Source organism: Salvelinus fontinalis, chromosome 31 (assembly GCF_029448725.1).
Source record: "Salvelinus fontinalis isolate EN_2023a chromosome 31, ASM2944872v1, whole genome shotgun sequence".
Classification (NCBI taxonomy): domain Eukaryota; kingdom Metazoa; phylum Chordata; class Actinopteri; order Salmoniformes; family Salmonidae; genus Salvelinus; species Salvelinus fontinalis.
The window spans coordinates 17197449-17247939 of record NC_074695.1 but is presented as its reverse complement, the minus strand read 5'-3'; the positions used below and the strand labels follow the sequence as shown (position 1 = coordinate 17247939).

The window sequence follows — 50491 nt, the reverse complement described above, 5'->3', positions numbered from 1 at the left end:
CGTTATTGTAAAATACGAATTTGTTCTTAACTGACTTGCCTGGTTAAAGAAAAAGAAACCCATGTCATAACTTTTATATCCAGCAGGGGGAGACAAGGGCCAGCACTATGAGTTTCCTCTAAATGGAGCACAGAGCCGCTGAAGTTCATTAGCTGAACTTCGAGCAAATATTGCACGTTTAGCATGTTATACACATTTAGCCATTCATGTAACATACACAAAATTCATCAATTGTCTAACTATTATAATGGTGTTGCATAAGAACACAATATTCAGAGTTTTTATCACTGAGTTTATTACAGAATATTCCTGACTTTTCAACTCCAAGGATCAACTCTTAACTTTGAATATTTTTAGTAGCAGATAGATGTAAGGGAAATGGAAAGAACAGCCTTCTGTTACTGTAAAAAAAAAAAAGTAGAAAGGTGTCAGCCAGTCCTGAATCTGTCATCTGAGGTTCTATCTACAGACTACAGACTATTCTTATAGACAGACTACTATGAGTGGGATGGCTCCATGACAGACTACTATGATGGCTCCATGATTGCCCAAGCTTCTGTCACCAGACCTTGTCAGATTCTTCACCAGAGTATCATCATTATCCCGTGTGGCCCTAGCCTGTCCGCCTTTCTGTCTGTCTGTCAGTCCGAGGCCAGGCTGTGTGTGGAGGCAGGTTGATGCTCCAGTCCCCAGTACTCTGCATGGCCTTCACATCCCGGCTGGTCGCCATTCCCTTCAACAGATTGATGAATTGATTGTGGGGCTGCTGCCAGTGTGTCTGTGCCCTGGGCGAGGGGTGTCCCGGTTACGGAAGAAAATCCCAGCTATGGCACCCGCCCTGGGGCCGCTATTGTGGCTGGCCTGCAGGGGGCCCAGGGGCCCAGGAGCCCAGGGGGCAGCTCTCTCTGACCCACATACTGCTGTCACACCCCTGGAGACACAGCACTGGAGATGGAGGGGAAAGGGGGTGGGGGGGGGCACAGCACTGGAGCTGAGGGCGGTTGTGGGGGGTGGATTGGGACGGAGGCTTGTTAGGGGGCCAGTGCTGGAGCTGGGGGGGAGTGGGCTCGAAACACAGGGCTGTTGCAGGGACCGGACATGGGCTGGTGGTATGAGAGGGCTGGGACGAATAGGGACCTCTGAATCACAGAACAGAATTGCGGCCATGCTGTGAAAATCTTTCAAACACCCCAAAACTCAAAAAAAGTCCTAACTCGATTTGAAGACGTGGAATCGAAATGTTTCCAAGAAACACAAGTTGAATGTTGGCATTTGTATTGATCTACCAGAGCAGTTAACAGGCAAACTGATATCACCGGACACATCCTCACCAATACATAAGTACTCATGACTAGGATCCAATCATCAATCCATTTTTGAGTATTAACATAAAATACTGAACCTTGTTTCAATGCTTTTTAACAAACATTATTAATTGGAATATTAAGTAATTGCATTGTTACAGTAATATAACATTACTTTAAAAAAAAAAATCTCGCACAGACTCAACTGAGTTAAAGGATGGAAATGAAGTGATACATTTAGTAACAACTGTGGTCCCAAACACAAACCATCATCGGGGTAAAAGGGGTTTCAACACTAGTGATACTGTATAAGGCCACAAAAACAATTGTCGCACCAAACCAATCTCAATGTAGGAAAGGTAATACACAAGCTGTAATGTTATAGTCATACATCTATACAAATCAGTCCATACACGAATCCTGATATCTACTATTGAACATATCAACCACAATGATTACTTTCAGGTATATTTCACATATATTCTTACAGGTATGCAGTACCAGTCAAAGGTTTGGACACACCTACTCATTCAACGTTTTTTCTTTATTTTTTACTAATTTATACATTGTAGAATATGAGTGAAGACATTAAAAAAATATGAAATAACACATATGGAATCATGTAGTAACCAAAAAAGTATTAAACAAATCTAAATATATTTTATATTTGAGATTCTTCAAAGTAGCCAGCCTTTGCCTTGATGACAGCTTTGCACACTCTTGGCATTCTCTCAACCAGCTACATGAGGTAGTCACCTGGAATGCATTTCAATTAACAGGTGTGCCTTGTTAAAAGTTAATTTGTGGAATTTATTTAATTCTTAATGCGTTTCAGTCAATCAGTTGTTTTGTGACAAGGTAGGGGTGGTATACAGAATATAGTGCTATTTGGTAAAAGACCAAGTCCATATTATGGCAAGAACAGCTCAAATAAGCAAAGAGAAACTACAGTCCATCATTACTTTAAGACATGAAGGTCAGTCAATGAAACTGGCTCTCATGAGGACCGTCACAGGAAAGGAAGAGCCAGAGTTACCTCTGCTGCAGAGGATAAGTTCATTAGAATTAACTGCACCTCAGATTCCAGCCCAAATAAATGCTCCACAGAGTTCAAATAACAGACACATCTCAATATCAACTGCTCAGAGGAGACTGTGTCAATCAGGCCTTCATGGTTGAATTGCTGCAAATAAACCACTACTAAAGGACACCAATAAGAAGAAGAGACTTGCTTGGGCCAAGAAACATTGCGCAATGGACATTAGACCGGTGGAAATATGATCTTTGGTCTGATGAGTCCAAATGTGAGATTTTTGGTTCCAACCGCCGTCTCTTTGACAGATGCAGAGTAGGTGAACGGAGGATCTCTGCATGTGTGGTTCCCACCATGAAGCATGGAGGAGGAGGTGTGATGGTGTGGGGGTGCTTTGACTGGTGACACTGTCAGTCAATTATTTAGAAATCAAGGCACACTTTACCAGCATGGCTACCACAGCATTCTGCAGCGATACGCCATCCCATCTGGATTGCGTTTAGTGGGACTATTATTTATTTTCCAACAGGACAATTACTTAAAACACACCTCTAGGCTGTATAAGGGCTATTTGAACAAGAAGTAGAGTGATGGAGTGCTGCGTCAGATGACCTGGCCTCCACAATCACCCAACCTCAACCCAATTGAGATGGTTTGGGATGAGTTGGACCGCAGAGTGAAGGCAAAGCAGCCAACAAGTCCTCAGCATATGTGGGAACTCCTTCAAGACTGTTGGAAAAGCATTCCAGGTGAAGCTGGTTGAAAGAATGCCAAGAGTGTGCAAAGCTGTCATCAAGGCAAAGGGTGGCTACTTTGAAGAATCTATAATCTAAAATATATTTTGATTTGTTTAACACTTTTTTTACTACATGATTCCATAAGTGTTATTTCATAGTTTTGATGTCTTCAATATTATTCTACAATGTAGAAAATAGTAAAAAATAATATCCTTGAAGCAAGGACATGCATATTCTTGGTACCATTTGAAAGGAAACACTTTGAAGTTTGTGTAAATGTGAAAGGAATGTAGGAGAATATAACACAATATATCTGGTAAAAGATAATACAAAGAAAAAAACAACCGTTGTTTTGTATTTTTTTTGTACCATCATCTTTTTTATGCAAGAGAAAGGCCATAATGTATTATTCCAGCCAATGTGCAATTTAGGTTTTGGCCACTAGGTGGCAGCAGTGAATGTGCAAAGTTTTAGACTGATCCAATAAACCATTGCATTTCTGTTCAAAATGTTGTATCAAGACTGCCCAAATGTGCCTAAAATGTTTATTAATAACTTTCCATGTTCAAAATTGTGCACTCTCCTCAAACAATAACATGGTATACTTTCACTGTAATAGCTACTGTAAATTGAACAGCACAGTTAGATTAACAAGATTTTAAGCTTTCTGACAATATCAGATATGTCTATGTCCTGGGAAATGTTCTTGTTAATTACAACCTCATGCTAATCGCATTAGCCTACGTTAGCTCAACCGTCCTCTTGGACGGGACACCGATCCCGAAGAAGTTTTAACAAGGAACACCTGTTAATTGAAAGGCATTCCAGGTGACTACCTCATGAAGCTGGTTGATAGAACGTCAAGAGAGTGCAAAGCTGTCATCAAGGCGGTGGCTACTTTGAAGAATATAAAATATGTTTAACACTTTTTTGCTTACTACATGATGCCATGTGTTCTTTCATAGTTTTGATGTCTAAACTATTATTCTACAATGTAGAAAATAGTAAAAAATAAAGAAAAACCCTTGAATGAGTAGGTGTGTCCAAACTTTTGATTTTGTATGTTTGTACTTGTTAAGCAAATCGTGTAAATATACAGTTGACATAGAAAAAGCATGCTTTTGCATATTGGACGTGTTTTACACAAACCTATGTCACTCTCCATTAATATCTACCACTACTGCATTGCTCCAACCAGCAGTAGCAAGTTTAGTGTAAAAAGAGAATACTGTCAGAAGACTGGCTAAATATATAACATTAGACAGATATCATTTCAAACTTCATTTCCAAGAGATCTTTTACTGTATGGCCATGCATAATACAGTGTTCCAAACCAAACTAACATTGCCATTGTCCATTCTGAAATAAATAATAATTAAATAAATAAATACATGGTGTTGCTAAATACTTTTTAAAGGTTATTATTAAGGTTAATGTATTGACATTGATGGCCCGCGGCTGGACAGCGCTAACCATTTGTAATAGTTGACAACAGGCTGAAATTGTCCTCAAGGAATGGGGATATGGATCCTCAAGCAATAGGGATATTCTCTCTAAGTCCCATTCCTACACACCAATCACATTTCACTCCCACCGTGTCAGGATTTTTCACTTAATGGAACAACTAAAACCAACTACCACTTTTTGATTCAAGAGCTGACACTAAGGTTTCTCCTCACTCTCCTCTGATTGGTCCACTCACTTCTTGTTCTTCAGCTGATTGGCCAGCCAGTCGAGGCCCTCGTATAGACCGTCTCCGCTGGTGGCGCAGGTGGCCTGGATGTACCAGTTGCGGTGACGGAGGGAGTGGAGCCCCAGCTTGTCTGTGATCTCTGCTGCGTTCATGGCATTGGGCAGGTCCTAGATGCCGAACGTGAGATAAAGATGGAAGGATAGGAGTGGAGAAAAGCACATGAGAGAGTAGGATAGGCGTAAGGAAAGCATAGGTAAACAGAAGAACAGGTAGTGAGGAAAAGCACATGATTTAGACACAGGTAACAGATACAAATACATGGTGAGTGAGGCAATTTTAATAGAATAGAGTCAATAGAATAGAATAGAATAAGCACTTCTTTGTCCATACCTGTTTGTTAGCGAAGATAAGAAGCACGGCGTCTCGTAGCTCGTCCTCAGCCAGCATCCTCATCAGCTCCTCTCGAGCCTCATTCACCCGCTCACGATCATTACTGTCCACCACGAAGATCAGACCTGGAACCACAACAGACCTGACTTCAACACACAACATACCCTCAAGGTAGCAACCAGGAATCGGAACAAGCCTGTCAACACACTACAGACCCTATGAGGACAAAGGTTTACTGTCTGACATCCCCCTCTATCAGAATGAACAGGTTAAAGGTAGTCAGCGAAATTACGTTGCCACCTGCAGCACCGCAGATATAGCGATGGGCGAAATGCAAGACTTCGGTCTCACACAGTCACACCCAGTATCTGTGCATGTGCACGGGTTCATATCAGGCCTTTACAATGTGGTAGCCACGGGACCAAAAACAGAGAAGTTGAGCCTCGTACTTCAATGTTCTAAGTTGTTGCAAAAATGTACCCACTATGCTGTTCACTTCCTGCATCTATGTAATGTCGCTGATTATACCTTTAATCGCTGACTCTACCTTTAATCGCTGACTCTACCTTTAATGTTCAAAGGGCTGTGAAAGAGGGGTTTTGTACACATACTGTATCATAGGTACAGTATATAATAGAAAAACAAATAATATATAATAGACAAAATCATAATACGAATCTGGTAAGATGCTTTGAATTTGGCTTGAAAAACGTGCTTATTTGAGGCCGTTAATGCAGTATGCAAATGTCTATAACCAGAGTGTGTGTCAGCACAATACATCATTGTGTTGGATGTGTGATAGATCTGGAGTGCCAGTCTTTGTCCCAGCGTGGGCCTATAGCCCTCAAATTCAAATCTCAAAGCCAGATCTACTGCTTTTTTTTCATTCTTCCCCTATAATTTGGGACTGATTTAGCCACCAGGTGTGTGCAATAAATGATCAGGTTGAACAGAAACCTAGCAGTGCTGCGGACCTCATAGAGCTCTCCTGCTCAGCTTACACGTCACAAGAATGTGTTAGCCTGCTGAGCTAAAGCTTATTAGCTCCCACAATACTTACCCTGTGTGTTCTGGAAGTAGTGTCTCCACAGAGGCCTGATCTTGTCCTGGCCACCCACGTCCCACACCGTGAAACTGATGTTCTTATACTCAACCGTCTCCACGTTAAACCCTGAGCAGGGGAAGGAGCATGTGTGTTATAAATGCCATATAAACAGCTGTAGGTATGTTATAAACACCTTATAAAGAGCTGTGTGTGTGTTATAAATGCCATATAAACAGCTGTAGGTGTGTAATGATTAAAGGCCCGTTCAGTCAAAATTCAGTTTGTCCTGTATTTTGTATCACAGCTGAGGAAACTAACACTGTAAAAGTGTGTGTTATTTTCATCAGTGTTATTTCCTGATAGTTGCTGGTTGAAAATGCAATCTACACAGGACCTTCTAATCAGCAGGTTTGCATGGGCAGGAGTTACAGCTTTCCATGGTAACATCACCATGCGGTAAATTGGTTGATAGACCAATAACAAAGAGAGTTCCCAGGGCTGGCAGGAGACATAAGCCCCCCCCCCCCCCCCCCCCCCCCCATTTTAGGAACTCAGTTGGGGTCTCAACTTAAAGTTGAGAGATAGAACAGTAGACTACACAAGGTGCAAGTTTTAAATTTGGTTGTGCATCAACAAATTTTCTCTTGTTATGTCAGACACTGACTCTGTGTGATTTATGACCATTAGGGCAGGAGCTACTAAGTCCTTTTGGGCTTTTTTCTCCTCCTGCACATACTGCTGTTGTTGTTGTTTTACTGTTACAAACTGTCTTTCTATTTGTGCAAAATAAACTGAACAAAGACACTGACAGTCACTCAGCTAGCAATTTTTAGATTGGTAAATTAGTTTAGCCAGCGATCTAAACTTGTAGTAATCATGTTCGAATACTGACCGGTCACAGGGCATGTGCCTAGGCGCCCTGACCTCCATGGGGCCCCCATTGATTTCGTTAGTCACTCTCACTCAGATATCATTAACATGGCATAAGTCATGGCAAAATGGGTAGAATTGCAGGAAATTAGCTTTAAAACTGAAAACATTATCTCCACCCCATGGCAAATTGCATGCATTTTGTTATACTTTTTTAATTTTTATTATCTCCGCCCCATAGCAAAATGTGTGGAACTGCGCACCCTCCGCTAAAGGCGCCAGGGTCTGTGGAGGGGAACACCCTGTATCTTTGCAGCACATTGCGCACCACAAAAAATGCAGTTTCAATCAAATAATAAGCTAGTAAATATCACATGTAGACAGTCACACTGTAAACATCAGAAAACTTGGTTTAAAACTGCAACATTCTTTTTGGGGGGAAAGGAACTCAGTCGGGGTCTCAACTGATTGTTGAAAGATAGAATATTAGAATACACAATGTGCACGTTTGAAATGTGGTTGTGCAATTTTTCTCTTGTTATGTCAGTCACTGACAGTCCATCAATTAGCCATGTCAGCTAACAATTTTTGTCTAGCCAGCTATCTAAACTAATAATCATGGCCAAATACCAACCAGGCACGCAGGACACATGACTAGGGGCCCTGATCTCCAGGGGGCCCCCATTGATTTAGTTAGTCACTCTCACTCAGATATCATGGCATAAGTCAATGCAAATTTTGTAGAATTGCAGGAAATTTGCTTCAAAACTGAAATTAGCTGTAAAACCAAATCTCGCTTAGGGCCCCCAAAAGGCTAGAGCCGGCTTGGAGAGTTCCAAACCTCATTGCCAATAACAGCTAGTTACTTAATTGTTACATCAAATCAAATTAAATGTTTTTTGTCACATGTGACGAATACAACAGGTGTAGACGTACCGTGAAATGCTTACTTACACAAACTTAACCAACAATGCCGTCCAAGAAAGAGTTAAGAAAATATTTACAAAATAAACTAAAGTAGAAATTAAAAAGTAACACAATAAAATAACGAGGCTATATACAGGGGGTACCGGTACAGAGTCAATGGGTAAGTTGTACACATACCCAGCAATTCATTGATATTGATATAAAAACGTCTGCATTGGGTCTTTAAGGATAAGTAACATCTCTACATGACAACACATTTGACTTTTCTCTCATCCTTTATAGCCAATGACCTTCATTGTGAGACTTTCCATACCGATAGTGGGGATGGTGGTGACTATCTCTCCCAGCTTCAGTTTGTATAGGATGGTGGTCTTCCCTGCAGCATCCAGCCCCACCATCAGGATCCTCATCTCTTTCTTCCCTAACAGGCTCTTCAGCAGGTTGCCAAAGATGTTCCCCATGGTAACTGACTGGCTGGTGATTGGCTGGCTGGTTGACTGGCTGGTCAGACCTCAACTCACTGCTACAGAGCTGATGGGCAAAGAAGCTGGATGTTAGGGCCCAGAGTTTTTCCTGATCTTGTACCTTAACCAAGGAAAAATGGTCTCTAGTTGCATGCCACTAATGGGAGAATTATTCCTAGGGCTCAGTTTTTCCTGACCAGGCAAAAGTCTGGAGGCCCGGCCAAGTCACAAGGTCAGGAAAACACTGTTGCACCCTGGAATAAGCTAATTCAACCATAGCCTAAATGGCAAGTCAGCGGCTGAACAAACAGTGAGTTTGTACATTTACTGAGTCAGAACCACAGAGAGGACACACAGTAGCACTTCAACCACTACTCAGCCCATTAACACCTCATAACAGCTCCAAACCACCTCGGAGGAAAACCAATAAAGTCTCCTCCACACCTCTACAAGCGGGCTGAGGAAGCTGACCTGACTGAAGGCCAGTAAGCTGGCAGACTGCACACTGGTGAGAAGAGCTGCCATGTTGTAGGCCTACACTACCTACTGCAATCCTTTGTTGAGCTGGGGTTATGTGGTTTATAGTAGTTATAATCTATACATTGAAATATATTATTTCATCCCTACAGTAGGCTGTAGTCCTAAAGCAAGTTGTTCTAGGCTGACACACTGCAGGTGCATTCTAACAACAGTCTACTGTTCTGAGTCAAACATATTTAAATAGTCTAGATAAAAAAAATGTGCGTGTTCATAAATAGATTTTTCAATCACTGCATCGCAGTGGCCGCATATGATACTATGAAACACATCTGTCGTTGCGCAAGAGCACTCGCAGTGATGGCAGCACCCTCCGCTAAAGGCGCCAGGGTCTGTGGAGGGGAACACCCTGTATCTTTGCAGCACATTGCGCACCACAAAAAATGCAGTTTCAATCAAATAATAAGCTAGTAAATATCACATGTAGACAGTCACACTGTAAACATCAGAAATGCTATGGTTATTTCCATCCATAGGCATATTATGATTGTCACCTTCTCCAGTCACGACTAGACGCAATGCTTAGGTGGCCTGAATGGACGCCGTTAATTCACTAGAATAACTACCAACACATAGTTGTTTCATTTTTGTAATGACATGACACGATTCCGCATTCTTGTATTTCAACAGTTTTACGTTATCCATCATTTTCGAAATGTCCATCTCATCCCCACCTACCTCTTTTTGCCGTACCAGCTGGATTCGGGCAGTGGCGTTTGATTCTCGCGAGAAGACGCCAAGAATGACAGGGGTCTCGCGATGATGAGAGAACCAAGTACACTTCTTCATCACTTCATGGGCCGATCACGCGCTCCCTTCACTGTCAATAAATCTTGACACATTGTCAGTAGGAGGCTGGTGGTCAAATATTTGTTGTTGTTGTTGAAAATGTACTATTAGTTATTTTTTATAGGGAGTTTGTAATTCCATGATTGCTCTTGATTTAGCCTTCTGAGTTGAAACTGAGAAGGCATCAACCCTGGTCAGGGCTTGAGATGGTGCAGTGTCTGTGTGGTTTACATGCCCTGTGATGAAAACCCTGCTTTAGCATTTCATTAATTGAGATTACCAGTTGCCCTGCTACTGTACATGTAATGCAATCAATGCTTGTTAGACGTTTTGTGTGTGTGTGTGTGTTAGAGATCAGAGACTAAATAAAGTTTTTGTTATATTATAAGATATTAGAGAGTAAATACATTTGACTAAAGGCAAACATAAGAATAATTCACCTGAGAAACACCTTAATAAATAAGTGAGCAACTGCTAAACTGAGCAACTGCTAAAACGAGCAACTGCTAAAACGAAACCATTTTGATTTTGTTTAATTGTGCTGAATCAACATGGATAAAACAAATACATAACTCGTGATTTTTCATGAAGATTTTTCATGAAGACCAGACCAAACAGACCAAACAGACCAAACATCAAACATCAATACCATCGCAAGCCTTTGTCAAAAACTCTCTTTGAAGCATTTACCAGATGCTCTTATCCAAAGAGACTTACAGGAGTAATTAGGGTTAAGTGCCTAGACGGCTCTGGGATTCAAACCAGCAACCTTTCATTTACTGGCCCAACACCCTTGTCCACTAGGCTACCTGCCGCCCATAAGGTCAACCGCTTTATGTGGGTTTTAGGGTTTTATACAGGCATCTGCTAAACTTCTTTCACTGTATTTTCTATGTTTTAAATATGGGTTAAAAAACCTATAGTCTTTCAAAATTCAAAACACAAAGTCTTTCAAAATTCTTGATTTGATGTCCTAGGCCTACTCAGTGTCTGTAAATATACAGTAAAGGCCCTTTAATATAGGCAAAAGGAGTGAGTTCTTTACGTGCTGATTTACCAGTAGTGTGTTTCTCTCTACAGTACGTCTGTCTGCCGAGGGCTCTGGGCATGATAGATGTGTTTATCAATTCAGCGGTTGAGGCGGAAGGAAAAAGAGTGAAGCAGATGTTTGCAGCTGCACACCAGACTACAGGGTGGAGTGGAGGCAGGGTGGAGTGGATGCAGGGGGAGTGTGCCGCAGCCTGTGTTTGTGAGTGTTGGGAGCACGGAGGAGGTTATAGGGGGGTTACAGTACAGCGCAATGGGTAGGGGCCGACCAGGGGTGGTGGGGGACGGGGGTTGGAGTTATAATTTAAAGGAGCCTATTCCTCTGAAGTGTTTGCCAGAGTGCACCCCAGCAAACACAATCACAAGTCTGGTTGGTTGTGCTTGCAGAACTAATGAGGGCTGAGGAGCACATTGAGGGCAGAGGAGCTGAGAGCTTTGATGTTCTGGGTTATGTTTTCTCTCTCTCCCTGACTCTCTCTCTGCATGTCCCACATCAAAAATTAAAGGGGAGTCAGTCGCAAAGCAGATGTTTTGGAGCTATGCATTTATACAGAATATACTTTATAAATCCTCTCTCTCTTTCTCCTTTCGCTCTCCCTCTCTCACTAAGTTTGCCTTTATGTTTAAATGTAAAGTATCAACAGTAGATATGTGTGTAGGTGGGTGAGAGAAAAATATATATTTAATACATTTTGAATTCAGGTTGAAACACAACAAAATGTGGCATAAGTCAAGGGGTGTGAATACTTTCTGAAGCCACCGTATGCATCAATCTACTGTAGGCTATCTTTCAATCTAGCTAAACATACTGAATCATCTTCTGTTAAACATACAGTACAATCATCCTGTCAGTCAACGTCGAGGACTTTTATCTTTCCTAACTTCCCCCCTTCTCTCTCCTTTTAATTCAGCAGGGTCTGGTTGTCATTACTCTAGGGGCAGTCAATGTGTTGCTGTGCATGTGTCAGCGTCTGCAGACTGCAGCCATGGTAGGAGACAGGGAGAGAGGGGGAAGGAGTAGGAGAGAAATCAAATTGTATTTGTCACATGCTTCGTAAACAACAGGTGTAGACTAACAGTGAAATCTTACTTGCCAACAATGCAGAGAAAAAATCTATAAATTTAAAAAATAATAATAACACAATGAATCAATACACAATGAGTAACGATGGTTATATACACGGAGTACCAGTACTGAGTTGATGTGCAGTGGTACGAGGTAGTTGAGGTAGATACTGTAAGTACATATTATTATGAACTATGAAGTGACTAGGAAACAGGATAGATAATAAACAGTAGCAGCAGGGTATGTGATGATTCAAAAGAGTTATTGCCAAAAGGGTCAATGCAGATAGTCTAGGTAGCTATTGGTTAACAATTTAACTAACAATTGAGCAGTCTTATGACACAGGGGTAGAAACAGTTCAGGGTTCTGTTGGTTCCAGACTTGGTATATCGGTACCACTTGCCGTGTGGTAGCAGAGAGAACAGTCTATGACTTGGGTGGCTAGAGTCTGACTTGGGCCTTCCTCTGACACCGCCTGGTATAGAGGTCCTGGATGGCAGGGAGCTCGGACCCAGTGATGTATTACCATCTGTAGCGCCTTGCGGTCGGATTTCAAGCAGTTGCCATACCAAGCGATGACACAACCAGTCAAGATGCTCTCATTGGTGCAGCTGTAGAACTTTTTGAGGATCTGAGAGCCCATGCCAAATCTTTTCAGCCTCCCCATGGGGGAAGAGGCGTTGTCGTGCCTTCTTCACGACTGTGTTGGTGTGTGTGGACCATGTTAATTCCTTGGTGATGTAAACACTGAGGAACTTGAAGCTCTCGACCTGCTCCACTACAGCCCCGTTGATATGGATGGGGGTGTGCTCGGTCCTCCATTTCCTGGAGTCTACGATCAGCTCCTTTGTCTTGCTGACGATGAGGGAGAGGATGTTGTCCTGGTTGTCCTGTTGTCCTGATGGTGTTGGTGTGGTGTGCAGGAACACAGTTCTAGTGATAAGTTTAGAGGGTACTATGGTGTTGAACATTGAGCATTCTCACGTAGGTGTTCCTCTTGTCCAGGTGGTAGAGGGCAGTGTGGAGGGCAATAGAGATTGCGTTATCTGTGGATCTGTTGGTGAGGTATGCGAATTGGAGTGGGTCCAGGGTGTCTGGGATGATGGTGTTGATGTGAGCCATGATCAGACTTTCAAAGCATTTCATGGCTACAGATGTGAGTGCTTGCAGGCGATAGTCATTTAGACAGTTTACCTTGGTGTTCTTGGGCGCAGGGACTATGGTAGTCTGCTTGAAGCTTAGCATCCACTTCATCTGACCACTTTCGCCACTGGTACTTCCTGTTTGAGTTTTTGCTTGTAAGCGAGAATCAGGAGTCCCGGGGATTAGGGCCTGGTACGGGATGATCAGTACATCCGCAGCTGCCAACTCGTTGAAGTAGACATTTCATTTACATCGAGGTTAGTGATCACTGTTCTGATGTCCAGAAGCTGTTTGCGGTCATAGGAAATGATGGCAGAAATATTATGTACAAAAAAAGTTTAGGTCAGCATAAAAAAAACCACACAAAATAGCAGAACTGGTCAGGAGCCCGTAGGACGGCAGCTATACATCTCCTCAGTGCCAGAGAAAGGGAGCGAGAGATAGAGAGAGAGATGGGGAGAGAGAGAGAGAGAGAGAGAGAGAGAGAGAGAGAGAGAGAGAGAGAGAGAGAGAGAGAGAGAGAGAGAGAGTGAGAGTGAGAGAGAGAGAGAGAGGGAGACGGGGAGAGAGAGAGAGTGAGAGAGAGAGGGAGACGGGGAGAGAGAGAGGGAGCGAGAGAGAGAGAGAGAGAGAGGAGAGAGGGAGAGAGAGAGAGAGAGAGAGAGAGAGAGAGAGAGAGGAGAGAGGGAGAGAGAGGGCGACGGGGGGAGAGAGAGAGAGAGAGAGAGAGAGAGAGAGAGAGAGGAGAGAGAGGGAGACGGGGAGAGAGGGAGAGGGAGAGAGAGAGAGAGAAAGAGGAGAGAGAGAGAGAGAGAGAAAGAGGAGAGAGGGAGACGGGGAGAGAGAGAGAGAGAGAGAGAGAAAGAGGAGAGAGAGAGACGGGGAGAGAGAGAGAGAGAGAGAGAGAGAGAGAGAGAGAGAGAGAGAGAGAGAGAGAGAGAGAGAGAGAGAGAGAGAGAGAAAGAGGAGAGAGGGAGACGGGGAGAGAGAGAGGGAAGGAGGGGAAGAAGAAGAGGGAGTGGGAGAGAGAGCGAGATAGAGACAGAGAGAGACTGACAGAGACAGAGGTAGACAGACAAAGAGGAGAGGAAGACAAAGCGATCCAGGGCTGTCCAACCTCTCTCTCTCACACATGAGTAGAAACGGTGACAGGAAATTCCCCTTCACAGCAGTAGGAGCAGCTCCAGGGTGAAATGATAAAGGAATGAAGAAATGCAAACCAGAAATCCAGTTATCCCTTATCATTCCAATCCCTTAGCAGTACTTCTCAGTCTCCCCCTCTCTGCTATTCTCTCACTAAATACCAGACATTTGATCCAGACATTTGGAGAGTCACACAGTCTACCTAAGGGGTGTCTCAATCAGTTCACACTAATATTGATCATTGAAGGCTTAAGACAATCTGGATCTCCCGAAGATCAAGCTGGATCCCATGGTGAGTATATTCCCCCTATGTGCATGTCTGAGAATGATCTTATCTTAAATCTAACCAGGCACTGAATGGTATGTGGGATAACTGTGTAAATCAGCCAATATCCCTGTCTATTTGTCTGTCTGTGTCTTAGACAGACAGGGACACAGCGTTCTCAGTATCAGCACCACATGATGCAGTGAGTCTCTCTTGGCTGTGAACCCTGGACAGATGATCTCAGGCACACACACACACATACACGAAAGAGACTGACTGGTATAATCACCACTCTCTATCCCGATTCCTCTCTCCTTCAGTAATAAAAGTGCTTCAATTAAACCACCTCTCTGCATAAAGGAAGTGGCCATAAAATAAGTCTCACCACCTCTCTCCTGTTTGGAGTGCAGAGTAGGCCTGTAGCCTTCCCACAGGGCACACCACGTCATTTCAACGTGGGTAATTGGGTAATATTTGGTTGACACATTGGTCAATAAGATTACAACCTATATTCACCCATTGAAAAAGACAACTTATTGACCTTAGTTGAATTTTCCAATGTGTTAACATTATGCTTTCAACCATCTAAAAACACAGCCAAATTCCAATGGAAAATCAATGTCTGATTTTTGGTGTAGTTGTCACCCAAGTGTCGATGACTGCACTTTAAACCATTTAAAAGCATGAATTAATGTGATATCACAGTGCTTCATCTAATAGCAGTAAGATCAAGGAGCTGATCGTGGACTGTACCTAACAAGGGGGCGAGCCCATCCACATCGACGGGGCTGCAGTGGAGCAGGTCGAGAGCTTCAGGTTCCTCGGTATCCAAATCACTAAGGACTTAAAATGTTCCACACGCACGCACAGTTGTGAAGAAAGCACGACAGTGCCGATTCCCCCTCAGTAGGTTGAAAAGGTTTGGCATGGGCCCTCAAATCCTCAAAAAGTTCTACAGCTGTACCCTTGAGAGCATCTTGATTGACTGCAACGCTGCTTGGCCCTCGATCGCATGGCGCTACAGACAGTGGTGCAGACAGCCCAGTCCATCCTGCCATCCAGGACCTCTATATCATGCGGAGTGAAAATTGTCAAAGACTCCAGCCACACAAGCCATAGACCGTTCTCTCTGCTTCCGCACAGGAAGCAGTACCGGTGCATCAAGTCTGACACCACCAGGCTCCTGAACAGCTTCTATCTCCAAGCCATAAGACTGCTAAATAGCTAACTAAATAGCTAACAAAATGGCTACATTGGCTGCCTCTGACAGGGCCCAACACATTTTACACTGACTGACACTCCACCAAACACACAAACACTCACTCCATCATTTGCTCACACACACATAACACGCACATACATTTATAATGACTCTACACACCCGCACACCCACTCACATACAATCATTATATACTCTGCTGCTACTCTGTTTATTGTACACTGAGTGTACAAAACATTAGGAAGACGTTGTTAACATAGAGTTACCCCCCCTTTTTTCCCTCAGAACAGTCTCAATTCGTCGGGGCATGGACTCTACAAGGTCTCCACAGGGATGCTGGCCCATGTTGACTGGCCCAATGCTTCCCACAGTTGTGTCAAATTGGCTGATAGTGGATCTCTACTCCGAATAGCTTGTTCCACCTCCTCCCACAGATGCTCAATTGGATTGAGATGTGGTGACTGGGCAGGCCACTGCAGTAAACTGAATTCTTGTGGCATTATCCTGCTGAAAAAATAAATGTGCAGATGTATACACTGCTGCCATGAAGGGATGCACCACCACCTTCAGCCTGCAATATTGACATGCGGCATGATGGAAGCATGTACAGTACTCGTCTCCAGACCCTAGTCCTCCGATTAGCGTGAAACAGCAGGAACCAAGATTCATCAGACCAGGCAATATTTTTCCAATTCTCCAGTGTCCAATGTTTTCGCTCCTTAGCCCACTGCAAGCGCAGTTTCTTGTTTTTTGCAAGAATCATTCTACAATGATTGAAGTGGATTTAACAGGTGACATCAATAAGGAATCATAGCTTTCACCTGGATTCACCTGGTCAGTCTTTGTCATGTAAAGACACCTGTCACCTTACACCTATGCAGTGCTTTCAGAAAGAATTCGGACCCCTTGACTTTTTACACATTTTGTTACGTTACAGCCTTATTCTAAAACTGATTAAATAAAAAAAATCCTCAGCAATCTACACACAATACCCCAAAACGATAAAGCATAAGCAGGTTTTTAGCAATTTTTGCAAATGTATTAAATAAAAAAAGGAAATACCTTATTTACATAAGTATTCAGACACTTTGCTATGAGAATCGAAATTGAGCTCAGGTGCATTCTGTGTCCATTGGTCGTCATTGAGATGTTTCTACAACTTGATTGGAGTCCACCTGTAGTAAATGAAATTGATTGGACATGATTTGGAAAGGCACACACCTGTCGTATATAAGGTCCCACAGTTGACAGTGCATGTCAGAGCAAAAACCAAGCCATGAGGTCGAAGGAATTGTCCAAAGAGCTCCAAGACAGGATTGTGTCGAGGCACAGATCTGGGGAAGGGTACCAAAAAATGTCTGCATCATTGAAGGTCCCCAAGAGCACAGTGGCCTACATCATTCTTAAATGGAAAAGTTTGGAACCACCAAGACTCTTCCTAAAGCTGGCTGCCCGGCCAAACTGAACAATCGGGGGAGAAGGTCCTTGGTCAGGGAGGTGACCAAGAACCCGATGGTCACTCAGACACCTCACAAGTACTCAACTGGCAGCTTCATTAAATAGTACCCGCAAAACACCGGTCTCAACGTCAAAAGTGAAGAGGCGACTCCGGGATGCTGACCTTGTAAATGTGGTACTTGAACTGACCCCGTATATAGACTTACTTACTTACCTTCTTGTGTTCTTCTTATTTAGTTTTTAAATTTCTTATGTGTTTTTGTTCTACCTTGTGTTATTTTTAGTATTATATTGTTATTGATTATTGCATTGTTGAATTTAGCGCTGGCAAGATAGGCATTTCACTGTACTTGTGCATGTGGCATTAAAACGTTCAACTTGAACCAAATGACCTGGATGGTAGTTGAGATTACATTAAAAGTACATGGTTCAAATGATCAATGCCGTTCTAGATTCTGCACAGATTATTGTGAAGATCTCCACAAACTTGCGATGACCTATGCATGCTATCTTGAACATGCGTGCTTTATATGATTACATAAGAAGAAATGTATAGTTACAGTAACCTCAAAATGTGGTCATTGATGGTCGGAATTAAATGGCTAGGTGCGCAATTAAAGGGGAATTATACTCAAAAATTACACTGAAAAAACTGTGTTCATTTTCTTCCAGACCTAAAAAATTGTCTTCTGATGTGATTTAAGCGTTGATGTCACATCCTGACCATAGAGAGTCCTTATTTCATATGGTGGAGTAGGTCAGGGCGTGACTGGGGGGTTAGTCTAGTTGTTATTACTATGTGGGGTTCTAGTTTTGTTTTTCTATGTTGGTGATTTTGTATGATTCCCAATTAGAGGCACCTGGTAATCGTTGTCTCTAATTGGAGATCATATTTAGGTAGCCTTTTTTCCACCTGTGTTTTGTGGGATATTGTATTTTGTATTTTGAGTTAGTGTATGTAGCACCTCTGTAGTCACTGTTCGTTACGTGTTTCTTGTTTTGTTCTATAGTTTCACCTGAATAAATGATGTGGCACTGTAATCCCGCTGCGCCTTGGTCCTTCTCTAATAACGACCATGACAATTGATATGGGCTCAGAACATCCAACTGTGTTGTTTCTCTATAAACAATTGTAATTTTGAGAGTGAAAAAAATCTAAAAACAGGAAAAAATAAAACTGCGAGAACATAATTTGGGAAAATATAAAAGAGAATTTAGGGGGGGAAAAGCACATTTTATAGGGCCCCCCTTAGTCGTTTATTAACCATTATTTTACCAGGCATATTGGCAGAAAACATAGTGCACTACTTTCTCTTGTACACTAAGGACCAGGGTAAGAATTGACAACATAGTGCACTACTTCCTCTTGTAAACTAAGGACCAGGAAAAGAGTTGACAACATAGTGCACTACTTTCTCTTGTACACTAAGGACCAGGGGAAGAGTTGACAACATAGTGCACTACTTTCTCTTGTACACCAAGGACCAGGGGAAGAGTTGACAACATAGTGCACTACTTTATCTTGTGCACTAAGGACCAGGGGAAGAGTTGACAACATAGTGCACTACTTTCTCTTGTACACTAAGGACCAGGGGAAGAGTTGACAACATAGTGCACTACATTCTCTTGTACACTAAGGACCAGGGGAAGAGTTGACAACATAGTGCACTACTTTCTCTTGTACACTAAGGACCAGGGGAAGAGTTGACAACATAGTCCACTACTTTCTCTTGTAAACTAAGGACCAAGGGAAGAGTTGACAACATAGTGCACTACTTTCTCTTGTAAACTAAGGACCAGGGGAAGAGTTGACAACATAGTGCACTACTTTCTCTTGTACACCAAGGACCAGGGGAAGAGTTGACAACATAGTGCACTACTTTCTCTTGTACACTAAGGACCAGGGGAAGAGTTGACAACATAGTGCACTACTTTCTCTTGTAAACTAAGGACCAAGGGAAGAGTTGACACATAGTGCACTACTTTCTCTTGTAAACTAAGGACCAGGGGAAGAGTTGCGGGGAAGAGTTGCGGGGGAGAGGAGGAGAATGTGCCTATTTAATAGAAAAAAATAGAAAAACAATTGTAGCTTGTGACATGTTTCATTTTTCTTTAGTAGCTCTCATGCTAGAAAAGGCTGGAGACTCCTGATGCAGACAGATCCATTCTCCATTAAGAGGTGCTTCCCAGCATATCGTTTTTTAACTGATGTTGTTTTAAAGGTACTTTTTTCAAATCAACTGTATTTTCCACATAGATTCCACGTCACAATATGTTGACAAATTACGTTGAAACAATGTTAATTCAACCAGTTTGTTCCAAGTGGGTTATGCCCAATCCCTCCAACCCTCCCACACCTCACCCCACCTTACCATCAGCTCCCTAATCCAGGTCATGGGAATAGAGCATGCTTTGCCTGGGTTTGATATACTCAATCCATGTGTGCCAATTCTCTACCTTTCTCTCGAAGTGGGCACTCATACACTCCTTCCCACACGTTTCACAGCATTGAAACGTATCAGAAATGCAGAGACCTATAATCACCGCTGTTCTCACAATGGAATGAGACAATTTCCGTGCGGCAACAATAAGTAGAGGCATATTTGTGACATAATAATTATATTGATTCACTAAATAAAACATAATCACAAAACAAAAGAAACAGCAATAATACAGTGTGTGTGGTCATTTCCTGGTTATGAGTGTTACAGTTCTAGGTGCAGTATTCCCTAAATGACCTGCAGTTCAGTATGGAGAGAGATCAAAAACATCCCTCAACCAAGAGCCAGACATGGGTTTCCTTCTCCAAGAAAATCCATGGACAGAAAAAAACTGTCCCCACTAGATGACTTGTGGTTCTGATTCCGTTGGTAGTGGAAACACGTTGAGGAACTATCATGCCTGGTTCTCTTTAGTTCTGTTTCCTTAGTTCCTCCTGGATCATGCAATGAAGAATTGGAATTCAAGAATTGAAACCCATTGGTCTTGAGGTGCAGGTGCAAAATATTCAATGAGTATAATCGTCCTCTGGAGTTCATTACCACATTCCATATCAGAACTCGTGACATGACTTGTCTGTTTTCCAGCGTCCCACTGTTGTGTTCAGGCTTTGCTGACTATTACGACTTCAGCTCAATTTCACCATCCTGAGCAGAGAAACACTCAGTCATTGGGCCTCATATGTTCCTCTCATAAACTGGTGCCACACAGCAGATGCCAAGCAACGGAGTCTAAATAAATTCACACACCAAAATAATATACATTTTTCATGTACACAAAAACTGTACACTGTAATAGTAGCCTAGGCATTAGTTAGTTGAAATAGTAATGCCTTACTGCTGTTTGAGTGTTCTTTGTTTCTGAACAGAGACCAGGGGAGAGCAGAGCAGAACAGCAGATGGGGTCCAGGGCATTCTGATTATCATGGCTGAAAGAGCTGCATCCAAACACACCGAGGAAAGAAAGACAAATGACATGAGTCACCTCGTCTTCAATCTCTGACTTGGCATTTTGAGAATAACAACAGGCAACAAAGGGAAAATAGATCCCAGATGACGGAAAGAAGAAAAAAAAGAGGAGAAGAAGAAGAAGCGGGGGATAAACCGATTCTGTGGGAGACTTAACTGACGCAAAGAGAAACACAAACACTGAAATGAAAGGTTTGGTTGGGTGAATGTGTGTACATTGGACAGAGTTAAAGGGTGGATTTCGATTTTGCCATCCTGTGTCCTGAAAATGTCCAGGAGAAACCTGGAGGACAGTTGAGAAGAACATCAAAGACTGTGTTCTGGCCAGGAACCCTTACCAAGATGGCTGCTAGTGCTGACTTGAAATAGTAGCACTCTTTCTCTCTTGTGGAGGCCCCATGCGTCCCAAAGCATTAAGATGATTAAGTAAGTAAGAGTCCTGGATGGGCCTCGTCTACCCATATACCAAATGAAAGGTTTAGTTGTGTCGGTTTATGTGTACAGGAGGCTACTGGTCTACTTACAAACGTTGACCCACTCAGTGACTCGACACTCCTCACAGAGCACGTAGCAGCACCAGTGGAAGCGGCAGTGGCACCTCTCACTACGTGTCTGCTTCAGGATATTGTGCCCTCTCCCGCAGCACAGGGACCCGCAGCTGTCCATGCTGTGGCTGGTCTTGTTGCAGATCCGTCCCTGGGTGCCCAAGGAGTCCAGGGACGGCTCCCGCTCACAGAAGTCTGGAGACTTCTCAAAGTAGACCAGCTCCCGTGACACACTCGGCTTCCGCCGACCCACATTGTTTGGGCTACCCACGCCCCCAGACCCAGATCTGGACCCCACTCCGGCCCCGTTCCTAACCCCATTCAAGGCTCCATTGCCAGCTGCGACCCGGGGGTTGAACACCCCGCTGTTCTTGTTCTGGGAGTTGATGAAGATGGCGGAGAGGAACTTATCCCTCAGCAGAGAACCCAGCAGCCTGAACTCAGGAGACACGTACCAGCAGGTCTTGAACTGGCAGCTGCCTGATGTGCCGTGGCACTTACACCTCCGCTTCATGTTGTCAGTCACAAGCTGTGCAGGGGGAAACAATCATGTCACTATCCATAGAAGTATAGAAGGCTTTTGATTGCAATGTACTAGGGTAACAATTATAAATGTATTTAAAAAAATACACTATGCAGAAATCGCTGCGCCATTTCCTGGTTGCTAAAATTCAAATAGTTTGCCTAATTTCAGTTTCTGTGACAAAACAAGCAAGAATAGCATAGAGAATCATTGTACCATCTAAACTGCTGTGAAACATATTTTCCATAACCAAAAACATTGTATTTTAAGCTGTTTGAAGCTGGTGTACAAAACCAAAAGTAAAATTCGAAAAAAATCGAACTGAAGAACGGGAGGCATAGAAATAGCAGACATAGAACAGATCTACCGATTCTTAGACTCACTTTCAATGAAAATAACAGATCTATAACACACCTTTCTATGTGGATTTGGTCAGGTCACCTAAAAAGTTACATATTGCAGCTTTAAAATGGTTCATACGTGTTTTATAAATATTTTATTGATTGTTTATGAATCTGTAATAAACATTTATAACTAATTAATTCAATTCAATATTAAATTCCATGAATGTTAGAAAACTTGATGAATTCCATTGCGAAACCTTCACCAAATGAGAGCCTGAATCCTATCTGCAGTTATCATCTTGATAAAAATACAACAGATGAATCCTATCTGTTAGAGTCTCTGCTCACCTGTCGGCCCACCCTATTGTTGTGGATTCTCATGCGGGCGTGGATATCCCTCGGAGTCCCCCGGGAGTCCAACCAATCTCTGGAGAATCTCTCACCGAAGCGGGTGTCATGGCTACAGCCCCCCCACTCCCAGGTTTCCTGCTGGGGGCTGAAGTCCTCTGGCAGGGGATTGAGGAGGGAGGTGGGGTGGGTAGAACTAGAATGCTGGCTGGCTGGCACATCTCTGAAATCCTGGGGGGCGGGGGGGCCTCCTCCCCCGCCCCCTCCCATGCCCGCTCTGGCCCCGCCTCTCTGTAGGGTCTGCAGCTGCAGTTGGGTGAGTTTGAGACGGATCTTGTCATCGTCCAGGCGACGCTTGGCCTCGCAGCCGCAGTCACGGAGTTTGCCCAGGCTGCAGGCAGAAGCCACGGAGTGTGCCACACCCGCTGCCAACAGGGACAGGGAGAAGGCAGTCTCCCTGAAGCCTGTGGGAGAGCGAAGAGAGACACATCAGAGTCATGATGTTATCATACTGGGTATAATCTAGATACCACAGGAAAGCTTCGTATCCTTTCATTATTTTTATTCTATAAAGGAAAACATGCAAAGAAATGCTTTTATGTCAGCATCCTTTTTTTGTCCACTATCCCCACCTATAGGGCCTAAAAGTCTTCCTGACCAGGGACCTGGAGTTTTTTCTGGTCAGATCACATGGACAATATCCTGTCTGCATGTCCACCCTCCATCTTTCTCTGCCCCTGTGTCTCTCTCACCCCTGTTGAGGATTGCGCTCTGGTGGGGCAGCTTGTTGAGGCTCTCCAGGGCAGAACAGTTCCACCGCTGGTCTCTGAGCTGGTGCTGGCACTCGTGGATGGCCACCTGGGATGCACAGAAATAAATACCCCACCAGAATGGACATTGGCATTTTCAAATCAAATCAAATCAAAGTGTATTTGTCACGTGCGCCGAGTACAACAGGTGTAGACCTTACAGTGAAATGCTTACTTACAGACTCTAATCAATAGTGCAAAAAAGGTATTAGGTGAACAATAGGTAGGTAAAGAAATAAAAGAACAGTAAAAAGACAGGCTATATACAACAGCGAGGCTATAAAAGTAGCGAGGCTACATACAGACACCGGTTAGTCAGGCTGATTGAGGTAGTATGTACATGTAGATATGGTTAAAGTGACTATGCATATATGATGAACAGAGAGTAGCAGTAAAAGAGGGGTTGGCGGGTGGTAGGTGGGACACAGTACAGATAGCCCGGTTTGGCAACATGACTAAAATGAATCTTCATTCCAGGCCCTGATAAAATATGGTCAAATATTGTATAAAACAATTAATTGTATTATATCTATATCTATCTATGACCTGTATGCCCTGCAGGGCTGAAGCCGTCACGTCGGGGCTCCGAACACACAGACGCATCTGACGCTTGCTCAGGCCCGCCAGCCGCAGGCAGACAGAGGTAGGGGTCAGCACTGGATCTCCTGCCACCTTCAGACCCAGGATGTCATTACACAGCACCCTGAGGTGAGGATACAGTGGAGGTGGCACAGGGTTCATCAGTCAACTCTAGAGCAATATCTATCTGTGAAGTGCCTGCTCCGACCCTCAGTCTAAGAAAGAAAGTGTCATGTAATGAAATGAACATTTACAGAAAAGTATTTGCTGACGCAGCTTAACGCTAAATTCTGGGAAAATATGTATTTTCAAGGAAATAGAATGTTGATTATTATCTCTGGGATTACCATCATACTGTATCTACAGTAGGCCTATTTACATATATTCACTACTTACATTTTAGTTACACAAGTTCCAGTGAAGCACAGTATTGTAAAAAAGTGTGCAGTAGAAACCTGGATGGCATTGTTACTAAACCATCTCTGTTTTGCATGTCCTTAATCATTCAGTCTTCCAACTGTTGGTTCTGATTAGCGTGTGTGTGTGTGTGTGTGTGTGTGTGTGTGTGTGTGTGTGTGTGTGTGTGTGTGTGTGTGTGCGTGTGCGTGTGCGTGTGCGTGTGCGTGTGTGTGTGTCATTGCACGGTTACAAACAAAGCAACATTTTGAAATCGTGATGTCAGCGGTAACAGCAGGCAGCAATAGGCATGTTAGTGAGACAGAGTTGAACGCAGACATCAAGGCATTGTAACATGTGCACCAACAAGTTATTTAACTAAAATATAATATTAGATCAACCTCAAGGAAATATCAGTAACTTTAACAAAATCTTCCTCTGACTTAACTTTTCGTTTTAATTATTTCTCATCCCCGGAATGCTCATAGAACATCATCAGCCCTTTATCAACTTCTCATCACTCTCTCAGGCTACTTACGTGATTGCAGGTGACGTAAGTGCCGCTGCCAAAATCAGGACAAGGTCCCAACTGAATTTATGTAATATCTCCATTTTGGTAAGCGTCTTTCCCGACGTGACATTAAAACACTGGTGTGAAAATCGATTATAAGAAAAATTGGACAAGAGTGGAGTAGATTATCGATGTGCCTCCAACAGAACGAGGAATGAAGAAAGAGAGCAGAATAGTTTGGGGCGAACGTGAAGGGGAGGGGGAGAGAAAATAAGGGAGGGGAGATGTCGCTACAGGCGGTTGTTTTCGAAGTATTGAGCTTCTGAGAAAAGCATCAACAGTTGACAAACCATTATGTGAATTTGACCGATAGCCAATAAGTGTCACAACATATCCAAAGATTTTTCGCGCAGGTACCATTTTCCTCACCAGCATCACCATCTGTGAGTGAGAAATTGTACTACCATATAATAATAGAACACACTTTTATATGTATCATCACTGATATGGATGTTTACTATTTTGTTGGATACAACTGAAAGAAAATGAAAATGTATTCAGATGAAACCCAAGAGGAAAATCCTTCCAGATATGTCTAGGAAATAAATGACTATAGTGTTGGGGGGAGGGGATTGGTTGGTTGCTGCTGGTTCCACTGTACGACAGGGAGCTAGAGGCAGCAGCAGGCAGGCGCGCGGCTCTCTTCGCAGCGCTCCAATGATACTTGGGTAAACAGTCATCTGGTACCCGTCTTCCTTCTCCCTTCCTCCACCTCAATCAGCTCCTCTGTTCTTTATTGTTGTGTTTGAAACAACTTCATCATTCCATAACAGTTTGATATTTTTTTTCAGCGAATGAAATAAAACCCTATCCATATAGTAAGGAGAGGCTATCTTTAATGTAATTTGCAAACAAGTCATCAAAGTTTGAGTACAGTTGACTTAAAGTTCAAATAAGTTATTGTTTATTGTCACACTTCATCAGTTTTCGACTTGTTTGATAAACTGATATTTTCACGCTTCATAACTTTTCCTAGAGGAAAGTGTCGCACAATACCAAAATGTTTTCTCTCTGTCTTTTACGTTTGGCAAGTTGCCTTTAACATGTCTGTGCCAAAATAACACCCATCCTCCTGTCTGTCTTTTAGCCTTTGGAGACTATAGCTTCCCAAGAAATGACAAACGCACCAGATGAGATGCTGTGGCCTCTGATAAAGGTTTCCATCCAGCTGGTTTAGGGTGTTTGATATGTACTGCCCATGGGATATCCCTCAGGTTGACTCAAATGGAAATGAAGTCAAATAGGCTTTATATATCATGCACATAATTAGTTACTTGGCATAATACAATTATAATTTAATCAACAGGTACATCCAGATAAACTATCGAATTCCATTTCATCCTTGTTCACCATTCCAAATAACTAGGTATTATAACATAAAATTGTGTGATGTAGTTTCATTAAATGTAGTTAAAACCCCCCTTAACCGCCGCCAGTTCACATAGTGACACCAATTCTTCATTTAATATCCTTCTATTGCCTAAACTCCGGCAATGAAAAGTGCATTAGCATTCTAGCTTGTCATGTATATCTAAGTGGCTTAAAATGTGATTTGAAGTTGATTTGTGCATAAAAGGCGTCGCTTTATCCGGATTGCGGGCTCTAATCTGCTCGGTGTCGCATGAGCGCCCCAGGAAGCCTGTTTGAGCAGCAACTTTAAGAAGCGGGAGTATAAATGACGTAGGATACCCCTCATTAAATCCTCTCGACAAAAGAACCCTTCCTTCTGCTATCATGTCCTTAAACCATGAGGGGGGGAGAGAGGTTAGGCACGTTTGGTTCTTTGGGAGTTGTGGGAACGTGTGTTTTTGGTTTCACGTTGGTTGTGGGAACAAAGTCATATGTTTCCTTTAATAGAACGTTAAAGTAATGAATTAAGAACAAAATAATGTTTGTTTTTTGTCAAGTACAATGCCTTGTGCTGAGAATGTTCCAAAGACAAGCAACTATCTTCTACCATTCCCGAGAAAGTTGTGGGCAGGTTTTATGCAAAATAACCATAGGACAACCATGCTCTCACCAAGCTATCTGAGAAACATATGGTTCTCAGAATGTTATGTGCTAGCTGGGAGAGAATTATCAAATGCCATAATTCCTTGTGGCTGATCCTAGATACCTAAACAAGAAACTTAACTCCAACCACATACAGAAACAGATAGGACAGAATAAGGACACTATGTAGCCTGATTTCAATTAACTGTCTGTCTATGGGCCTATGGGGCATATTTGCTCATATTCCACCCGGTCTGTAGTAGATGAGGAGACGCCGCAATGTGGCTGATGATTACAAGCCACATGCGTCGAGGGCGGTCTGCAAGCCAGATGTTTTGGGAATTAGCTTTTCTTCTTGGGTGACATTTATGAAACCTTCTAAATCATTCAAAAATATGATTAATTTCAAATGTGAATAATTAAGAAAAATTCCCAAATTGATGAATCATCTCGAGGAATCAACTTTGGTCTTATTCATTTATAATGAATGGCACACATACACAATCCACGTCTTTAATGTCTCAAGGCTTAAAAAGCCTTCTTTAACCTGTCTCCTCCCCTTCATCTACACTGACTGAGGTGGATTTAACAAGTACCATCATTAAGGGATCATAGATTGACCAGGTGAATCCAGGTGAAAGCTATGTCATGGAAAGAGCAGGTTTACTTCATGTTTTGTACACTCGGTGTATGATATCGGCTGATGGAAGGAGAAGGCAGAGAAATGTGGCAAGCCACTGAAAACATCTTGAGAATGTAGGCTATACGAGAGTTTGATAAAGAAGGAGGAGACGCGGTTAAGGGAGTAATCCAACCAGCGGGTAAAAAGTGCTGTTTAGATGGCTCATATTCCGCTGTAACTGTACTGTACAGTAACACCGACCAACCTCGCGCATGCATCATAAATGGGAGGAGAAACCAGGCTGTGCGCACTCACAGCCACAGCACATCTCCACACACAGACACATACATCTCAGTGTTTTGACTTAATTCAGGAAGACTGGATGTGGAAGACAGAGCATGAGCCTGTGGGAAAATACTACAAGCATTAATAGCCATCATTTCTTAAGAATCGGTGGATTATTTGATTACCGTGAGATTCCGTTAGTAATATGTGCAATTTACACTGGTGGATTGCCTTGGCTATTTTCTTATTTTCCTTTCTCCTCCTTTCTGTCCGTTTTTGTTTTCTTTATCCATTGTGCCCTATGAAGGCAATTAATAACTATCCCTCCTTCCAGTCCTATTGAAAAGAGGGCAGAAAAAAAGGGACATGAGAGCAGCAAATCCCTTTTGATTCCTCTTGTAGCGCTCAATAAGAAAAGAATGTGTTGCCTATCACTCATGGAGGGGATCAAGTCTTCCGGACTGTCCCACGCGCTCAATGCGCTGCTGTTGTCCAGAGCATCCCTACAGAGATAGACGTAGAGCGCGTAAAGAGAGCAGCCGCAGCATCCTGCAGCCGAGCCTGGAAAGACACTTCAGCTGCACTAGACAAGGACCCATTTAGCAACCTGTCTCCTCTGTCTGACTGTCTCCTCACCAGATTCATTATTATAGGAAAGGCTCCTCGTTGCTTTTTCCCCTCTAAAGTCCCGTTCTTTGGAATGTGGTGTGGTGAGTACACGTTGATACATTACCTGCTCGTTGATAACCTGCATGGGAGAATGACAGGGTATCAGAGAGATGAATAAACCTGTTGCCTATAGATCACTTTTATAATAGAGGGACTTTTGTAATACGAGATCTCATTATTCATTCTAAAAATAATTGGTTTATTTCCATTATCAATTCTCATGATGAGTTTTATTTATGAGGTCATGGTTGGGGAGCAGGAGGCAAACAGATGTATATCTAGTAGGCCTAGATTTATTTGTGCTTCAAAATAGAATTGTTATCATAATTAGAACCAGATATAGAAAGTGCTTGGAATTCAGATGCGGAATTTTGACATTTGCCTGCTCTGTTTTCATATTGTAATTGAAGACATAATGAGGATCCTCGCACTGCTTCTGGGGGTGAAAGCCGCGTGCATCCTGCTGGTCTCCTCGCGCTCAGGCACGGGGGCAGTCAACAACAGCGGCCGGTGGTGGTAAGTAGTTCAGTTCATGTGTGAGGTATTCATTCAATTAAATGCGCCTCCTAATGAACAATGCTCATTTCAACGAAGCCTGCAGCAAAGGAGTCAATGCGTGGTATGATGGTGTATTGCCTGGAATATGTAGTGCTCTGCTTCCAAATCAACTGAATCGACACTAAACCGTTAGGCCTGTTCCATGCTCGGAATAATCATGTGTTATTGTTGGCTCCAGCTTCATCATTTCTGTTCATTTCTGCTAGAAAACCAAGCACTAACCACAAGCCATTAAGATTTGAGGGTTTTAGGATGACACCTTCCAATTTAGAGCGAGTAGGTTAACTAACTCGATTTAGCCAGTTTTCAATCGAAAGGGATTACTTTCTGCATTAAATCTTTTGATACAAAGGAAGTATTATTTTTCAATATGATAACGATTTCGTTTTTTTGGGAACGGTTGCAGCCCATGTTTATTCAATTTACCCCCCCCCCCCCCCTCTCTCTCTCTCTGTCGCTTGTAATTTTGATAGTGTGGCTTGAACGGGAGACAAAAAAATTCTGTCCCAATGTGGGATAAATTAAATATGGATTTATTTCATGGCAGAGAGCAGTTCCATTCCAGGTCGTATTCAGGGTCCTATATATTGTCATGGTCGTATTTTCCAAGTATGCTCAACATTCCACTCTATATAGGATCAACTATAGGATAAATATACATTCCCTCGCCAATGTCTGCATACATTTGTTATAAACTAGAAAGCCAGCATGCGAAATAGTGTGCCTTACACTAGCTTAAGTGGACAAATATAAATCACATTTTAAGTAGGCTTATAGACCATGGCATACTACGCATTCTGTCACTGCAAAGACATTAAGAGAGAACAGCTGCATGAATAATATTTAACTGAATAATCAAAATGATAACGCAGACCGCAATATAATTCGTTATGGAATATGGCAGCCTTGCAATGTCACTGGGGTAAGCTATACTTTTTATTTATTTTTGACATGGTTCTGACTTCTAAACCAATCCTTATCACTACAATAAGACAAGAACATAAAGAAAGAAGATACTCAGCGAGAGAGAAGTAAACTGGATTGAAATATTTATCTGAAGATGTGATAATAACGTTCCTGGACCGAGCGCGTTATACTGTCTGGCCCGTGCACTCTTACAACACAATATTCTGGATAGAACCAAAAAGGGTTCTATGCTTGCTTCATATATGGCACCCCTTAAGGTTCTATATATAACCTAAATTGGTTCCATACAGAACCCTATATGGAACCCAATGTTTCTATATGGAACCAATTTTTGTTCAGTAAAGAAGAAACCCTGGGGTTCTGATCAAATAACCCTACAAAAAGTTCTGTATAGAACCTTTAGGGGTGCCATACGTAAGGCATGCAATATAACCCTTTTTGGTTCTATCCAGAACTTTTTTTCTAAGAGTGTGGTCAGTCAGTTAAATAATGATGTGTCTTTCTGATTGCCAAGGGGTTGCAGGAGACACAACAATTAGGCTAAGTAACTGAAACCATAAATATAGTAGGCTGGCAATGCAATATGGCAGTCATATTCACATCAGATAAAATAGACTGCATTGAAGTTGTTTGTTATTACTTATGTGGCTGATACTCAAATTCCAATTAAATGTTTCCATCACCCATTATGATCAGAATCCTATATTAATAAATATATTTGAACCGAATAGTTTTTGTTAAAGGTCAATACAATTTTTAAAGGTTAATGAAATAATAAACTGCACGAGCTTGTCTCTCTCTGACTAACTGATTCCACCCTCTCTTCTCTCTCTCCGACTAACTGATTCCACCCTCTCTTCTCTCTCTGACTAACTGATTCCACCCTCTCTTCTCTCTCTGACTAACTGATTCCACCCTCTCTTCTCTCTCTCCGACTAACTGATTCCACCCTCTCTTCTCTCTCTGACTAACTGATTCGACCCTCTCTTCTCTCTGACTAACTGATTCCACCCTCTCTTCTCTCTGACTAACTGATTCCACCCTCTCTTCTCTCTCTCCGACTAACTGATTCCACCCTCTCTTCTCTCTCTCTGATTAACTGATTCCACCCTTTCTTCTCTCTCTCCGACTAACTGATTCCACCCTCTCTTCTCTCTCTCCGACTAACTGATTCCACCCTCTCTTCTCTCTCCGACTAACTAATTCCACCCTCTCTTCTCTCTCTCTCTGATTAACTGATTCCACCCTTTCTTCTCTCTCTCCGACTAACTGATTCCACCCTCTCTTCTCTCTCTCCGACTAACTGATTCCACCCTCTCTTCTCTCTCTCCGACTAACTGATTCCACCCTCTCTTCTCTCTCCGACTAACTGATTCCACCCTCTCTTCTCTCTCTCCGACTAACTGATTCCACCCTCTCTTCTCTCTCTTTGACTAACTGATTCCACCCTCTCTTCTCTCTCTCTGACTAACTGATTCCACCCTCTCTTCTCTCTGACTAACTGATTCCACCCTCTCTTTTCTCTCTCCGACTAACTGATTCCACCCTCTCTTCTCTCTCTCCGACTAACTGATTCCACCCTCTCTTCTCTCTCTCCGATTAACTGATTCCACCCTCTCTTCTCTCTCTCTGACTAACTGATTCCACCCTCTCTTCTCTCTCTCCGACTAACTGATTCCACCCTCTCTTCTCTCTCTCCGACTAACTGATTCCACCCTCTCTTCTCTCTCTCCGACTAACTGATTCCACCCTCTCTTCTCTCTCTCCGACTAACTGATTCCACCCTCTCTTCTCTCTCTCCGACTAACTGATTCCACCCTCTCTTCTCTCTCTCCGACTAACTGATTCCACCCTCTCTTCTCTCTCTCCGACTAACTGATTCCACCCTCTCTTCTCTCTGTCTTTGACTAACTGATTCCACCCTCTCTTCTCTCTCTCTGACTAACTGATTCCACCCTCTCTTCTCTCTCTCTGACTAACTGATTCCACCCTCTCTTCTCTCTCTCTGATTAACTGATTCCACCCTCTCTTCTCTCTCTCTGACTAACTGATCCCACCCTCTCTTCTCTTTCTCTGACTAACTGATTCCACCCTCCCTTCTCTTCATCTCTGGCAGGGGCATTGTGAACGTTGCCTCCTCTGCAAACCTCCTCACCAACTCTAAGAACGTCCAGTTGGTTCTGGATCCCAGCTTGGGCCAGCTGAACCGTCGCCAGCGTCGCCTCATCCGCCAGAACCCTGGGATCCTACACGCCATCACAGCCGGCCTGCACACCGCCATCAAGGAGTGCAAGTGGCAGTTCAGAAACCGCCGCTGGAACTGCCCGACCACCCACAGCCTGGCAATATTTGGCAAAATCGTCAACCGTGGTGAGTTGTTTGTTGTCCTTCTGGGCCTCCTCACTAAGGCAACAGGTGGACTGTTTTGGTACAGAATGTCATGGAATCTTGGATTCTCTAGTAGGCCATTTGGGAAGGGAAAAGTCTATCTTAACATATCTTGAGATTTTGACATTTAAAATCGTAATTCAAAAATGCTCTGTATTCTATAGCGCTGAAGAGAATTTCTACTGTTGTTGTGTCAGGTTGCAGAGAGACAGCGTTTGTGTTTGCGATCACGAGTGCAGGGGTGACCCATGCAGTGGCCCGCTCCTGCTCCGAGGGGGCCATAGAGTCATGCACCTGTGACTACCGTCGTCGGGGGCCTGGGGGCCCTGACTGGCACTGGGGTGGCTGCAGCGACAACGTGGACTTTGGCCGGATGTTCAGTCGGGAGTTTGTGGACTCCAGTGAGAGAGGAAGGGATCTCCGATACCTCATTAACCTACACAACAACGAGGCAGGGAGAATGGTGAAGGAGACATTGTTGATTCACAAATAGCACTTCATGCTGTATGTTCACTCTCTCACTCTTTAGTGATTATCCGTTATCAACCTATTTTTCTGAATTTCATCCATTTTCTTTCATGTTTATTCTCTTCATGTTCCTCCAAGATTTCTTTCCTCTTCCCTTTCCTCCATGTTTTATTTGCTCTTGATGTTCTTCCACCTTTTCTTTGCTCACCGTCTTCCACATTTTCATTTCTTCATCGGTAATCCTTTCTGCCTTCTCTCTCCAGACAGTGTCATCAGAGATGCGTCAGGAGTGTAAGTGCCATGGCATGTCAGGGTCATGCACTGTGCGTACCTGCTGGATGCGTCTACCCAGCTTCCGCGCTGTGGGAGACTTCCTGAAGGACCGCTTCGACGGAGCATCACGGGTCGTCTATGCCAACAAGGGTTCCAACCGCGCCTCTCACCGCGCCGATCCAAGCCATCTCGAACCCGAGAACCCCTCCCACAAACCCCCATCATCCAGAGACCTGGTATACTTTGAGAAGTCACCCAACTTCTGCACCTACCACGGCAAGACGGGTACCCACGGAACTTCAGGGAGGACCTGTAACAGCTCGTCTCCGGCGCTGGATGGGTGTGAGCTGCTGTGTTGTGGTAGAGGGTTCCAAACTCAGACTGAGAAGGTCACTGAGAGGTGTCACTGTACGTTCCACTGGTGCTGCCATGTTAGCTGCCTCAACTGCACCAGCACACAGACATTACACCAGTGCCTCTGATCACAGAACCAGGACAGGGGCTCAGAGATGGAAACGGACAGGCTCTTTGGGCAGGTGGTGTGTAGATAGAGGAATGGTGTGGTAGAGAAGGGAAGGACTAACTCCTTAAAGGGGTAATTGGGGGGTTGAAAAGTGAATACAGGGAGTACTAGAGCTTAATCAATGTTTTTTTGTGAGGAAAGAAAAGAGAAAAGCACAACATTGATTACAGGGTGTAGAAGGAGGGTTTGTGTGTTTTGTGTGTGTGTGCTTACTCCTGACGCCCTGCTGTAACAGAGTATGTTAGTGTGCTTACTGGGTATTTCAATGCTGTAGCTATCCAACTGTGTAGAATGGAATGGAAACCAATCCTCACTATGGCTTCCCAACACCAGTAACAAGACCAGAGGCAGATTGAGTTAAAGGAAGTACTTACAAAGGAAATAGATTTGTGGCTAGAGATAAACAACCAAAATTAGTCTGAGAGAGACGCTGGGATTTGAATCTTTCACCCTCTCTGACCTTACAAGATACAACTAGTGTCTCTGTCCCCTCTCCATCTCTCCCCTCCACAGCAGAGAGATGTGATGGCAGAGGAGGAGAGGGGAGGGAGGAGAGTAACGGTTGCTGAACACAATGTCAGACAGATGTCTCTGTGGCGGGAGAACCACAAGCATGGTCTCTCATAAACCGGTGAAGAACTGTAACAAGAGGGAGGTTATTTTAAACATCACTGTTTTGTTTTCTTTTGCTGCAGTTCTACTTTTCTCACATACAATTGTGTGAAGTACATCTCCCAGGATGTGCTGTCTTCTCCCCCAATTGCTATGTACTTTGGTCCTGGACGTGGACCAAGCCGTTATGATTTCCTCTCTAACTCACCACACATGCCCTCTTTGTTTAGATTGCTCTGGAATCCGCTACACCTCAACCCGGAGTTACCGCGGTGATTTACTACACCATGGTTACTGACGTTAAAGGACTGGACGTTATCCAAGGATAACACAAAAATATTCTACAGTTTTATAACAAACTGGAATTCACTATGGGAATCATATGTGTGAATCATTTGACTGCAGTATCAATACACTGAATATTGGAGAGTATAACTAGATGTATGTGTAGGAGATAGATAGGGGTGCTGCAAGAAACTGGGGTGACCTGCCAAATAGTGAGATCTGTAATATGGCAACCCTGTTGCTAAAATGGCAATGACCAGAGCAAAATTGTGAGACTAAACACATTGCCCTGCTGTGGAAAACTTGATAAGTGTGTAAAGATAATCCAACATCTTCCTTTCCAAGTTTACAGTGGACAGACAGAGGGTTTTACCATTCAATAGGAGCTGCATCTAGCTGTGAACTAGACTTTGAGGGAAAAACCTTGACTATACAGTCACTACTAAGGGAAACGTATTGTATATCAGCTCAGAGAATCAAAATGTTGTAAATAATATATATAGAAATATATATTTATGCTGAAGTTACTCACAATTTTAGGGAAGAATGACTTGCGCACCTGTCGTACATAAGCCAATTGATGGAAGGAGAGAAAATATGCTATCATTAGTCATAAGTCAGGTCATGTTTTATTGTTAAACTGATATTCTGTTTATTTCCTTAAATGTATTTTACAAATGTTTTGTGGAGGGCAGGAAACCTGGCAGAGCATTCTGCTTTATTCCGTACTCATTTTCTCTTAACACTAATGTTTGTCATGTTTGTCATGCACTGAATATTACCATTTATGTAAATACAAACATATTTATTCTTGTGAATGTTTGATACTGTTATAGAGAGAGAAGTAAAATAGTTAAACAAAGCATTTGAGATCTTTTTCCCTCAAAAATATAGCTTTAGCTTGTTTTGTATTGTATAATAGAACAATAAAGTTTATATTTTCAATTAAGTTGGCATGGAAATCAGCTCCTGACTGCCGGGTATTATACTGGCAGGGTATTATACTGGCAGGGTATTATACTGGCAGGGTATTATACTGGCAGGGTATTATACTGCAGGGTATTATACTGGCAGGGTATTATACTGGCAGGGTATTATACTGGCAGGGTATTATACTGGCAGGGAATTATACTGGCAGGGTATTATACTGGCAGGGTATTATACTGGCAGGGTATTATACTGGCAGGGTATTATACTGCAGGGTATTATACTGGCAGGGTATTATACTGGCAGGGTATTATACTGACAGGGTATTATACTGGCAGGGTATTACACTGACAGGGTATTATACTGGCAGGGTATTATACTGACAGGGTATTATACTGGCAGGGTATTATACTGGCCGGGTATTATACTGGCAGGGTATTATACTGGCAGGGTATTATACTGGCAGGGTATTATACTGGCAGGGTATTATACTGGCAGGGTATTATACTGGCCGGGTATTATACTGACAGGGTATTATACTGGCAGGGTATTATACTGGCAGGGTATTATACTGGCAGTATTATACTGGTAGGGTATTATACTGGCAGGGTATTATACTGGCAGGGTATTATACTGGCAGGGTATTATACTGGCAGGGTATTATACTGGCAGGGTATTTTACTGGCAGGGTATTTTACTGGCAGGGTATTATACTGGCAGGGTATTATACTGGCCGGGTATTAAACTGGCAGGGTATTATACTGGCAGGGTATTATACTGACAGGGTATTATACTGGCCGGGTATTATACTGGCAGTATTATACTGGCAGGGTATTATACTGGCAGGGTATTATACTGGCAGGGTATTATACTGACAGGGTATTATACTGGCAGGGTATTATACTGGCAGGGTATTATACTGCAGGGTATTATACTGGCAGGGTATTATACTGGCAGGGTATTATACTGGCAGGGTATTATACTGACAGGGTATTATACTGGCAGGGTATTATACTGGTAGGGTATTATACTGGCAGGGTATTATACTGGCAGGGTATTATACTGCAGGGTATTATACTGGCAGGGTATTATACTGGCAGGGTATTATACTGACAGGGTATTATACTGGCAGGGTATTACACTGACAGGGTATTATACTGGCAGGGTATTATACTGACAGGGTATTATACTGGCAGGGTATTATACTGGCCGGGTATTATACTGGCAGGGTATTATACTGGCAGGGTATTATACTGGCAGGGTATTATACTGGCAGGGTATTATACTGACAGGGTATTATACTGACAGGGTATTATACTGGCAGGGTATTATACTGGCAGGGTATTATACTGGCAGGGTATTATACTGGCAGGGTATTAAACTGACAGGGTATTATACTGGCAGGGTATTATACTGGCAGGGTATTATACTGGCAGTATTATACTGGTAGGGTATTATACTGGCAGGGTATTATACTGGCAGGGTATTATACTGGCAGGGTATTATACTGGCAGGGTATTATACTGGCAGGGTATTTTACTGGCAGGGTATTTTACTGGCAGGGTATTATACTGGCAGGGTATTATACTGGCCGGGTATTAAACTGGCAGGGTATTATACTGGCAGGGTATTATACTGACAGGGTATTATACTGGCCGGGTATTATACTGGCAGTATTATACTGGCAGGGTATTATACTGGCAGGGTATTATACTGGCAGGGTATTATACTGGCAGGGTATTATACTGACAGGGTATTATACTGGCAGGGTATTATACTGGCAGGGTATTATACTGCAGGGTATTATACTGGCAGGGTATTATACTGGCAGGGTATTATACTGACAGGGTATTATACTGGCAGGGTATTATACTGGCAGGGTATTATACTGGCAGGGTATTATACTGGCAGGGTATTATACTGACAGGGTATTATACTGGCAGGGTATTATACTGGCAGGGTATTATACTGGCAGGGTATTATACTGGCAGGGTATTATACTGGCAGGGAATTATACTGGTAGGGTATTATACTGGCAGGGTATTATACTGGCAGGGTATTATACTGGCAGGGTATTATACTGGCAGGGTATTATACTGACAGGGTATTATACTGGCAGGGTATTATACTGGCAGGGTATTATACTGGATCTTAACTCCTTTCATTTCATCAGTTGATGTTATATGATGGTCATATCATTTCTGTGCTTGGGACGCTATGTGAGAATGAAGGCACCATCCTTGGGTTTCCCAGTATGAATCCCATTACTTAGAAAACACAGCAACAGGCACACACACTCTAACATACAGCCCTGCAACAATGCCTATCTACTCCCAAACTCCACTCCACACCACAGAAGGATCCCGATTCCCAGAGACCAGGCCACATAGCTTAACTATTACATAGGATTTTAACAGCACCACATTTTTTTGCTTCATTTACTTAAAGCAGGAAAAAAATAATGAAATAATAGAATAAATAATGAAAGCCTGCAGTCGTCCCTAAACCCTCGAGCCTCCCCAAACCCCCTGGCAGTCAGGCCTTTGCTCAACCACAGGAGTTTGGAAGGCACGCTGCTAGTTCCCCTTAGCCTAACCCAGCTTACCGCAGCACAGCTAGGAGCTACCAAGGGTCAGCCAGGCTGAGCAGCACTCAGCTGCACTCAGCCTGCAAACACAGACCCGCAGCCTGAAGGTTCAGCCATGAGAACACAGACAGTGTCACTGGAGGGACAGTCAAAGAGCGAGAGAGAGAGAAAGATAGAGAGAGCAAGAAAGAGATAAAGAGAAAGAGAGAGAGAGAGGGCGAGAGAGAAAGATAGATAGAGAGAGCGCGAGCGAAAGATAGAGAGAGCGAGCGAGAGAGACAGAGACAGACAGAGAGATACAGACAGACATAAAAACAAAGACAGAGAGAGAGAAAGAAAGAGAGAGAGAAAGAAAGAGAGCGAGAGAGAGAGAGAGAGAGAAAGAGAGCAAGAGAGAGAAAGAGAGCGAGAAAAAGAGAGCGAGAGAGAGAGACAGACAGAGAGATACAGACAGACAGAGAAAGAAAGACAGAGAAAGAGAGAGAGAAAGAAAGAGCGAGAGAGAGAAAGAGAGAGAGAAAGAGAGCGAGAGCAAGAGAGAGAAAGAGAGAGAAAGAGAGCGAGAGAGAGAAAGAGAGCGAGAGAAAGAGAGAGAAAGAGAGCGAGAGAGAAAGAGAGAGAGCGAGATAGAGAGCGAGAGAGAGAAAGAGAGAGAGAGAGAAAGAGAGCGAGCGAGAGAGAGAAAGATTTATACCAAAACATTGCACGACTGATCAAATTTACACCCTACACACCCTGATAGATAAACATGTCCACCAAAATAATACCAAAATATACGCTTGCTTTATCGACTTCCAAAAAGCATTTGATTCTATTTGGCATACAGGACTGTTCTACAAAGTTATTGAAAGTGGTGTAGGGGGTAAAACATATGACATAATTAAATCAATGTATACTGGCAATACGTGCAGCATTAAAATTGGCAAGAAAATAACAGAATTCTTTAACCAGGGGTGGGGCTTTCGCCAGGGTTGCATTCTGAGCCCTGCACTCTTCAATATTCACATCAACGAATTGGCCACTATTCTAGAAAAAAAACGCAGCCCCTGGTGTTAGTCTCCACAATTCAGAGGTTAAATGCCTACTCTTCGCAGATGACCTATGCCTGCTGTCACCCACAGCACATGGCCTACAGCAGAGCCTGGACCTGCTAGAGCAGTACTGCTGGACCTGGGCCCTGGCAGTAAACCCCAAAAATACTAAAATAATGATTTTCCAGAGAAGATCCAGATCTCAGGGAATTAGACCAAAGTTCTCAATTGGTACAAAATATATAGAGTACTGCACACACTACAATTACTTAAGTTTAAAAATAAGCTCAACTGGACACCTTAATGAGGCAGTGAATGAACTGAGAAAGAACGCAGGGAATTCTATGGCATTAGAAAACAAATTCAAATTGAAATACCTAAAATTAAAATTTGTCTAAAACTAATTGAATGTGTCATTGAACCAATTGCACTTTATGGCAGAGAGGTGTGGGGTCCACTTGCGAAACAAAATGTCATAAAATGGGACAAACAACCCATTGAAACCCTGCATGCAGAGTTCTCTAAGATTCTCCTACATGTCCAGAGGAAAACTACAAACAATGCATGCAGGGCAAAATATCCCAATATCCACTAATAATAAAAACTAAAAAAAGAGCAATTAAGTTTTGGAAACATCTAAAATACAGTGACCCCCTCTCATATCATTTCCAAGCCCTGCAATGCCAAGAGCTGAGAAAAGAAAAGAGTCCCCTCATCCAGCTGGTCCTGGGGCTGAGTTCACAAACTTGTTCTACTAACACACCTCAGGACTAGAACATCCAATCAATCAGAATAAACCAAATTATAACACAGTCAAAACAAAACTACATTGCTTATTGGGAAGCACAAGCATAAAGCAAAATGCAGTGCTATCTGGCCCTAAACCGACAGTACACCGTGGCTAACTATTTGACCATGGTTACTAACCAAAACCTTAGAAAAACCTTGACAAAGTACAGGCTCAGTGAGCACAGCCTTGCCATTGAGAAGGGTAGACACAGGAAAACCTGACTCACTGTAGAGAAAAGGCTGTGCAACCACTGCACAACAGCAGAACCTGAGACAGAGCTGCATATAAATATAAAACAATTAGAGAGTGTCGTTTCCCCAAATTTGAAACCCTTATTCAAGGTTTCAAAGACCTCTCTGATGAGGATAGGCTACCCATCCTGTTGGGGGAGGACGCAGAGAGCTGTGGGTTGGCAGCGCACTACATTGCTGCCTGCCATAAGATGAGGGGCAGTGTCTGACAGACTAATCAACCTGCACATGTCCTCTACTGTATGCTTATTGTTATTGTTCAATGTATGGTTATTTTCACCCTTGGTTATTGTTGTTACTGTTGTCCCGTTGACAATTTTGATTCTTATTATTTTCATATTGTAAATATCCAAAGTAAGCTTTGACAATATGTACATTGTTACGTCATGGCAATAAAGCAAATTGAATTGAATTGAGAGAAAGAGAGAGAGAAAGAGAGAGATAGAGCGAGAGAGAGAAAGATAGAGTGAGAGAGACAAAGATAGAGAGAGGAGAAAGAGAGAGAGAAAGATAGATTGAGAAAGCAAGAGAGACAAACAGAGAGATAGACAGAGATAGACAGAGAGACAGAGAGACAGAGAGACAGAGAGACAGACAGACAGACAGACAGACAGACAGACAGACAGACAGACAGACTCCCATATCTATTGGATGGAATACCACAGTGTGCAATCACAGCAGCAAGATTTTTGACCTGTTGCCACAAGAAAAGGGCAACCAGTGAAGAACAAACACCATTGTCAATACAACCTATATTTATGTTTATTTATTTTCCCTTTTGCACATCATTACAGCACAATATACAGACATAATATGACATTTGAAATATTCTATTGGAACTTTTGTATGTGTAATGTTTATTTTTTATTGTTTATTTCACTTTTGTTTATCTAATTCACTTGCTTTGGCAATGTAAATATATGTTTCCCATGCCAATAAAGCATGGAAAATTGAATTGACACAGAGAGAGAGAGACAGAGAGAGAGCGACAAAGACAGAGAAAGATAGATAGATAAAGATAGAAAATAGAGAGAGAGAGAGCGAAAGATAGAGAGAGAGAGAGCAAGAAAGAACAAGAAATAGAGAGAGAGAGCAGGAAATAGAGAGAGAGAGAGAGAGAGAGAGAAAAAAAAGGCCAGAAAAAAAGGCAGGCAGGGCTTAACTCCCAGGCCAGTTGTGAGATGGGAGGTGGTGGGAGAAGTAGTGGTGGGTAGGGGTCTGTCATTGTGCGAGTGCTGAGGAGTCAGTGGTAATTAGCTCAATTAGTGACAAAGGCAGTGTAATAAATAGCGACTTAGTGTCTGGGTCCCTGCTGGCCTCTCCCCGCTCCGCCTGCCATGCCGCCCTGGCCTGACTGACAATTCATTAAACCGACAAAATACCCCAGCCTCCAGGCGTGACGCAGCGAGTTAGCCCCCTACCGGCCCGACCCATTGTTCTAATTGTCTAGGCTGGAGTCACTTTGTGGTTCTCCTCCTCCTCATCGCACTCTCCCTAACACGCTACCTCTCTCCCCTTCAGAAAACCCATAGTTAATGCCCTCTACCTAACTCTCTAGATGTACGTGATCGGCAGGTTGTGAAAAAAAGAGGAGTTTCTGTGGATCTGCTGGGAGGGAGTGGGGGAGTGGGGGGATCAGGGGGTGGAGGGGTGGAGGCAGGTTGCCTGGGATTGCTGGGAGCAGCAGCGATCGGAATGCAGGAGAGATGAGTCCAGGAGCCTCGGATGCGGGACAAAGCGAGAGTTAATAAGGAAAGATTGAAGGGGTTTGACGACATTGGGCCGCCACCCGAGTCGAGATAAAATTGCTTCCGCGGATTATTGGGGAGAGGGTGTGAGCGTTGAGGGTTGATCGTTTGTGTTGTGTTGTGTTGTGTGTGTTTGTGTGCGTGTGTTCCTGTGTGTGCATGCGTGTTTGTTTGTGTTTTATTCAGAGTGTCTTGGATTGATGGCTGCCCCTCTGGTTGGGTGGGGACCCGGGGACCCGGGAGAGGCTAGCCGGCTGTTCCCACAGTCTGTTCTGCTCTAACCACCTTTGACACATGACTCAGGGCTGTGCCAGGCGGGCGGCGAGGAGAGAGCATGGTGGGAAACCAACACTTTTCTCAGGCACAAACAACAACAACAGCTTAACAGCTGCTTGCACAATATGCAGCTGAACAGACCAGGCAGCCAGGGTAGGAAAGGCAAGAAGACTGGTTCAGCACAAACAACAACAACTCAACAACTTCACAATATTAGTGGACAGGCATCTGTCTAAAGTCAAGAGAGAGGAAGGAGGGGGAAAGGCTTGAGGGGAGAGAAGAAAGAGGAACAGGAATACGGAAGGTAGAGAAGGGATAAAGGACAGAGGGTAGAGGAGTGTATCAGAGCAATTTACATGTACCCATGATCCTCTTGATGGAAGTAACTCCTTTTTTGACTGTCACTTCAATTAGTGTCCCAATACCTGAGGTTAACTAATGACTTATGCATTTCCTGTCTGAATTAATCTATTTCCCATTTTATCCATAACTTAATTCAAACAATGTGCTAAAATGCCTTTATATGACCCTCAACTCCGGGGAACAACTTAACCGACAACACTAGGGCCAAGAGCCGTATAAAGTCAATTGAATAATGGCACTAATTAAGTAACTTGATAATTGGCCAAGACAAAACCACACTGGTCTGGGATTGTCCAATAAGGAGGACTGACTGAGTGCCACTTTTTACGAGAAGGGACTATTTTCAAACAGAGCACCTCCACCGCTGAATTGTGGGTGTGTGTGTGTTTGTGTGTACGTGCGTTCGGAAGTGAATTAGCTCTTTTTCACTGTACTATGATTGTGTTCTCTGACCTGGACAGTAACAGGTCAATTACAGAGATTATTTTGTGGAGAAGAAGATCTACTGTATCTTATAAAACACAACAGCTAAGGTCAGGGCTTCTTGTAAAAATTCCAGCAAAATTGCAGAATAATATTTTCCCTGCGTAGGACTACGGCTTATATATTACTGTTGATTATTAACCCCGCAGATATACAGACCATGACCCCTTGATTATCTCTGTTGGCTTGACGGGACGGGCTGCTCCTTCCCAGTTGGCCTGATAGCATCTCATTCAGACTAAATCATCTTCTAAACCACAGGACTGCAGCGCAGATAGAGTCCTCAATGACAACATAGCCATGCTCGCTGAATAGGCTACATGTAGCCTGCCTTGATAGGGAGGAATAGGAGCCATCTTGGTATTGTTTGGTGTAAGAACAGGAGTGATGAAGCAATAATGAGAGGATTCCCGACATTGTAATAACAAGGTGAACATCTAAACAAAACAATTGTAATGTGAACTCTCAAAAGGCAGGTTTCTATACCTTTATCTAATAGGAGCATTTATAAATGTCTTAGAAGAGGAAAAGAGGAACTATGCCTCCAACAGTAAAACAAAACGATACATTCTAGAGATTCTCTGGTATGCTATCAATGTTCTGTAATGGAAGGGGATTCCATGTGCGTTAGTTTGCATTGTTCACAGACATCTGAAAGAACTGTTAACAACATGCAACTTTGTTAAATCTGAGCACTGAGTGGTTCGAGTCCATATGAATTACAGTATCTACCTATAACCATATAAACTACAGTATCTACCTATAACCATATAAACTACAGTATCTACCTATAACCATATAAACTACAGTATCTACCTATAACCATATAAACTACAGTATCTACCTATAACCATATACACTACAGTATCTATCTATGACCATATGAACTACAGTATCTACCTATAACCATATAAACTACAGTATCTACCTATAACCATATACACTACAGTATCTATCTATGACCATATGAACTACAGTATCTACCTATAACCATATACACTACAGTATCTATCTATGACCATATGAACTACAGTATCTACCTATAACCATATACACTACAGTATCTATCTATGACCATATGAACTACAGTATCTACCTATAACCATATACACTACAGTATCTATCTATGACCATATGACCTGTCACGTTCGTTGTATGGTGGAAGAGAGGTGGACCAAGGTGCAGCGTGAAGTGAATGCATTCTTCTCTATTTATTTAACGAAAACGAAGAACAACTAAACTAAACAAAACAACAAAACGAACGTGAAGCTATATACGAAACAGTGCAGACACAAGCAACTATCACATAGACAATAACCCACAACCCACAATACAAAACAGGCTACCTAAATATGGTTCCCAATCAGAGACAACGCAAAACACCTGTCTCTGATTGAGAACCATATCAGGCCAAACAGAGAATAGAAAACATAGAAATACAAACATAGACTGCCCACCCCAACTCACGCCCTGACCAACTAAATAAAGACAAAACAAAGGAAATAAGGTCAGAAACGTGACATGAACTACAGTATCTATCTATGACCATATGAACTACAGAATCTACCTATGACCATATGAACTACAGTATCTACCTATGGGTCTGTCTACCTGTCTACCTCTCTACAGTATCTAACTGTGGGTCTGTCTACCTGTCTACCTCTCTACAGTATCTACCTATGGGTCTGTCTACCTGTCTACCTCTCTACAGTATCTACCTATGGGTCTGTCTATCTGTCTACCTCTCTACAGTATCTAACTGTGGGTCTGTCTACCTGTCTACAGTATCTAACTGTGGGTCTGTCTACCTGTCTACAGTATCTACCTATGGGTCTGTCTACCTGTCTACAGTATCTACCTGTGGGTCTGTCTACCTGTCTACCTCTCTACAGTATCTAACTGTGGGTCTGTCTACCTGTCTACAGTATCTACCTATGGGTCTGTCTATCTGTCTACCTCTCTACAGTATCTAACTGTGGGTCTGTCTACCTGTCTACCTCTCTACAGTATCTACCTATGGGTCTGTCTATCTGTCTACCTCTCTACAGTATCTAACTGTGGGTCTGTCTACCTGTCTACAGTATCTAACTGTGGGTCTGTCTACCTGTCTACAGTATCTACCTATGGGTCTGTCTACCTGTCTACAGTATCTACCTGTGGGTCAGTCTACCTGTCTACCTCTCTACAGTATCTAACTGTGGGTCTGTCTACCTGTCTACAGTATCTACCTATGGGTCTGTCTACCTGTCTACCTCTCTACAGTATCTAACTGTGGGTCTGTCTACCTGTCTACAGTATCTACCTATGGGTCTGTCTACCTGTCTACAGTATCTACCTGTGGGTCTGTCTACCTGTCTACAGTATCTAACTGTGGGTCTGTCTACCTGTCTACAGTATCTACCTATGGGTCTGTCTACCTGTCTACAGTATCTACCTGTGGGTCTGTCTACCTGTCTACAGTATCTAACTGTGGGTCTGTCTACCTGTCTACAGTATCTACCTATGGGTCTGTCTACCTGTCTACAGTATCTACCTGTGGGTCTGTCTACCTGTCTACAGTATCTACCTATGGGTCTGTCTACCTGTCTACCTCTCTACAGTATCTAACTGTGGGTCTGTCTACCTGTCTACAGTATCTACCTATGGGTCTGTCTACCTGTCTACAGTATCTACCTGTGGGTCTGTCTACCTGTCTACAGTATCTAACTGTGGGTCTGTCTACCTGTCTACAGTATCTAACTGTGGGTCTGTCTACCTGTCTACAGTATCTACCTATGGGTCTGTCTACCTGTCTACAGTATCTACCTGTGGGTCTGTCTACCTGTCTACAGTATCTAACTGTGGGTCTGTGTCCACCTGTCTACCTGTAACATATCTTATCTCATCAGTAGGGATCAGACAAAGGCTGGGAACATTGTAATATCAGATATTAGTTGGCCATTGTCTAAATTCATCCCACTGCAGAATGTAGAGACAAAGAGGGAAAGTGGTGTGTTTTTGGTTTTAATTACTGACCGGCAGTGTTTTTACAGCAACGATGGTGGGCGAGGGCTCAACTCTGACACACCAGCACAGGAATGTTTATTTGCTGCAGTTTAGGAGCAATGGTGGCTTACAGGAAATCTGACACATTCCTGTGTCCCTCTTTCTATCACACACACACACATGTGAGTGTGCACATAGACACACATACATACACACACACACACACACACACACACACACACACACACACACACACACACACACACACACACACACACACACACACACACACACACACACACACACACACACACACACACACAATCACCCGACTCTTCTTGCTCCTCTTCATGTTCATTAACACACACCTAAACACCCAATAAGCGTTGCATCTCAGACATTAGACATTTCTACCATCGTCATTATCCAACATAGCCAGGAGGACAACACCATGAACCCAGGCGGGACAGGTCATGTGACATGATACTGTGACTGACTTCCCTAGAAGACGCTAGCACAGGAATGATTCAGTGAGAGACACTTGATGTATCATATCATTGAAGTGTTTCCCCTAGGATTTTTTTCACAAGTGGTGGCAAGACTGTTCTATGAGCGGCTGCAAATTTGATGGCAAGCAACTTTTTTATCAGTTAGTCAAAGTTCTCTGGAGCCATTTCTTCGTTCCCTCCTAGAGTCTGGCAGCCGGGCCCCTGTAAAGAAGACATTTCTTCGTTCCCTCCCAGAGTCTGGCAGCCGGCCCCTGTAAAGAAGACATTTCTTCGTTCCCTCCCAGAGTCTGGCAGCCGGCCCCTGTAAAGAAGACATTTCTTCTTTCCCTCCCAGAGTCTGGCAGCCGGCCCCTGTAAAGAAGACATTTCTTCTTTCCCTCCCAGAGTCTGGCAGCCGGCCCCTGTAAAGAAGACATTTCTTCTTTCCCTCCCAGAGTCTGGCAGCCGGCCCTGTAAAGAAGACATTTCTTCTTTCCCTTCCAGAGTCTGGCAGCCAGACCCTGTAAAGAAGACATTTCTTCTTTCCCTCCCAGAGTCTAGCAGCCGGCCCTGTAAAGAAGACTTTTCAGCGTTCCCTCCCAGAGTCTGGTAGCCGGCCCCTGTAAAGAAGACATTTCTTCTTTCCCTCCCAGAGTCTAGCAGCCGGCCCTGTAAAGAAGACATTTCTTCGTTCCCTCCCAGAGTCTGGTAGCCGGCCCCTGTAAAGAAGACATTTCTTCTTTCCCTTCCAGAGTCTGGCAGCCGGCCCCTGTAAAGAAGACATTTCTTCTTTCCCTCCCAGAGTCTAGCAGCCGGCCCTGTAAAGAAGACTTTTCAGCGTTCCCTCACAGAGTCTGGTAGCCGGCCCCTGTAAAGAAGACATTTCTTCTTTCCCTCCCAGAGTCTGGCAGCCGGCCCTGTAAAGAAGACATTTCTTCTTTCCCTTCCAGAGTCTGGCAGCCGGACCCTGTAAAGAAGACATTTCTTCGTTCCCTCCCAGAGTCTAGCAGCCGGCCCTGTAAAGAAGACTTTTCAGCGTTCCCTCCCAGAGTCTGGTAGACGGCCCCTGTAAAGAAGACATTTCTTCTTTCCCTCCCAGAGTCTAGCAGCCGGCCCTGTAAAGAAGACATTTCTTCGTTCCCTCCCAGAGTCTGGTAGCCGGCCCCTGTAAAGAAGACATTTCTTCTTTCCCTTCCAGAGTCTGGCAGCCGGCCCCTGTAAAGAAGACATTTCTTCTTTCCCTCCCAGAGTCTAGCAGCCGGCCCTGTAAAGAAGACTTTTCAGCGTTCCCTCACAGAGTCTGGTAGCCGGCCCCTGTAAAGAAGACATTTCTTCTTTCCCTCCCAGAGTCTAGCAGCCGGCCCTGTAAAGAAGACATTTCTTCTTTCCCTCCCAGAGTCTGGCAGCCGGCCCTGTAAAGAAGACATTTCTTCTTTCCTTCCCAGAGTCTGGCAGCCGGCCCTGTAAAGAAGACATTTCTTCTTTCTCTCCCAGAGACTGGCAGCCGGCCCTGTAAAGAAGACATTTCTTTTTTCCCTCCCAGAGTCTGGCAGCCGGCCCTGTAAAGAAGACATTTCTTCTTTCCTTCCCAGAGTCTGGCAGCCGGCCCTGTAAAGAAGACATTTCTTTTGGCACTGGGTTTTTAACGGCAGTGATACAGGGAACAGCCAACCACAGGAGCCACACATCATCCAGTCTGCATGCATGCTGAGAACTGCTGCTAACGGGCCCTCTCCGATACACACTCACACAAAAGCACACACACACACACACACACACACACACACACACACACACACACACACACACACACACACACACACACACACACACACACACACACACACACACACACACACACACACACACACACACACACACACACACACACACACACACACACACAGAAGGAACGTGTAAACACACACACACACAGAAGGAACATGTACACACACACACACACAGAAGGAACGTGTAAACACACACACACACAGAAGGAACGTGTAAACACACACACACACACACACACAGAAGGAATGTGTAAACACACACACACACAGAAGGAACGTGTAAACACACACACACACACAGAAGGAACGTGTAAACACACACACACACACACAGAAGGAACGTGTAAACACACACACACACACACACACAGAAGGAACGTGTAAACACACACACACAGAAGGAACGTGTAAATACACACACACAGAAGGAACGTGTAAACACACACACACACAGAAGGAACGTGTACACACACACACACAGAAGGAACGTGTACACACACACACAGAAGGAACATGTACACACACACACAGAAGGAACATGTACACACACACACACACACACAGAAGGAACATGTACACACACACACAGAAGGAACGTGTACACACACACACAGAAGGAACGTGTACACACACACACAGAAGGAACGTGTACACACACACAGACACTGGATCTGGTGGCCCTAGCCTTTTCTCACTGCTCTGCTCACCCAACTCTGTAATCGCTTCCAGAGGCAGAATTGTCCTGACTTAGACTGTCAGCCAATCAGGTGACGTCCCAAAAGGCACCCTATTCCCTACATTGTGCACTATTTTCGACCAGGGCTCTGTAGGCCCTGTAGTCTCTGGTCGAAAGTAGTGCACGATGTAGAGAATAGGGAGCCATTTGGGACGTCACCTATGGCTTGCACCCTCCAAATCTGTCCTCTCTCTTCCACCAACTTTATCAGGATAACAGTCAAGTTACTTGTATGTTATTGATGATAGCCAACTGAGCCCAGTAATAGTGTGATATGTCATCATTGCAATGGCCTGCCTAGCCCTAGGTCTAACTAGTCTTGGCCTTAGCGTGAGGCTGTCTCAAATTTAAATCCTTTAAAAAACGGTTAAAAACAGTATAAAATTGTAGCCAAAGCAATTCCCATGTAAAACGCTATTCCCCCCCTAGGTCATCTGACCAGTAACCCTCCACCTCCATATGAATCAGAATAAGAATCAATTTATTCGCCAAGAACATTTACACTTACAAAGAATTTGACTAAGTGAATAGTGCTGCCAGCAAAAGACAAATGTGCAGATAGAGTATAGACAAAGGGATTTAGAGTCTCTAGAAGTGTCTTTGCCTTTGTGCAAAACGAGTAAGAATCATCACCAGACACACAACACATGAAATTAGCACATAAACAGGCCTAATATCATCCATACGCACAAAAAGCTTATTTATCTCAAACTTTGTGCACAAATTTTCATCCCTGTTAGTGAGCATTTTATCATTTGCCAAGATAACCTATCCACCTGACAGGCCACTAAAATTTGCTGTTTTTTCACACAGTACAATGCCACAGTTGTCTAAAGTTTTTGGTGAGCGTGCAATTTGCATGATTACTGCAGGAATGTCCACCAGAGCTGTTGCCAGAGAATTGAATGTTCATTTCTCTACCCTAAGCCATTTTAGAGAATTTGGCAATACGTCCAACCAGCCTCACAACCGCAGACCACGTGTACGGCGTTGTGTGGGCAATTGGTTTGCTGATGTCAATGTTGTGAACAGAGTGCCCTGTGGTGGCAGTGAGGTTATGGTATGGGCAGGTATAAGCTACGGACAACGAACACAATTGCATTTTAATGCACAGCTCCATGTCGCAAGGATCTGTACAAAATTCCTTGAAGCTGAAAATGTCCCAGTTCTTCTGGCCTGCATACTCACCAGACATGTCACCCATTGAGCATGTTTGGGATGCTCTGGATCGCGGTGTACGACAGCGTGTTCCAGTTCCCGCCAATATCGAGCAACTTCGCACAGCCATTGAAGAGGAGTGGGACAACATTCCACAGGCCACAATCAACAGCCTGGTCAACTATATGCAAAGGAGATCTGTCTCGCTGCATGAGGCAAATGGTGGTCACACCAGATACTGACTAATTTTCTGATCCACGCTCCTACCTTCTTTTTAAGGTATCTGTGACCAGCATTAAGGTATCTGTGAATATATGTATTCCCAGTCATGTGAAATCCATAGATTAGGACGTAATTAATGTATTTAAATTGACTGATTTCCTTATATGAACTGTAACTCAGTAAAATCTTAAAAATTGTTGCATGTTGCGTGTATATTTTTGTTCAGTATATAAAAGAACAGCTGTACAAACTTGATCTCATAAACGGGTCAATAGTGACATCAAGTGGACGTCTACACAAAACGCACATTGGGTTTGCACATGCGCATTGATCTCCTGTCAG

General features: G+C 43.4%; 4 protein-coding genes across 4 annotated transcripts in view; 2 read left to right on the top strand and 2 right to left on the bottom strand.

The window, feature by feature from the left end:
* Positions 1 to 271: 271 nt before the first annotated feature.
* LOC129829685 (ADP-ribosylation factor 3) lies at positions 272 to 9773 on the bottom strand. The gene is made up of 5 exons (XM_055891543.1): positions 9679 to 9773; positions 8313 to 8530; positions 6218 to 6328; positions 5158 to 5282; positions 272 to 4934 (listed from the first exon to the last, which is right to left on the bottom strand). Exons 2-5 carry the CDS (start codon positions 8458 to 8460, stop codon positions 4773 to 4775), a joined length of 546 nt encoding a protein of 181 aa, XP_055747518.1. The 5' UTR covers positions 8461 to 8530; positions 9679 to 9773; the 3' UTR covers positions 272 to 4772.
* Positions 9774 to 19498: 9725 nt separating this feature from the next.
* Positions 19499 to 24901, bottom strand: LOC129829683 (protein Wnt-10b-like). Its single transcript, XM_055891538.1, has 5 exons — positions 24680 to 24901; positions 23713 to 23869; positions 23110 to 23215; positions 22358 to 22821; positions 19499 to 21671 (listed from the first exon to the last, which is right to left on the bottom strand). The coding sequence occupies exons 1-5, from the start codon at positions 24751 to 24753 to the stop codon at positions 21114 to 21116; spliced, it is 1359 nt and encodes a 452-aa protein (XP_055747513.1). The 5' UTR covers positions 24754 to 24901; the 3' UTR covers positions 19499 to 21113.
* Positions 24902 to 26660: 1759 nt separating this feature from the next.
* LOC129829682 (protein Wnt-1-like) lies at positions 26661 to 35263 on the top strand. The gene is made up of 5 exons (XM_055891537.1): positions 26661 to 28321; positions 28691 to 28796; positions 31882 to 32135; positions 32351 to 32616; positions 32885 to 35263. The coding sequence occupies exons 1-5, from the start codon at positions 28312 to 28314 to the stop codon at positions 33374 to 33376; spliced, it is 1128 nt and encodes a 375-aa protein (XP_055747512.1). The 5' UTR covers positions 26661 to 28311; the 3' UTR covers positions 33377 to 35263.
* A 15206-nt stretch (positions 35264 to 50469) lies between these two features.
* LOC129829681 (40S ribosomal protein S26) overlaps positions 50470 to 50491 on the top strand; it is a 2057-nt gene continuing 2035 nt past the window's right edge. The window contains exon 1 of the mRNA XM_055891536.1: positions 50470 to 50491. This exon is cut by the window's right edge and continues 65 nt beyond it. Coding sequence (XP_055747511.1) covers positions 50470 to 50491 — 22 coding nt within the window.

Excerpts from the sequence above, each read along its gene's own strand:
- LOC129829685 (XM_055891543.1), bottom strand. The coding sequence starts at position 8,460 with ATGGGGAACATCTTTGGCAACCTGCTGAAGAGCCTGTTAGGGAAGAAA. Across the intron at positions 6,329-8,312 it reads CACCACCATCCCCACTATCG|GGTTTAACGTGGAGACGGTT; the intron begins GTATGGAAAGTC and ends TCCCCTGCTCAG. Across the intron at positions 5,283-6,217 it reads CTACTTCCAGAACACACAGG|GTCTGATCTTCGTGGTGGAC; the intron begins GTAAGTATTGTG and ends TTGTGGTTCCAG.
- LOC129829683 (XM_055891538.1), bottom strand. The coding sequence starts at position 24,753 with ATGGAGATATTACATAAATTCAGTTGGGACCTTGTCCTGATTTTGGCA. Across the intron at positions 22,822-23,109 it reads GAGCGCAATCCTCAACAGGG|GCTTCAGGGAGACTGCCTTC; the intron begins GTGAGAGAGACA and ends GCTCTCCCACAG. Across the intron at positions 21,672-22,357 it reads ACAATAGGGTGGGCCGACAG|CTTGTGACTGACAACATGAA; the intron begins GTGAGCAGAGAC and ends CCCCCTGCACAG.
- LOC129829682 (XM_055891537.1), top strand. Across the intron at positions 28,797-31,881 it reads AACAACAGCGGCCGGTGGTG|GGGCATTGTGAACGTTGCCT; the intron begins GTAAGTAGTTCA and ends CATCTCTGGCAG. Across the intron at positions 32,136-32,350 it reads TGGCAAAATCGTCAACCGTG|GTTGCAGAGAGACAGCGTTT; the intron begins GTGAGTTGTTTG and ends TTGTTGTGTCAG.